We start from the raw sequence: 70,668 nt of genomic DNA, 5'->3' as shown, positions 1-70,668 counted from the left end.
TCCGTAATCACATGGGGAAACGATCAATTAATTAACACTCCTCCGTGCCTATCTATAACACAAATTAAATGTCCTTTTTGTTGTTATATTTATAGCTCACTTTATTTAATTTTTGACATGTACTGTTTTATCCATCACTATGTAAATAGTTATTTTTTAAAATATTTATATATTACATACCGGTAAAGTTATAAAATAGAGTTAGTAAAATTGAATTGATGTGTTGAAATATGTTAAAAATACTTTATAAATAGATGTAATTACGGGATCCAATAAATAATTAAGCGGTCAAGACTGAGGATTCGAAATGTTTACTTTTTTGGTTTTTTGGGGTATTAATTAAAGGAATTAAATAGCTAATGACCGGTACTTGTTTCTACCGGATGCAGGTATGTTCAACAATACAAGGAGAAGGAGAAGTTAGCCCACCGTTATTGAACAACATGATGTGCTCCCTGTAGTAGTAGTAGTAATAATAATAAGAGGGTAATCAGTGTGCTTAAATGTTGTATGTTATAAGAATGTGTATATTCTTCTTCTTCTTTTTTTTTTGGTCAGAATAAGAATGTATATATTCAACTCCTAGTTTGGGATAAAATTACAAAATCCGAAGTTTACATCTATGTAAGTACTGTTAAGTTCCTGTTTGGACTGAGTTTTCTTTTCCTTTGTTGTTCCTTGGAAAGAATGGAAAGGTGCACTTGAAATCATGCGCTTACAAAAGGTCATTTGTAAATTTACATGACGTCAGATTCTCTCTTAATAAGTAGTTAAATAAATATACTATAATACCACTTGTTTTCCATAAAATATGTTCAAAGTAATATTAAAAGCGTGTGAGGAAAAATGGAAATCTCTCTCTAAACCGCACCTGCTTTTCATCGTCCCATGGGCCATAATGCGTAATTTTTAACTATTAGGATCTGATTGGTACAAGGGAATTGAACGGGACGGGTAGGGGGAAAAAATTTTAATGAAATTTTTTAAAAAAATTAAAAAAGTGGAGTTAAAAATTTTTCTTCTATTAAAATTTTATAACCCTATTTTTTCTTTTTTTTTTTTTTTTTAAATTGACCTTGTTAAAGTTTTTCTTCCTATTTTTTCTAATTCACTGGTACCAAATGAGAGTGCTTCTAAGGTTAGTTCTAGTATTAAAAGGTAGTCCTCTGTAATGTGGGAAATTAAAGTTGGAATTTTTTTTAGGAGGGTTGTCTATATTTAGTGTCTGATAGTACTTCAAACATGATTATATCTAATAAGATAATATCTATGTCTGACAAAAAAAAAAACTTAGGTTTAATTTTTTCAATGCTTTAGTAGGCGACAATATGATGGCGGATCACATTCAAAGTAAGAGGGGAAACGGAACGGCCTTGACATCCAATGAGGTAGGTTATTTGAACGCAAGACGAGTTGCCGTGAAGGGTAAAATTCAAAGGCTTTGTTGGGAGTTTTTCAACGCTTGAGCCTGTGGACAAAAAGCGGTCACATTGAATGGTATGGGAGGTCGGTCAGTGATATGAATTGGAATGAGATTAATCTTCATTGGAATATTATGTCTAAAAAATGGCGTTTAAAATTTTAATGTAAAGTTAAATGTCCTTTTGCAGATTGCCTGATTAACAAGAAGCAAAACGCTACCAAAAATTGCACCCTGTGGCTATTAATGATATTCTATTGCACTAAAATCATTATAAAGTTGCCTTTATTTCCATGCATATTTTCACGGGACTTTTAGATATAGTAGTTAAATTTGCTCTTATTTATATTTTTTTCCCCTCTATTAAAGAACAGAAATCACTTACTGCCTTTGAAATAATATTTCTTTCAGATTCCGGACCTAGCAGCCATTGCATCCAGCCTGTAGCGAAAAATACTGGTTATCATTGCAGCTATTCAATTATTTGACACAATGTAAAACACTCACAACTACATCTAACTTGTTTGAAATTGCTTGAAGAGAAATATTTCTCATGTAAAAGATTCTTATTCAAAATTCACAACTCTATTTACACAATTACAAGTTTAAGAAAGAAAGTGGGAATAGGGGGGAGAGTGATCTGACAAAGCAAATTGGATAGTAACATCTTTTGAAGTCAAGTGATATGTTGGACAAGTTCACTCATAAGTTTCATAAATTAGCAGATATCACACAACAGTCACAGAGACGGTAGGATGATGAGTTTTCCTTGCATTTTTCATTTTCGCCCCCTTTTTTTAAGTACTTACCCTTTTGTAGGTTAAGAAAGAAACACTTGGACACTAGCAGATTTCATCATTTGGCATACAGGACAAACACTGACAAAAGCATCACAGTCCATACACAAGCACAGATGCCTACAAGGCATTAACAACATTGAAACCTCCTTTGCCTTGCATGACCTGCAAATCATGTGATCCTCCGAGCCTTGCTGCTTCTTTCCAATAGATTTCATCGGCACGCCATGGATGCTCAGCAAGTTATTGGGGTCAATGCCTGAGGCAGCATCATCAACCTCACTGTCCCCAAAACCTTCTTTCCCTTGTTCAACTCCCTGTGAGATAGCCTGCTGGAGGTTGTTCCTTAGAACATTCACAACCGACTCGTTGTACTTGGCTCTGTAATGCCAGTTTTGTGCTTCCATGGCTACCTGCTTTATTTTCTCTGCTAGTTCTCGATTTCTACGGTTCATGTTCTCTATCTCCATATCTTTTTCCCTTAGCTTCTTGCTTACGCCTTTGTCAATGGCAGTAAGAAGAGATGCCATGTGCTTTTGTTTGATGTCTCTCAATCCTTTTGACAATTGTTCCTTCTGTGTAGAAATGAATCACAGCAAGGGTTAAAGGAGTGCAATATATATATGTATACATACATGACCTTATTGACAATTCCGTAACCAAGGTACCACTTCTGTCTATAGGTCTGTGCAATGGAGCAATCAGCGCTTCAACTGTTAAGTCCTGAATGTGTGTTTAAATTATGATATAGCAATTAGAATTACATAAATTTTGTGTTAGTCACGTTACAAGTTTCTTCAAATAACTTAATGTAGACTCCCTTGCAATGCATGGGTACATTAAAATTTAAAATAAGATCAGGTAGCAGTGGTCAAAGGTCAAATTATGGGGATTGTTTGATCTAATGAAATTAGAGACTTAACTGCTCCGACAAATAGTATAAAGAGGGAAAAAATTGCTCAAACTTCATAATGAATTAAAGGGAATTAATAACGCTTGAATAAACCGCAAGGGCTAAAATAGGAATCAAGATGATTAAAAAAGGATAAAAGACAAAAGCATGTACCACAATAAGAAAGAATTGCAATGACACAACTGATTTTGCACCTAGATGACATCAACCAACACTTTAAAATGACAGTACAGAAAGCTAAAGCATAATAAATTACCTGAAGTTTAATATACTGGTCCAATTCTTGCTTCTGTCTATCAAGCTCAGTTCTAATACTGTCACCAAGGGATAATACAATTGAAGGTGCGCCCGTCATGCTTCCACTTGCAGAAGTGACAGATGAGTTACGCTCATCATCATCATAAGACAACCTCAATCCTGTTGACACAGGGTTTTGGATTTGGATTTGGGTTTAGGTTTGGAATACTTGCCGATCGATCAGGTTCATCTTGACCGAAGTTGTAATTTAAGGAAATCTGAAGCCTTTGCTGCTTGGACATGTCATCTATTTCCCTGGTTTGTCTGGTTGGCCGAACCATAGAACTAATATGCTCATTTCCGAAGTAATTAACTGGATCAACACTACAACCAGCAGGTACTGCAAAAGTATTTTCCATTCATCATTCAGTGATAAGACTAAGCACAACCAGCACAACAAGTCTCATCCTAATAAGTGATGTCCGTTATGTGATAAAAGACTAACTACAGACAGTACAAAAATTGCCAAAGGAAACAGATAACAAGTGAAGCAAACATATTCCAGACAAAAATATTCAGACAATTTCATTATCACATCAGAAGACAAGAGAAAACTCACAGTTCCCAAACAGCTGCAGTTGATTTGCTGCATTAGTTTGATATTGCATGTGAGCATCGTCCAGGAAAACAGGAAGAACAGGATTTCCATTGTTGCCCCCCAACATTTTACCCAGTTGAATGCCTACCAAGCTTAGGTAACACGTCTTTTAAGAAATGAAAGGAAGCTTCCGCCAAATATCTGCAGGCAGAAAAGAATGGGAGTAAATAAAGCCAAAATTTAAAATATGAAAAGCTAAACTACCCGAAAGATTCCTGCACTGCCAACCCCACGCAGAATAAGAACTACAAGTACAGTTCAAACAAGGAAGCAGCGTGAGACAAGAAGCTGGTTGTCTTGTACAGGACATTTCAATGAACACATCAGTTTAAGCAGTTTGGTAGTAATTTTGATGTCTTATAGCCATCCCAGGTAGAGATGCAAGTTTTCCATTGCCTCTAGCTTAGTGGAAAAAACCATACAGCTAAGAAGTATGAACTCCGAACCAAAATTCAGGAACATACAAGATTCCTCCACAGGAAAAGTTAAGTTGGTTTTAGTCACAATCAAAGGCTAATTTTGGAATCTGCTCAGTAAAGGGAGAGATATAGTAAACTAAATATTAAAAGAAGACCCCATAGAATACATCTTATCTTCAAGTTATATATTTTGAATCATTCAGATGTTAAAAAAAAAAAAAAAAAAAGATGCTTTAAATAAAACAGTAATTTACAATATTCATCCTTAACATTTGAAAACACAGCAATTTACAACATTCATCCTTAACCTTTTTTAATACAAGGCACAAAAGAGTAACAATTTTTAAGTAGGAGTTAATTAGTGAAACATATAACGTTTAACAAAAATGTAATATGATCCTTAATGTATCCAAGTTAAATGCTGGCTGTCATCACTTTCATACAATTAACTGAACAATGCAATGAATGCCAAGTTTCCCACAACTTTTTGGAGTGAAACACAAAATCTAGACTTAGATTAATGATTACATAACAAAAATGCAACTGGTTGAGCCTTGGGCTATACCCCAGATAAATGACTTAACATCCCTGGCCTTATAACCAATTATCAGCATTCCACTTCAGAAAAAGCTGAAGGGGAATTTATTTCTATGAGAAAGTCTTTGGGCAAGTTCTCAGTTATAAACATGTTTCAAGCATGAAATGCTCCACATGATCAGACGCAACATGCTTAGTTCCAGTTGAAACATACAACTATTGTTTCTGAACGCATTTTTCATTTATTTTCCTTAAAGCACATTATATCGATTGAAAAAAACTGCTATCAAAACCCGGCAAATCCAGAACTTGGCATATTAAATGTTATTTCTTACTCTGTGTGTCATTCTTTCCTGCCCTTTTGATAAGTAGTACAAACAAAATTGGCATGCCACCAATAGGTTACATTTCAATTTAACATGAGATAAGGCGAAACTAATGAATTAGAAGCAACTCACAGACAAAACTAATAGAAGTCCATAAAAATCTCAAAGCAAAAAATGTATAGAAGCTTGTGGTAACCAAAAGTCCATTATTTATCTTTCAAGAGATGATATTGATGAGTCTCTAAGTGGCTGTCTAACAATCTAAAGTTATAAATGGATGGAAACAAGATGGGAAGGAGAAGAATCGCGAGTAGAGAAATGGCGTAAAATATGAGGGCTTCGTAAATCCAAATATATTGTCATTTTCAAACATCCAAGCCTAGACCTCATCTATCTGGAAAGGGTTACAACACGAAGATCAGAAGTGAGTAGTCAAAGAGGAGGAAAAAAGCTCTGAAAAATCTTTTGATCAGATCACAATTGATAATCGCAATATCAGAACGGAACGAACGGCAATTCCAAAGGGACACCCATCAAGATTTCTTAAATAATAACATAGCCAAGCGTTGAACAAGAGCCAGATTATGAATAAACAAAGAAACCCAGCCTCTGAATATGGAAAATACCTTGTGAAGATCCAAACAACTCAACATGAGAAGCAGAAACAGCAAGTGGAATCCATCGCCACCTTGATATTCCACCCTTTGGATTATCGGGAAAGCACCCACAATGCTATCCACTTCAAACCTATCAAATCATATATTTCGATTAAAAAAACAAAGCTTCAGCATGAAAACCAACCAAAGGGGAGGGAAAAACCCAGAAAATACCTCCAGATTGAAATTAAATAGACTTCTAGAAGAGAATCGCCGGGAAAGAAACCAGACCAAACAGAGCATCAAGATTCAAGAATGATCTTTTAGAACCTTCCAGCGAAACGTAAAGAAAAGAGGGAGGGAGGGAGAGATCTAGAGAATACGAGATGAGGATGGCGATGAAGATGAAGATGCGATTGAAATGAGGATATAGAATAGATGGTGGAGGGGAAGTGGGTACTGGGAAATCGAGGGAAGCGATTATTAATTTTTTAATAATATTAATAATAATTATTGCAATCTTCCTCATTCCAACCAAAATATAATGGGAAAACGAAAATTAAAATTAAGAAATCGAATTCCTATCTTCTTTTTTCTTTACACGATGCTGGAAATACGCGAAGACCCCACTCTCCTCTGAAATCCCGCAATTCTCTTCTTCCTTTTCTTCGTACTTCGTACTTCATACGTTTCGTTGAAATATCAAGTGCCGTTGGTGCGCATATATTACGCGTTTCAATTTCATACCCATTTAAATTCCGTTATTTTTGATTATAAAACTTTTTTTACTATAATGTTGAAAGAATTAAAAATATATGTAGAAACTATTATACTCCTCCGGTCCTTATATAAGACCATTTAACTAATTTGATTATATTAAGGAGTTAGGTAAGTTAATTAATTATAAGAAAAGTGAAACATTTTCCTAAAACACCATAATTAACTTTCTTAATACCTCATCTCCCTCTGCTACTTGATTATGTTGGAGGGAGTATCTATAGGGGTAATTTAGAGAAAATTGATAAATATGAGAAATGGGTCTTATATTTAGGACCAAAACCAACTCAGAATTGAGTCCTATATCCTATAGGACTACAGTATATTCATTTACCATGCAGAATCCAATACAAGCTGTTTACCAATGCCATCCATGATCTAATTATGATTTCACAGATACATGCGTATAAATACATCAATGCATTTAGTGTGACCGATTATGGTATCAAAATAAATAAAAAATTATGTTACATTTCTTGAGTATTTATATTTTTTTCTAAATTTTCGGCAAGAAAGATTTAAAGATATATCTTCAACTAAATTTGTTTCATAAACATGCATAGGGATTCATTCTTTTAGCCCTTAGGACTTACTAGAAGAGATATTCTTTAGAGACGAGAAAGAATAAAAGGTAAAAATGCATTTAGCATCTCAATTTTTTTAGTGATATTTTTTTAAAATATAATTTTATTTATGATCTTATTTTTTTGGAATGCAATTTTACTCTTGAGGACCTTAAGAAATTATGAGTATAATTGCACTATTAAAAAAATTGGGGTGTTAAATACACTTTAAAAAAAGATTTATGATAAATTTTCAATAGGCTATATGTAGCTATATTTCTCTGGCAAAAAAAAAAAAAGACAGTTTGGCAGTATTTCTGTCAGTGATTGAAAATAAAGGTGTGTAAATTTTTTTAAGTAATTTTTTTTTTCTTTTGACTAAATTCTTTAATTTTTATTTGATTTAACCGTTAGCTTCGATATACAAATGCTAGTGATGAAAGAGATCTAATAAATAAGAGAAAAAACAGAGATTTTAAATTAGCAAAAAAAAAGAGGGAAAATCTCAAAAAAGTGATAGCTGAATTTCAAAATTCCAAATCATAGTTATTAATCGTTACTACACTCATAAAGAAAATGACTACATTTAAAGAGCAAATGACAATTTATTTTTGTATAAAATTTCTGATTTGGTATTTTGAAATTCAGTAATCACTTTTTTGGGATTTTTCAAAAAAAGTATAGAAATATAAGGGCTTTTTTTTTTTTTAAAGAATAGACACGATCCCAACACGCTAATTTAGACGCCGTTAATGAGTTTTAAGTTTTTCTTTTTATCAAACATATGGAAAGTCACTTTGTAAATACTCCCTCCGGTCTATTTTATAAGATCGCAACATTTAAATTGGTGCGCTCCTTTTATGAGATCTTACTTAGAGGTATCTAAACATTAAACAAGTTTTTACCAATTTTGCTTCTTATTTTTCTTTCTTATTCATCTCTTTATGTCTTTTCTTTTTATTGCTATCACTTTATTTCTTTCATCTTTCATCATTATATCATGTATATTGTTTTTTTCTTTATTTCATACCTTCTTATTGAACATTGGCATACTTAAAAAAAATTATTTTTACATATTTATTATTTTTAAATAATTTTAACTATTTTTTTAAACTGTATTATTTTAATTAAAAAGATCTTATGAAAAGAACCGGATTAAGTAGTACAAGAAAGGTAAAGTTCGGTTCAGGACTTATTTAAAATGGAGAGAAAATTATAATAAGATCTCAAGAAAGAAAAATAATTATAAAATAAGTTTCAAAAATTATTATTTTTTACTCTAAAACTTAATATTATTCAGATTTTTAGTAATTATTTTTTTAATGATTTCATCGTAATTTTCCCTTTAAATGGTGATTGGAACTTTTACATCTTTTTTTCTTTTATTGTGACTTACTATGTACGAGATAACTAACGTTAGGAGGAATCCGTAGGTTTGGTATGAGAAGAATGGTGATGTAGTAAATGAAGGTGAAGAAGAGCGGCGGCTATGAGAGATGGCTGTAAAGAGAGAAGTCAGAAGGGGTTGTTTTCATGAGAAGGCGACGATACGATATGTGCATTCAGAAGATATGGATGGATGAGTCAGCGTTGGGCACTATCGGGAATCAGTGCCTCCTTATGAAACGCGGCAGATGCGGTCGGTTCCGTGAACCCTTCCCCAGATCCTTCCATCCCTTTTACTTTTTAATTAATTCTCATTATCACGCTATATTATATATATGTCATTGTCATTTCTCTTGACTCCTTTTCCACCCCAAACCCAAAAAAAAAAAAACATATGTGAAAAAACCATCTTTGATTAATGTATAATCAACAATATTTATATCAAACTCTTTATATTTATTGTATTAAATTCTTCAATCACATGTGATCTAGAGCAAAACAAAGCCTTATGAATATACTAATTCATAATTAATAAAAAAGTATATATTTGTCATCAATATATAACTATGATCCCTCTTTATATTTCCATTGTGGTAAAATTATTTTTGCCGATATGAGTTAGTTTATTTATTAAAAGAGTTGGCTTGTAATTTATAAAATTGTGAGTTTGAATCTCACAATCTGTAATTTATAATATATAATGACCTTCTTAATAGGTGATCTGTAAATGTCTTTATAAATACTTTCTGAGCCTGAAAATGTACCATAATCCTAATGAATCTTTGGACCTGACCCATATAAACTTTTTTGTATCTGAAAACTTATTTTTAAATCATATGCATGCTTGGGCTTACTTTAATTTAATATAATTATGTGTAATAAATTCATGAACTCTTCAGGTCAAAAATAATTCATGAATTCTGTTTCTAAATTTATTAATTAAAAATATAAAAGGCAAGGATTATGGATTTGATTTTCTCTAATCTTGTGTTTGTTTATGTTGTTCTTTTTGAAGAAGAAAAAAACCCATTGATTATTGGGGGCAAACTTCCCTGGTGAGTGGTGAGGGAGCAGAAACGGGGGAAGTGGGCCCTACAGTTGATTGGCGCGCAATTTTGGCGGGTAAACACCGAGGGAGGGAGAAGAGGTGGACTATCCTACGCCGCAACCTCTCCACCTCCACTGCGCCCTCACATCATGTTGCACAACACCCGCCACCACAGACCGTTTCTTATTCTAATGTTTCCACCCACCATCCATGCCATAGAACGCACGTCCTTTATACCCATATATACTTATATAGAAATATTATTTTTCAAGATCTAATTAGTTACTCTGGTTTCTTCTACTATTGGGTCGCCCATGAAAGATGCTTTGTTTATAAAAAAGAAAAAGAGAAACTATAGTGTTTTTTGTTCCTAAATAAATAGCGTGCATCTAGATAATTCTCAATATATACGTACATGGAGAGAGTAATTAGAACAACTAACAAGAGTTGGTCCAGTTAGTAAGGAATCGGCTCATAACCCACAAAATCAAAAATTTGAATCCTGCTAACCAATGTCTGGTTGCCATCGTGGTCACCATCATCCTCACGATTGCCATTGTCCTTATTGCCCTCTCTATGGTCTTCTCCATTACCAAGGTCAGCATGATTTAAGGAATGATGCAAATGGATTTTTGTGCTGCTACCTCCAATGGTGGAAGCCATTCCATGATCCCCGAAGTGAACCAAACATATGATTTACAAAGATTCCATTTAAATTTTCATTCTCACACCCTCACTTCTAATGAACCAAAAAGGACATGACTTCTTTCAAACTGATCATCAAAGAGAAATTTATTTATTTACTTTTAAAGCAGCGAGGCTCCAAAACCCTGAGTCCTTCTCATTTATTTTGATTTAGGGCACCGTTTTAGTCGGATTTTTTGGAATCCAGATTCCCAATCATCTTTATTATCATGGACCATGTCTTGCATGCTTGGCTGCCAATTTTGGCAAGAATCATAATTCTACCGAAGGTTAATTTCTCTATTTTCATGGATTTATTAATACCCATCTAACATCTAATCATCAATAAGAATCTCTCCACTAGAATTGGTCATATGACCAAGACGCGCTTATTGAAGTCTCACATCTAAAATCTCTCACTTCTATTTATAAAATCAAATATAACAAAAGAAAATAGAGAGTTAAAGAGTTATTTTTGCCTTTAAGTATTTGTAAAAGAGTTATGAGTATCCAAATCCTTTTTATTACTCAATATCACTCCAAAATTATTTTTTTACAAAAAGGGAGCAATTTCACTTTTTTTAATTAAAAAAATTAATGTTAATGGTTAAGATGCCATATTTGCCACATGCTTGGCATTGAGGTCATCCATCGTGTTATGCAGCATTATAGTTAGAATCAAAACTATTCATCCTTTTAATTAAGTCTTATATTTAGAAATAAATCCTACGCGTTCGTTCACATGCATAATAGACTATTTGGTCCATGGGGGAAGCATTAAAAGAGAGAATATCTTATATCTCCCCACTAATTAGAAAGCACGTCGTGTTACTTTGGAAGCCTGTAATTCCGAATCCAAATTATTGACCAGAGCCGCCGCCCGACGAATAGCCGGAGGGCAGCATCCATTAACTGCGAAACTAACAATTTCACTTCTTCTTTTGGATTTTTTCCAGACCCACTTTGCTTGGTTCAAGTAATGGGATGCTTATTCCTTCTGAGTTGAATATTTTGTGAAAATAATTTAAAGATATGAGGACTTATATTTAGAGACAAAGCGAATAATTTTCAAAAGATAGTTAATATTATCAAATATAAACTTCCCTTTTTTTGTCACAAAAAGTTCAGATAAAAAATGACTTCACTATTTCCTAGTTCTATTTATAAAGTACAGGGAAAAAGTTTTTCTTTGTCCCATTTAGAAGTTATATTATTAAATTTTTAACATGAATATACTATTTTACTTTTTATTTATTTATTATGTACATTGTTATTTTTCTTGAAAAATGTATATATTAAATTGGGTTAAAATTAGAAAGTTATTAATTCTTAGTATAGAGTTAATGAGTTTTAAGATTATTCCCAATTTCAATAAAATATGGTCCAAGTAATTTATAAATAAGATTGGGTGAATTAAGTTTAATCAGGCCTATTCATTCAATGTGAATATTTATGGAGATTCTTACAAATACCTCCCAAGCCCCAACAACATTCTCAAATTTAGATGGACATTCTTATGGAAATATAAATCAAATTCCTATCAACTATAGAAATATTACTCCCTTACAAGTTTCAAATAACTAATTTACGAATAATCAACTATTAGTTAAAAGTAATAAGTACATTAGAAATATATATTTTTTCAAATATATTCTTGTAATAATTTAAACAAAGATAAAAGAAAATATGTTGAAAAATGTGATAAGACAGAACGTGGGAAAGGAAAGATAATAAATAACTAAGGGCACAATCGAAAAAAATACATTAAATATTAATATAAAATCAAATTAAAACTTACTCTCTCTGTTCCTTATTATAAGAAACAATTGTAAAACTCATCAAAAAAAAAAGAAACAATTGTAAAGTATATCATGTTCTTTATTATAAGAGACACTTATAGGTTGTCTCAAATTTTGTGTGTTGATTTTCTATTTTATCCCTATTTAATTACTCATATTACTCACATAATTGTATTTAATTCCCATTCATTCTCTCTCCCACACATTATCTCTCTTTCACATAAATGAGGGTATTGTTGGCAAAAATGTTACACTCTTTACATATTTATTGCACCTAACTAATTTTAACTAATTTTTTGAATAATGTGATTTAGTTAATTGTATCTTATAAAACAGAACGGAGGGAGTATAAAATAAACCACATTTTTTTTCTAAATTTAAAACTTATAAATAATATCAGAGGGAGTATAGATTTGTAATTAATATGCTTTCTTTGTTCAATTATTTACATTGCCAACATCGAGAAGGTCAAATGAGTGGTTCTAATCCTTCTCACACGCACAAACAAGAGTTAGCAGATTCAAATCAACCACTAATATTGTGGGTCTCCGGTCTCCCCATCGAATTTTTAGTTTTGGCTTTTGTGTGGTTTGTGTCGATGAGCGTGGTGCAAGTTGGACTAATAATAATATTATTATTATTTCCAATTCAACCACATCTTTCTTGAGGTTCATATTTCCAACACAAATTAAAGTCGCCAATGCCTTGCTCCTACTTGCTGGTCAAAAAAACATAAAAGCCTCGGTCCCACTTTAATTACATTGCTTACATATGGAATGACATTCAGATATTCTTAATTACTATTATTACTGAGCTCTTTTGATCCAATGTGAGAAAAAAAGTTCCACTCTGACCCACTGATGACTATTATTTCAATTTGTCCACGTTAATTTGTTGGGTGAATTGTGTATCTTACAACAAACAAATGTAATTACTATATCTAATCTGCCGTGTAAGAGTTACTTAGCTAATTTAAATAGATTAAAAAAATTAATTGAATTAGTTATTTATAATAAATATAGGTTGGTTCTTTTTAAAGCATCATTTTTAATCATGAGTACACTTGGATGTAAATTCTCTAAATATGTGTAATCAACAGGAATATTTTAAAAATAAACTGCAAATTGAGAGATGAAGTGGATTGATGTCTTATATTTAGAACTAAATTTAGTCATTAGCTAACTTTTATATTAAAAATTGAAGGTAGTATTATAAAGTGCGACAACGACCAATTAGCATACAATAACAAGTGATGCATAGAGATACTGAGGACAAAGGATAAATTTCTCATAACCAAATTTGTTTCATACTCAAAAGCTAAGAATTGAACCTCAGTTGATATGGTTAATAACCTCATTAGTCAAATAATACTTAAAGATTTATGGTTGCATATTGTTAGAAAGAAGAAGTGTAATGTGTTGAGAAGAAAATTTAGAATGATTATAAATAAATTTAATACATTTGATTGATGAATCAAGAGCCTCATCAAGGGAAATTGTACTCAAATTCAACGTGTTTGAATTGCTACTTGAAATTAGAGGGAATATTGTGTAGAGTGCAAATTAATAAATGGCCATTCAATGAATATACCAAGTTACTATTATAGCTATATTTGATTTGATGGCAACCCAAAGGTGTTTCTTGAAGGTCGAAATTCCCTCCTTGTCCTTCACCCCATAAGCTGTCTTTTTTGGTTAGGTTATGTATGCCATAGGCAGCAACCATTCCACTTTTGTCGCAAGATATAATAATTATAAAGCTAAATGTCCTCATTCAATTATTCTCTTGCACTATTAGTTATGGCCTCCGGCTAAGCAATGTGCACGATTAAGGTATTGTAATAAATTATTAATTGTTAGGAGCCTTATAATTTATTGGCGTGAACTTTTTTTCAATAGATTTTAAAAATTTTCACTCAAAAACTTTTTTTCTTTATTTTTACCCCACTGTCAAGTCATTTATTCTCTCCATTCGTCACATGCACACATCAGCTCTCTCGCTTACTCTCATTTTATAAATAAGGATACTTTTTTTTTAAAAAAAAAAAACGTTTTTACACCCATATTGCCTATAGTTAATTTTAATTAAATTTTTAATCTACTTAATTTAGTTTTATCTTATACTAATATGACATGAGGGCAAAGTATGGCTTATTTCTTTCTTTTGTATGAAAAATTTTAGATGAGTTGGATTAGGGTTATTAGGATTAAGGCATGCATCTAAGCTCAAAGAGTGTTTACGCAAGTATTTATAGATAACCCACCAATAAGATTCTTAAATTAGCAGCAGGATTTAAACTCATGATATTATATGTTATGAATCGATTCATTGTCAACTGAATCAACTCTTATTAGAAGTATGGCTTATTTCTTTATTTGTTTTTTTGGGTACAAGTATGGCTTATTTCTAATTCTAAATTCTATTCTAATGCAATGCAAAGCCTTTTTGGTTTGCTTCTAAAACTCTGACGCAATGCTGGCCCAAATAAGAGAGGGAGGTGGTAATTTATTTTAGGCTTATTGTGGCCTAATAAAGGTTTTGGCACATTGCTAATTGAGAACGGGCCTCGGATTGGACGAGTCAATCTCTTTTTCGCCACAGATTGGGTGAGTCAAATTTCAGCCCATTACAATTATAAAATAAAAAAAAGAAAGCGAAACTTCTGGAGCCAACAAAATTTACAAAATAAAAATAGGCACGCAGCAACGGTAACGCTCGGACCAGCCGGAGCCAGAACGCAGGAGGTCGAGCGCACACTATGATTATCCCCGTTCGTTGTTTTACCTGCGGAAAGGTACTTCTTTTCTTCTTGACACTTGTTAACTCCATGCCCAAACAATTTTTTTGGGGTCAAATTCTACTAGGGCAGAAAAGCTGGCGCCTTTCGAGGTTTTGAGATGCAGGGTTTAGGGTTTTTTTAAAAGTATTTAATGCCCCTTTTGATTGTGTTCTTCTAGGTGATTGGAAACAAATGGGACACGTATCTGGACCTTCTGCAGGCTGACTACAGCGAAGGGTCTGTAATTTATGCCTCTCCCATTTCCGATATCTCTGTTCCCCCCCCCCCCCCCATGGAGGAGTTAACAGAGTTCCGTATTGTAGTTTCTTTTTGCTTCTATTGGTGCAAGGTCTTAATTTGGTATTGTACATGATCGTCATTGAGTCTGAGTAGCTATTATGATGGCTGATATCTGTTCAGGGCTTAGCAGCTTTTATTCACTTTAATTGGCTCTGCTTGTGTTTGTGTGGGAGAAAAAAGAGAAGGGCTAAGAACTTGTCGTGATAGCCAAGCTGCTGTTAAACAATCTAATATCCATTATCTGAAACAAAATAGTTATACTTTCTGGTTTATAGCTTTTCATTTTACATATTGAATTCAATTGTGGTTGGCATGCTGTAGCGAACAAATGGGCATCCATTACAAGTTTCATTTTTAGTGCTGTCTGTCTTTAAGTGCACTAGTGGCAATATATCAGGTGGATGAGCATGATGCTAAAGCTCATTTATTTCGGGCGTGTATGTAGAAAGGAAGAGAGTGGGGGGGATCTTAGGAACATGTTTGGTATTATTTGCTTGTTGTGAATCATAAGTCACTGGTATGGTCCCATGCTTATTTCTCTAAACTCTGGCTACTTTATCATAAAATATGTATTCTTCGCCCTTGAAATCTTTGTTCAACTGGCCAGCATACCATTTATGGGTGCAACTGCAACATGCCTGATTTAGCTGCAAATATAGGATTTTGGAGTTTTTTTGTATTTTTTAGATGTGGACCTAGGCTCAGCGTGATGCAGCTTATTTTAAAGTATTAAAAGTGATGTATCTTGTCAAGAATCTACATGTTGGCATTTGAAGAAAACCATTCAAAATCTGATTACTGACTACCTCATTTAAAATCATGTTCCCCTGCTTCATCAGACTGTCCCTGTAAATTTGATATGAATATTAATTTAGGTAGTTATATAAGGCAGTGATAGTGAATAATACATCTAAAAAAGTTAGTTATTGATGGAGTTCCATAGAATCATGCGGTCCGTGTAGGTGTGGCTAAGATCTCGCTTGATGGGATAAGACTGCTTGTTGTATATGGGTTACTAACATCTAATGATGGAATGTAGTGATGCTCTGGATGCTTTGGGGTTGGTTAGATATTGCTGTAGAAGAATGCTTATGACCCATGTTGACCTCATTGAGAAGCTTTTGAACTACAACTGTAAGCTCTATCTCCCCTTTTTTTAAGTCTTTGTTTCAAAGGTTTTTATTCACTCAATTAGCAATGTTGGTATCTTTGCTTGCAGCTCTGGAGAAATCTGAGCCCAGTTAAGAAAGCATATGGAATCATGGATGAACCTGATGTTGTCTGTGCTTCTTTACGTCAAGTAATGTGCAATGAATGTTGTCGCTTTTGTTTTCTTCTTCAAATTGTTCAGTGTCTGGTCAGGTAGGTTTAGGAGTAGGATTGGTCAGGTCATTTGTGTAATATAAAAGCTATCTTAGAAGACAAATACTATGGTAATATGAGGTATACTATGGTACTATTTATCAGTGTGATTTGAATATGTCTCTGATATTAGTTAATGTACTATGTATAATGACTAAGAAGACAAATACAGATGAGTGTATGTTGCAAAGTAGAGTTTATCAGAACTCAAAAATGATCAAGATTATCTTAGCAGAGGGGCTTCCAAAGTTGTTGTCCCTGGGTCGGGTCCAAAGCTGATTGTGATTACTTAAGAGCTTGTTTGGAATCACTTAAATAAGTACTTATAAGTTTGTTTTACATAAGTTAAAACAAAATTCTTATCACATACGATATCTTGTATTTTGTAAATCATGATTAAAAAGTTAGAAGGGTTGGAAATGGTAACTTGCCAATAAATTATTGATTACATTTTAATTGCAAGTGCTTCGTAATTATATTTGAATCATAGAGTTTACTTTTTCAAATGACACGGGGGAGCTAACTAGGTGGGTTATGCTTCTAATCCAATCTATGAAATTTGTAAACTTCGATGGTGAAAATAAAAAAGCACAAGAAATTTGTAGAGTTACGTTTTATAAACAGCATGTTTATTTTTTTAATATATTCTATACTTTATTTTCCATCCATTCTGTTTTTTTTATAAGATATATTTACTTATTTTATACAAGTTAATAAAATGAGTTAAAATTAAGTGACTAACTGATACTCCTCCAATTATTAATATAGGACTCAATTATTGAGTTGGTTTTAGTCTAAATATAAGACCCATTTATCATATTTATCAATAATCTCTAAATTACCCTATTGATACTCTCTCAACCATAATCAAGCAGAAGAGGGAGAGGGGTATTGAGAAAGATGATTATGGTGTTTTAGGAAAAACGTGTCATATTTATTACAATTAACTAACTTACCTAATTTCCTTAATCCAATTAAATTAGTTAAATTGGTCTTATATTAAGGATCGGAGGAGTATCTACTTAATTATTTGATTTTATTCATTTGTATCTTTAATTGATGCACTCATTTACCTTCTATGCATGGGCCATGGAGAATGTTGCTAATTTATTAACAGTTCGGACAAGTCATTTAAATAATCTCTTAAGGCACTTTATTTTTTAAAAAATATATTTGTTTCTCGCAGATACTTGTAAAATGTTTTATAAATAGGGATATCCAAACATTAACCAGAATGAAGAATGTGTACAAGTGAAAGACAAAGCACCACTCTCACTTTTGTACGTCTGACCTTCATTGACTTCGAATTGTCCTTAATTTCACTCACATATTCACTAAAATTCCAAACAAAAAATTAGGGAAAATTATAGTAAATTACGAAATTGACAAATTAATTATTAAGAATGTCATGGAATTCACCGTTCACATGGCGGAAATTTACCCTCAAACTACAAATATTTATCATTCACATAATACAAATTTATAAATAATAAATATTCAACACTATATACGCTACTCAAGCCACAAACTTAGAAGTGGAATGATGAGTGCTCATAATTAGCTGCTCTAGAAATAAAAAAATTCGTGAATTTGGTCTTTAAGCATAATTCAATATAAGGCTCCAAATTCTTGAGTGATTGTTCTTTAATTATATACAATATATTTATGTATACGTGCAGATATCTTTCATCTTGTACATAGTCGAAGATAGATTGTGTATAATTGAAGAAGAGTTGTGCTCGTTAGAAAAAAATAAGTGCACCTAAATTTTTGAATAAATTTCAGATACTTTTGCACAATTAATTTTCTAATTTGTCAGGGACTTTTAAGCAATTTCCCAAAAACAAAACTCATAAAATTTAAAATTTTAAAATGTATATTCCTTTCTGTTCTTTTTATTAGACTCTATTAGTAGTTTTCATAAGACTAAGAAAACTAGTTAGAAGTAGTTAAATGTAAACAATTTTAGTAGATTTTCAAACCAACCTTTTGATTGGCATAATTGATTCCGGGGGAGGTAAAGATGATGAAAACAAAATCAGAAAACCAAAAATAAGAATGAAAAAGATAATTTGACAAATAAGAGTCTAGCCTCAACTTTAAAATACTTTTTTGGGTAATGTGACCTGTTTAGGAATTTCACAAATTTAATTACCCAAATAAAAATTTAGATTATTTAAGTATCTTTTTAAAGAATTTTTTTTAAAAATCAAGAGTGAAAAAGATAAAAGTATTTTATTTTTAAAAAAATACGTCATAAATGTTTTATTAAATTGTGTGAAGGGTTTTATATTAAAAATCAATAGTTAGGATCTTATAAACAGAAACGGAGGGAGGGAAACGGACTGAAAATGAGATCCTCACAATCACGACATGGGCGTGGAACCCATGTAAATCCGTGTCATATTGCCCAGAAATATAGTCTGACCAGAGTTTGATATTTCTAAGCGCAAAAAAATAGTAACCCACGAATCTTAAACCGCAATCTATGAATTTTAAGTATACCACAAGTGATAAACACGAAAATTTCTGCATGATCAAGATGAACAAAATAATTAAAATTGCTTAAACATTAGTGTTGCCATTATCTTTAGAACTTATTTACAGGTCCTTGAGGCTAAACCCTCACCAAACCAAAAGGCTTCTTCTTTCTCCGCATACTCATGGCATTTCGAAAACGTAGGACCCATGGCTTGTTTGGCATAAAAGAAAGCTATTAATGTCCGAATGAGCACGGAGAAAAAAAAAATACTCCCAAAAAAAAGGAGAGACAGATCACATCAATCTTCCTTATCTTTTCCGATGATGGGGTGAATCTATGGTTTGGATTTGTTGAGCTATTTTGGCCCTTCGCTAGAGATATGAATGGATATACCACCATGAGGCTCTCATTTGTTTGCTTATGATAAGAAGCTAACCAAAATATCTAACTCTCTCTCATCATGCACTTTTTTAAACTGCTCTTTAATTTTCTTAATTTTGTTTGGTTTCTTCCTTATTCCTTTCTCTGTTTTGTCCACAGCTTAAGCTGTATCTACAGATCAAGAACAACAGCATGCATCACACTCACCAACATCCCCTTCTTTGTTTTTATTGCCACCCACATTCCTATATTAGGATGGTACTAATCTCCCCCCCCCCCCAGCCCTTCTCCTTCTCTTCCATGTTTCAAAACTACACTTGCTGAAAATGTTATGAACCTAACTTTCATGCATGAAAATAATGTGCAGGTTCAACATCTTATTGAGAGATGCTTGCTTCTTCATATGAGTCAGGATCAGTGCATTAAGGCACTAGAAGAGCATGCCAGCATCAGCCCACTTGTGACACTTACAGGTACTACTCAGCATACTCGTTTTTGTGTGTGCGCGCGAGTGTTTTTCGTGGAAGTTTGCCTTCTGGTTCAAGTAAAGTTTGTTCCTTTCTGTGCAGTGTGGAAGGAGTTACAGAAGGAGAATAAAGACTTCTTCAGGGCATATTATTCACAGAATTTCTCTCCCAGGCCTGTCAATGGAAAAGACATTACTGTATTTTCTTATCTTCTAGAAGGATCTTTAATTTCAAGCCTTCCATGAGTGCATTACTGATGCGCTTTCACCTAGCTATTTATTCTTCTGTATTTACATGTCTTTGATAATATTGAGTAGACGAGTTGGAAGTGGTCTTTGACAATATTGATACTCGACTTCATATTCTATTTTCCAGGCAGAAGTTTTCAAATGGAACCAAGATTACCAACAAGGACACAGTGGAAATATTTGAATTTGGGGGGTATCACTGCGTAATCCTATGTTTACTAAAATGCATCAGGAACTCTGTTACCGGTTACTGTCAAGTTCAAGAAGGATCGGGGTCGAATGCTCATAAATTACCAGCTAGAGTGATCATTACTGGTTGTGATAAGCAAGTTCAAGAAGAAGGACCAGGGTTAAATGCTTATAAAATACTAGCTAGAGTGAGGATTGCTGATTGTGATAAGCAAGTTGTATTAGAATCTTCTGTATCTGCCTCTTTGTATATTTGTGTGCTTGTTTGTATTACCTTGCTATATATAGAGACTGAGGTTTTTTAACACAGCCTTGTACTTTTCAAATTACCAAGTCGGGTCTATATATATAGATTAAGATAGTGTAGAGGCATATTCAATATCTGACTACTTTGAAAACCAAGCATATATTCTAACCATAAACCAACCTCTGGGTCCTCCAGACTAATGGAGCTTGAAGCATGAATACAAGAAGTGAGGAAAATAAAAGCTATTAACTATAGTTATCATGAACTGTCCAAAAGCTACGGTTTTCACTCCCAAGAGCATCTTTCTGCGGAAGGAAAAGGATTTAGAGACTACTTTTAATGCCAAGACAAAGAAACAGCTAGATTTCTTTATTTCTTGATCACTCAAAGGGTGTCCTTGCCCAGATGGAATTCCTTGGAACCTTTCTTTCACGGAAACCTTGGCCTTCTTCTTCTTCTTCTTTAGCCTGATCCAAAGTTTCACACGTCAAGTCATTCACTCATTCCAAAGGCGTCATGCACTAGCGCAGAAACATGGCAGGTTTAAAGTTATCTAATCCAAAGTGTATATGTCAACCTTTTAAAAATTATGATAACATGCCCAGGAAAGTTATTGGAAAGTGACTACTAACACACATTCCAAGAATTTCATATTATGTTGTCTTATCTAGGAATGTTTTGTTTCTGCCATTGACTCGTTGTGGTAAAATAGTATCAGAGTCAACTTAAGTGTATCTTAACTAATTAACTTTGGTCCATTGAAAGATAAGCTAGGGAGCCTGACCCTAATACGACATAGCTAAGATTTGAAATTGAAACAATGTGATTAATCATACGTCATATAGCATATACTCACTTCTACCATTAAACCAGTCCTTCCAAATCGAACATCTGATAAAGCACCTTCTCTACTGATTGCTAGCTTGAACTTTCTAAAGCAATTTGTTTCGGTCACAATGAGTGCAACTTGACTGGATTCATGAGTCTACTAGTCAAATTTCAGTATGTTACAAAGTAATGATGGTTTTACCTCAGCATCTTCATGAGGGTCCAAATGGGAGTCAAGATCGACAAGGTGCTCTGTCTGGCTGCAACTTTCTTCATCTCCTTTGCAAGCCCACTGAAAATAAGAAAAGAGTTCAGATCTTAAGTTCTCAATATAATAGTAGTAGTAGTAAATATCATAGTCATAATCATAATCTAATGAGCTACTGAGGCTTTTCAACTCCTGAAACATGCATTTTTTGCAGCTGTGCTAAAAGCTTCTTTGTGAGCCATATCTGGGTTTTCAGCCTTTAGCCTTCTGATCTCTTCTCTGCATCCATGCAAAGCAATTTCATGATTTGAACTTCATGTTTTAATTAAACAAGACAACTTATATAGTGAAATGTTACTTGATGAAGCGGTTATAAGCTGAAGGTGTTCTCTGTCTCTTCTCTGGGGCTGTTAAGAGAGTAGTCATTAGTTATAAAATTGATGAATCAACAAAAGATGACTAAGTTTACTATAATCTTACGTACGTTTATGTGCCACAATGCTCATGGGAATTGCGTCCTCTTCTTCACAATCAGAACAGGTCATCATGGATCCTCCATTATGGTTATGGCTGTCCAAAGTCTTGTTTGCTTCTTCTTCTGGACTCCCCTCTTTTGGCTGCAAACATTGAAAGGAGAAGTCAACTTGGATTGCAAAAAGTGAACTTAGCAACAAACTATTGAGCCTAACTTTCTTTTTCTCTGAGACTACCGTATACCTGAAGATGAGTAAAGGAGGCTAAAAGGTGCAAGGGGACAAAAGAGGCTTTCATCATATTAACAGAGAGGAGGCTTGTGCAATGTCCACATCTGACTGTCACCACCATAGACAAACTGCTGCATGGGACGCTCACCTGCATCAGCTCAAGATTGAATTGAAAACAGAAAATGCAAAGTGGAAGAAGGAAGTTAACAATTAGAAGATACAAGAAAATGAATCAGATTCTTAAAGACCAGACTACTCATTTACCATTAAAATGGTGGCACAGAATCCACATTGAATGTAACATATTTGCTCTGGAACCCCAAAAAGATGGTTCAATGTTGACATGAGTGCAAGAGCTGGGTTTGAATGCGAGAAAGAAAGAGAGACACTGAAGAAAATGAATCCAGTTTTTGACACAAGGAAGCTTTTATAGTTGAAAATAGGGCCTGCTTGATTTCATCAAGCAAATAAATTTCATTTCTAATATAAAAAAAATGAGCGACATGATATTTACTATGTTATAATGATCATGACATAATCTTTTTATTTCTTACTAGCATGTCAACTGCATCTTTTAATTAGAGCTCTTATCCTGGATATATTTATAAGCCTTTCATGATTAGCTTGGTTTTTTTCTATCATTTATAAATTGAGTCTGCCTATAGAATTGAGTCTGCCTATAGAATATTTAAGTATTGGAATTCAAATTATAGTTGAATTGCTGAGAAGAGTCTGAGACTTTGCAAGCTTCTTGTGTAGATTGAAGTGGCCCAAAGTTCTATGGTACTTTGCAGAATGAGTTAAAAGTACTAGTTTGTTTCATGTGTTGTTTTCTCTTTTATTGACACTCCTGCCTCGTCTAAGCCCTCTCTCTCTCTTTCTGTCTCTGATGAAAGTGAAAGTGTAGAAATTGGAGGGAAGTGCAAGTCATAGAAGGGTTGCATTGGGAAGGCAAAGTGGAATCTTAGGATTTGTCTTTCCTTAAAGATAGCAAATACAATTGACCATTGAAACAGAACCACCCCCACTTTCTGTGCTCCCTTGCTGTCTGTCACTTTCCATCTCTTTTTGTTTCACATTGAGTTCCAATGCTACTTCCTACCTTAACCCCTTCAAATGCTGTTCCTCACGGACGTAAATATGAAAATAAGAGACACTTTACTGCTTCAGCATCTTGTAAGTGTATAAGAATTTTTTTTTAAATACAGATATTTTAAAAATAGAACTGTATTTATGTTGGACACGTGTCAAACACTTAACTTTTGTCATATGCATTGACAAGGGACAATTTGAAAAGTGATCACTTTCCTCATTGTGTTACTGCACAAGGAAACGTTGGGAACCCTATTACTACTGTAAGGCCATGTTCCGTTATTCAGGTGTGAATAAGACTAGTTCCTACCAAGAAGGACCAAATTTGTGAAAATAATTTGCTCTTGTTAAATACAATGGTCATGTCTTACGGACAAAGCAAGTGAAAGTTGTATCCGTGAGCTGTAGAAATTAAATTAAGACCTGCAAATATACTTCTTTGTGGCTACTTTGTTTTAGGGTCATCTTTGCAGAATAAGAAGTGCTCCAATTTATTATCCCTTTTTCTTAAGTAACTCTTGATTGCTTCAAGAGTAAAACTCTATTTTTTTGATACCCAATGATAACCCCAACATCATTTGGCACACTCAAAAAATCTTTGTATCAGTACTTAAAAGATAGCTTAATATCATTTGGCATCTCTAAATAATGATGAAATTGGAACCAACTTAGGTTGATGTGTGGCAGATAATCTCATTCCTCAAGCAAATGATTAGAAGTTTTAAAGAAGGAAGTTAACAATTAGAAGATACAAGAAAATGAATCAGATTCTTAAAGACCAGACTACTCATTTACCATTAAAATGGTGGCACAGAATCCACATTGAATGTAACATATTTGCTCTGGAACCCCAAAAAGATGGTTCAATGTTGACATGAGTGCAAGAGCTGGGTTTGAATGCGAGAAAGAAAGAGAGACACTGAAGAAAATGAATCCAGTTTTTGACACAAGGAAGCTTTTATAGTTGAAAATAGGGCCTGCTTGATTTCATCAAGCAAATAAATTTCATTTCTAATATAAAAAATGAGCGACATGATATTTACTATGTTATAATGATCATGACATAATCTTTTTATTTCTTACTAGCATGTCAACTGCATCTTTTTAATAGAGCTTATCCTGGATATATTTATAAGCCTCTTCATGATTAGCTTGGTTTTTTTCTATCATTTATAAATTGAGTCTGCCTATAGAATATTTAAGTATTGGAATTCAAATTATAGTTGAATTGCTGAGAAGAGTCTGAGACTTTGCAAGCTTCTTGTGTAGATTGAAGTGGCCCAAAGTTCTATGGTACTTTGCAGAATGAGTTAAAAGTACTAGTTTGTTTCATGTGTTGTTTTCTCTTTTATTGACACTCCTGCCTCGTCTAAGCCCTCTCTCTCTCTTTCTGTCTCTGATGAAAGTGAAAGTGTAGAAATTGGAGGGAAGTGCAAGTCATAGAAGGGTTGCATTGGGAAGGCAAAGTGGAATCTTAGGATTTGTCTTTCCTTAAAGATAGCAAATACAATTGACCATTGAAACAGAACCACCCCCACTTTCTGTGCTCCCTTGCTGTCTGTCACTTTCCATCTCTTTTTGTTTCACATTGAGTTCCAATGCTACTTCCTACCTTAACCCCTTCAAATGCTGTTCCTCACGGACGTAAATATGAAATAAGAGACACTTTACTGCTTCAGCATCTTGTAAGTGTATAAGAATTTTTTTTAAATACAGATATTTTAAAAATAGAACTGTATTTATGTTGGACACGTGTCAAACACTTAACTTTTGTCATATGCATTGACAAGGGACAATTTGAAAAGTGATCACTTTCCTCATTGTGTTACTGCACAAGGAAACGTTGGGAACCCTATTACTACTGTAAGGCCATGTTCCGTTATTCAGGTGTGAATAAGACTAGTTCCTACCAAGAAGGACCAAATTTGTGAAAATAATTTGCTCTTGTTAAATACAATGGTCATGTCTTACGGACAAAGCAAGTGAAAGTTGTATCCGTGAGCTGTAGAAATTAAATTAAGACCTGCAAATATACTTCTTTGTGGCTACTTTGTTTTTAGGGTCATCTTTGCAGAATAAGAAGTGCTCCAATTTATTATCCCTTTTTCTTAAGTAACTCTTGATTGCTTCGAGAGTAAAACTCTATTTTTTTGATACCCAATGATAACCCCAACATCATTTGGCACACTCAAAAAATCTTTGTATCAGTACTTAAAAGATAGCTTAATATCATTTGGCATCTCTAAATAATGATGAAATTGGAACCAACTTAGGTTGATGTGAGTGGCAGATAATCTCATTCCTCAAGCAAATGATTAGAAGTTTTATTTTTAACACCTGTGTGCGAATCAAACCTAATTGAAATGTTCATGACCCCAAAAAATTGATGACATTGGAACAAAATTAGACACTTGGATACAAAAAGCAATGCAAGATGGAAAAGCCAAATGAGGATTCAGTCTTATTTAAATATTGGCCTTACTTGCTACTTATGTGCGATGAGGAGCATGAAAAAATTGAAGAAGTTGCAATAAGAAGCTTCTTTCCCCAATAGCATCTATCTGAAGATGGTAAAATTTTAATGGCCAATGAAAGAGAAGAAGCATCTGATTTTGGTAGAGAACCACATGGAGAAACACAACTCAAAAGCTGTGTTTTTGCACAAAGAGAAAGTCAGTCTTGGATTGGAGTCTTTTTTTGACTCACAGAAAATTTTGCTTTCTACATGAACCTGAGAAAACTGTGAAACGGAAAGCAATGCAAGCCATATGAGGGCATAAATTGCTATCTAGAAGTAAAGTAATTTAAGATTGAAGAAAACACATCAGAACACAGAAGCCTTGTATTGGTTATGTCATTAATTATGAGATGTAGAAGTTCATGATCAAGAAAGGGACCAAGAGTTTGAAGTGAGATGGGTGAGAGTCCAATATCAGATCATTAATCGTTGTAGGGTATGACACAAAGATGTGTCGCTTTTATCAATTTAAAGTCAGACCAAAAGTTTTCACCTACTCTGTCTGCAGTTACTCCTCACTTCCACAGCACAAAACATAAGTATTAGGCGTTCAAAAACACGATTGATATTCTTTTCACGGAAATGCCTAACTTTTTTCTTTTTCTTTTCCCCCCCCCCCCCCTTTGAGCCTTCAAATCCCATGTTCTCACATTTGTCACACCCATCCATGCTATGCTTAGCACCGGTATTTAACTCAGTCTATCTATAAATCACAAATAGCTTGACCCATTTCCTGATTTACGTGTAATGGTGGGTCAGAAATTATTTTTGTGTGGGAGCGTAATATAAATTTAACTACATACTTCATATAATTAAGCGCTTCGTTTCAATATATAAGACCCTTTTTTTTTTTTTAACAAACTGTGGAGATTAATAAACTTCATTAAATATAGTTAGAAACACTATTTTTAAAAAGGAACTATAAACTTAAAAATGCCCTTCATTTAATATTAACTCCTAACCAACTCAGACTTAATTAATAAAGGGTATTTTCGGAATAAAGTCATTACAAGATCAATATTTTTTTTTATATAAAACATGAAACCACTCCAAAAAAAATTGTCTCAAATCAAAATGGAGGGTTTGTCCAAAAAAAAAAAATTCAAAATTGAGGGAGTATAATTCATTGCAAGAATTTGAGAGGGGCATTCCGTTCTCCACACATGTATATAGGCATGTTGGGTCTACAAATTTTCCCATACTTACGACGAAGAATCCATTCCTAGTTTATTACACTACAATGCCATGTTTGTACTTTGTAAGGAGAAAATGGCGTATAAAATGAAAATTGTAAATGAAACTTATTTCTCCTTTTTACACTATCACTTATATCTATATATATATATATATATATATATATTTCACACCTATCAAAAGTGAATCTTCCCTGGGATCAATTAATATCTTAGCTGTTATGTAAACAGACAAATTTTTTTCCTTTTTTTTTTTTTGTTTGAGGAGGGAAAGGGTAAGAATGAACTCTCCCAAGTAGCCATGAGAATGATATTTTGTTGTCCCAATCAACCATCGACGAATGCGTGTTAATTTTAATTTACACAACAAGCAAAATAAAACAACTTCATTGCTTCGTTGACTAACTTCAGTCTCCAGCTATTTGGACGAGGAAATCTTGAGTTTCTTTGGCACAAGGCCAACAATACCAATCCTTGCAGAGCGAAATGAAAATCTTTCATGCTGCTACAATCATTTTACGGCCAACGGAGATTCATTTTGCTAATTCTCTTTGCTTCTAATAAACTAAAGAGATGCCAAACTTTATATAAATTGAGCATGGTAACACCATCCATAACTTGCAGTTGCAGAGAGTACAAATCCTGTACAAGTCACATTATTCACGATACTTTGTACAACAGTTCTCTCCACGCACCTGTGTGAGAGCTTCTCGTTCTCTCCGCCCAGCGTGAGAGTTCCTCGCTTTTTCTAAGAGGTGATCGGAGGTGGGAGGTAGGATTGGAGGGCAATAGGAGGTTGTGGCGGTGAGAAGGAAGAGAGTAAGATCAACGCTGTGTTAGTATGGATGACGCTTGCATTACGGCTCCGCTAGTATGGAAGGAAGATGAATCGAAGCGAGTGTTGATCGGAAAGATCTTGGCAGATAAGATCTATACCAGAGCAATCATGGAATCAACTGTACAGAAAGCATGGAATCTTTCTTCAGGAATCGATGTAAGGATATTGCTAGCAACGCTTTTTGTTTAAATTCTCAGATAGTAATAATATGATCGTATTCTTCATGGCCGCCTTGGTCAATTAATGGTTTGTTTGAAAGTCTTATTATAATATATATATTCATGCCTGATCAATTGTATAATTTGAGTTTGCAAGAGCGTTCGAAATATAAATCATATCAGGAATTTGATTTTGGTTTTTGTCCAATCTGGATACAAATTCATAATGTACCTCTTGAAGCGATGTGTCGCGAAAATGCCATTACGGTGGGAGGATATATTAGAGAGGTGGTGATGGCTGAGGATCCATGTCCTAATGGCAAGTTTCTTCGGAGCTTCCTACGTGCCAGAGTGATATTGGATCTGAGGAAAGCCGTTGCGTATGGGTTTTGGATGCCAAAACCTGACAGTAGCAGCACTTGGATTGCTGTGAGGTATGAGAAATTACAGAATTTCTGTTATAAATGTGGAAAAATTGGTCACGAACACCGTAGCTGTAGAATTGAGAGGATGATGTCTGTTTATAATTCTGCGGAATCACGTTATGGTGCTTGGTTATCCACAAACCTCAGTAGAAGCTGGGATGAAGCTATGATAATTGTTAAAGATGATTGGTCTGAAGCTGAATTTGTTAGAAGGAAAAACGAAGAAATTCATAGGAGAAGATCCGAGGATACTGTAAGGAGTAATAAGGAGTCTCATGAAGTATCTGAGGAGGATCTGTTTTGCATTAAGTTGAAGGGACGTGTGGAAGATGGGAAGTTGACTGAGGAGGTCGGTGGTATGAAGTGGCAGGAGAATGTTGCTGTTGAAAAAGCTCCTGTTAGAAGTGGGCCTGGCCTAGAGGTGAGGAAGGACAGAAATATAACTCGGGGGTAAAGCATACCTCTTCTAATGTGAGATGTGAAGATGTTGGGCCAAGATGCCTTAAGAGCTTCAAAGGGAAAGTAATAGATGAGGAAGTGTGTGGTGGGCTGTCTAAAGTTAATTCGAAGCAGGAAATGATTATAAATGTTACTGAACCAGAGGAATTAAATCCTTTGGCTATAGTTCCTTACTCGGGAAAGGTCCTGATGGAAGTGGTTGATAAATTGAAGGTGCTTGGGCTAAAGAGAGAACCTCTAGAGGAGATTGGGCCGGAGACAATTAAAAGAAGAAAATATTCTGTTGAAAATGATGTTCAGACTCCTGAGATTTCTGTTCTTGCTAACAGTCTAAGGAAAACTAAAGCAAAATTGAGAAGAGGACTAAAGACTAAAGGGAAGGAAAATAGTGCTAATTTGATTGTGGAAGAATTGTGTGAAGATACTACAATGGATGAGATAAACTCAAAGGAATATGGTGGTGGTACTTTTGTTTTTAAAGCAACTAGAGGAAGGAAAGGGACAATTGTGTCTGCTGAAGGTGCAGGTGGCTGGCCTTTATCAACCACCAAGGTGCCATGAAAGTACTATCTTGGAACTGTCAAGGTCTAGGGAGAGCCTTGACAGTTAAAAATCTCAGGGACATGGTGAAAAGGATTAGTCCCTCTATTATCTTCCTCATGGAAACTAAAATGGGTAGAGAAAAGTGTAAAAGAATTAGAAGTCATTGTGGGATGACTAATGAAGTATATATTGACCCGAAGGGATTGTCTGGTGGGCTGGCTGTATGGTGGAAAGATGATGTTGATATAGCTGTCCTTTATAAGTCTGAGAATTTAATCCATGTTACTGTTGCTTCGGAGAATATACATATGCCTCAACTGATCACTTTTGTATATGTGCCGCCAAAGGAAAAGGAGAGAAAGATTGTGTGGGAGAAGCTTAAACTGATAGCAACCAACATAAGGGACACGTGGCTAGTGTTGGGTGATTTTAATGACTTACTTACCCAGTCAAAGAAGGAAGGTGGAAATCCCGGGGCTTTAAGAAAGATTCTTAACTTTCAGAATCTTCTTTCAGATTGTAGATTAATGGATTTAGAATTCAAGGGCTCAAGATTTACATGGTGCAACAAGAGGCCTGGTGCTATTGTAAGGGAAAGAATTGACCGTGCCCTGGGAAATATAGAATTTAGAGAGATATTTGATAAAGCTATTGTATTTCACACTGAACCAATTAGCTCAGATCACCATGCTCTCTTGGTTGACTGTTGCTATATTGAAGAGAAAGTTCCTCGGCAGTTTAAATTTGAAGCAAACTGGGTAAGTCACGAAAATTACCTGTGCACTGTTAGAAGGGGGTGGAATGATGTAGCAGAGATGGATGATGATGGAGTGAGGGAGTTGGTAAGAAGACTAAATGCTTGTTGAAGGGAACTCATTAGGTGGAGCCGTAAAGCCTGAAATAATCTTCCTCAGATCAAGTGATAAGTATCTGATAATCTTAGAAACAATAAGTTGGAAAACATGGAATCAATCATCAGATCTTCAGATATTCAGAAAGTAAGATAAACTTACTTAATCGATGCCTTGATCGATAATCCTTGATCGATCATATATCGATTAATTATAGGAGGAAAAGATATAGTAGATATATGCCAATTATCGAATAGGTTATGGATCATGTGATGACGAAGAAATGATCGATAAATGATGAAACATGAGTACAGTGACCCAAAAATGATTTATGCAAGAATAAACCTTTTCAAGTTACGTTTGCCTTCGTATCATTTTAATAAAGAGTTATGTGTAAAAAGAAGGCTGAGAAAAGCTTGAAAGAAAATAGATCATTGATTTTAAGAATCATCATAGTCGACTGATGTTTAAACGGAAAACGTTCCAAGATCGAACAAGTGATCGAACACATGTTTGATCGAACAGATTATCGATAATTCAAATGTTATTGAAATGAAACTTTAGTCATTGATGATCGAACACATTATCGATAAATGAATGATGGATAACCTTATCGATAAACAATGAGTAAATATATTCAGCGAAAAACACAGACTGTGGATTAACGAACAGGTGATCGATAATGAATATTCGATCCAGTGATCGATAAAATGAAAAACAGAGATTTAATCATGTAAGGTAAAGAAACTGATTATCGATCACGTTATGTGAAACAAGGTAAACATGAAGTGCGGTGATCGATCATATTATCGATAATAAGATTATCGATCCAGTGATCGAAGAATCATGGTTTAAAAGCGATGTGCTAATTATCGATCATGTGATCGATCAGGTGATCGATAAGCTACTAAAATAATTATCTGCATGCAGAGCTATGAAGCAATGTTCGATCATATTATCGATAAATGACTGATCAATAAGGTGATCGATAAATGGAGATTAAAGTAAAACATAGAATGAGTAGACCGCATTACCGTTTATCTGTCTTCTCATCGATAATATATTTATCGATCATGTTATCGATAAATGCCTATTTATCCATAACGTTAACTTTGTTTATCGATCAAGTGATCGATAAATACGTTTATCCATAATGTTATCCGAAAACCATTTATCCAACAGGTTATAAAACCTCAATAATGCATATGAAGATAAAAGAGAAGAATTAAAGAGATAGTACCAGGAACTTGATAAAATGATCGAATATGTAGTTGCTTGATCAGGCTCGAGTAACATCTGATAATGGCTTTTTATTTCCTCATTTCTTCTAGTGCTTTTACTCAATAACATGTTTGAGTAGTATGTTGCTCGAGAGCTTAATCAATCAATGTAGAACTTCTGGTCTTTGCCTCCATAAATTCGAATTCTGATTCAAGCAGAACAAAGGTCAACTTTGAGTGATCATAACTCTTCCAATTCAACTCCAAATTTTGCAAATGACCTATCCCCAGAAAGCTCTTTGAGTCTACTTTCTAATGCAACAAGAATCACCCCAAAATTCGTTGTGGTTGAAAAGTTATCTTCATCACAATGAATAAAGGTCGGAATCAAGGCGTTAATCCTTACTGCAATGTTTCGAGCAACATATCTCCCTCATATGAAAATATTTAAAGTTGATTTTGATGTCCATGAACCGTGTTCTGAGTCTAGTTTCATATGAATTAAGTTTCACCTCAAACGGATTTGTGGTTTGAGAGATATTGAAGAAATACCAAACCTATGTCAGAGCTGAACGAAGAACAGAGCATAACAGAGGATGTATTTTATCGATAACTTGATCGATAAATGGATGATCGATCAAGTGATCGATAATTGCCCATAAAAATCACCTCTGATGCTTATTTTCCATGTTTATATGAAAGGTGACTCAATATATGATGGTATAACTTCCCGTTTGTATATTTTAGCTTCCGACTGAGCCATTCAAACTTCTGATTGAGTATAGCAACATTTAACATCAAATCTATGAACTTGAATCTTGATATTTTTATTTGATCTTGCAAGTTCTTCTTTTCTCAATCTCTCCTCTTCTTCTTCCTCTTGATCATTCTCCATAACTCAAAGTGCAACATAATAACTCCTTTCTTTTCTTGAGGAAACTATACATGATAGTAAGTATGATAGTTAGTCAAAATATGAGATAAATAATTTATGTAAACTTTTTGCTCTATTATTTGACATCATCAAAACTAATCATATCTAACATAAAGCATATGACCAGGTGGAATGGGATTTTATTGAGGCTGTCATGTTGAGAATGGGTTTTTGCAGTCAATGGGTTAAGTGGATTATGATGTGTGTCTCCTCAGTGGCATTTAACTTACAAATGGCTGGTAGAAATGTTGACTCTTTCATCCCAAGTAGAGGGATCAGGCAAGGAGATCCTTTGTCTCCTTATCTGTTTATTTTTGCTACAGAGGTCTTATCGCTCATGATTCATTACCATATAGAGAGAAAGGATTTGAGGGGTGTGAAGCTTGCCAAAGGAGCCCCTGCTTTGTCCCATTGCTTCTTTGCTGATGACGCTATTCTCTTTTTGAATGCAAAAAGAGTTAATTGCTTGGTGGTTAAGAAGATTCTTAAGGTTTACTGTGGTGCTTCAAGACAAATGGTAAATCTGGACAAGTCAAGTATCTTCTTCTCAGCAAACACGCCTCTGCATGTTAGAGAAAGGGTATCTGATTGCCTTGGTATAAAGTTTTCTGATCAGGCTGGGAATTACTTGGGGCTGCCAGTGCTCTGGGGCAAGTCCAAATCTGCATCATTAGCCTTTGTCAGAGACAGAATTGGAATGAAGTTGCAAGGATGGAGACAGAAGCTGCTCACATTTTTTAGTAGGGAGGTACTGATAAAGGCAGTTGCTAATTCTATTCCAACTTATCCAATGACTTGCTTCTCTTTTCCTAAGAAGTCTTGTGTTGAGATTGACCATACAGTTTCTGCATTTTGGTGGGGCTCGAAGGATGGGGAGGAGGTAATACATTGGATAAGCTAGGACAAACTGACTAGGAAAAAGAATGATGGAGGGATGGGTTTTCGTGACCTTCTATGTTTCAATAAAGCATTGCTAGCTAAGATGGTTTGGCGAATTTTGACGAAGCCAGATGACTACTAGTGTCGTATTCTAAGAGGCATATACTTTCCAAGAGGTGATTTTTTGAAGGCTACGAAAGGAAAGAGGCCCTCTTGGGGATGGTCGAGCATTTTGGAAGGTAGAGATTTGCTTGTGAAGGGGATGTGTTGGAAGGTTGGGGATGGCAGGAGAGTCCATGTATGGAATGATAGATGGATTCTGGGATTAGAGGATTGCAAACTCTCTACAGAACCAATTTCTGATGCTGAACAAAACATGAAGGTCCAAGATTTGATTATTGATGGCAGGTGGAATCTCAATAGCATTCCTGGAAGAGTTACAGATCACAAAAGGAAGAAGATCTTGCAGATCCCTATACCGATGAGAGCCTGCGATGATCGTGCGATTTGGTTAGAAAGTAAAGATGGTTGTTACTCAGTTAAATCTGGGTATAATATTGCTAAGAATATGAAGGAGGATACTAAGTCTCGAGATCCAAGTACTTCTTATATAGTGCCTAGGAGCCTTTGGAAGTGTATATGGAGGGTTGTGGCTCCACCGAAAGTTCAGCAGTTTCTGTGGAGAATTGTCATAGGTGCTGTAGCAACCAAGGATGCTTTAGCTAGAAGATTCTGTGCTAAGGATGCTACATGTCTGATCTGTGAGTTTGAGAAGGAGACTATTGAGCATCTTCTGTTCTTGTGTCCTTGGGTGAGGCAATGTTGGTATGGAAGCATGCTGGGAATAAAATTTGATAAATGGAATGTTTGTAGATGTGAGGATTGGCTTAATGAAATGCTCTCTGCAAGAAGCGTTTTGGATTATTACAAAAAGTCAATGGTAGCTGTCATGTGCTGGTGGATCTGGAAAAAGCGTTGTAACCGGGTTTTCAGAGGGGAGATGCCTGATGCCACAAACACCTTGTGCTTAGTTAATGCCCAGGTTGATGAGTTTTGGAGAACCAGATCCAAGGTGAGTAAGGGTCAGAAGAAGCTGTATGAAGTTGCCTATGAGAGGAAAAACTGCTGGGTACCTCCTGATGAACATTCCATTAAGATAAACATTGATGGCTCCTATATTGATAAGCAAAAAGCTGCTGGTATTGGCCTAGTGTGCCGCACCAAGGAGGGGAAGCTGGTAGGAGGCTTGGCGAAGGAGGTAGAGGCCACTTCTCCTTTTATGGTGGAATGTTTGGCACTAAGGGAAGCCTTGTTGATAAGAAATAGGTTCCCTGATTGCCAGGTAGTGATAGAAACGGATTGTGAAATCTTGTTTAAGTTGATTCAGAAAGAGTCTCTGGGTGGCTGTGAATGGCAGAGTTGGGATGTTCTTCGTGAAGTTCTTGCCTTGAAAAAGTCTATGAGTAATGTGACCTTCTCTCTTGTCTCAAGAAAAGGTAATAAAACTGCTGATTTTTTGGCAGGATGTGCTGCAAACAAGATGTACCAAAATGAGTGGCTGGTCTCTGTCCCATCTTCTTTAAGCATCTTTTTAGCTCACGACTTGACTAAAGGTAGGGAATCCAAGGCATATGAACATGCTGTCAAGGCTCCAAGGGAAGGCATTGGTTAATGTGCTTTTTGTTTTGTAGCTTAGCTTTGACTTTTCGTTGTGCTTTAGTTCTTTTTCCTTTCCGGTGAATCTTTGTGCGTTAGGTTGTATTTTAGGTTTTTTTGAGGGTTTTATTTTTTGACCTATGGCTATTGGTGTTTGTAATTGTTTTTTGAATATTAATAAAATTGACTTTTTTGGCCCAAAAAAAACGATACTTTGTACAACTAACACATACAGATGATCACCCGTCCAAAAATTAGAGTTGCTCACGAGACGATAGGAAGTTCATCTCAGTGGTGAACAGGGATCTTGGACCTGGACAGAACGTCCTTTTTTCCAAAAAATATATATATATTGTAATTTTAAGTATAATTTTTTTTGTAATGTTTTAATATTTGTTTTTTCATTGAGTTTTTAAAGATAAAAATATTATGTAAAAAATTGGAATTTTTATCAATAAGCTACAAACAGTAAATTCTTCAAATGCTACGTAGAGGGAATTATTTCCCCAAATACTATACTCAAAGTTGTTCTTGGCTTGAACAGCTTTTAAAGTTCATCTAAGTAAAAACAATTTCTTCAATAAACATGTTTGATGTGCAATTGAACTTCATTTTGATGTGAACAACTTTTAAACTTCATCAGCCTTTGAACAATTTCTTTATAATCTCTCGCCACACAAATACCCCTACAAGGATTTTAATAATGATCATATCATTAGAATAATGAGTTAATCATTATATAATGATAATAGTAATAATTAATATTACATTAATTAAAAATTGATTAATGAAAATAGGTAATGATTAAGTTTTATAAAATTAATACTAAATAATAGTTAAATTGACATGAACAAAAAACAAGAATTAATTTACCTCACAAATAATGACTCCTTGCGCCACATCTTGGTCTCCTCCGCGCACGCTATGGTCGTTGTTGTATATTTACTTCTTGAGTTTGATCTAATGTCTCATTTGTCTGCATAGTTGGCGTATTTAAATCAAACCAAGGTGATTCGACTAAAAAAATTGATTGTCGAGGGGTGACAAATGTCTCATTTGATGGACCACCTTACTTAAAAGGAGAAGTGTTATATTGATCCATAAATAATGTAGGATCATCAAATAAGGACATGAACGACTGAAATTAAGGAGGATTGGGTGAGTCATAATGGGATAATGTTGATGATGATGGCATGTGATGAGGGTAAGAATGAGTTCGATTGGAAGAGGTGATAGGGCTTGATAATGAGACTGGTATGTTATCAGAATGACTAAAATTTTGAGGCTCTTGTTCCCTTAAATTTTCATTTACAATTGGTGTTTGAGTAGACAAGTAACTGCCACGCCGTTTGCTTGGTCTATCTCGAGAAATCTGTGGATGGGACAACTTAAATGTTGGTGGAGCTAGTTGAGAGTTCATATTAAATCGTTATTCTCTAACTGCGAGTAAAATGTTATGCTGGTATCGAGCAACTCTTTCTCGATAATCAATGCAATCAGAGCATGTTGAACAAGAATTAATCGTTAGCCTATATAACTGTTCTGCTATGTCAGTCTAAAATAAATAAAACATTAGGTTGAAAAAAATTTTGCATAAAAGAAAATGATGATATTGATTGAAAAAAAAACTACAAAACCTTATCACATAGTCAGTATCACCACTAACACGTTGGATCCATCATCTTGTATGTTTCCAATACCATTAAATGTACTTAGATGTTCGATCAAGTTCACCAAGTAACAGAGGAGCATCAACAACATCATGTGGCCATCTATTCCATGCTTCAATGAAGTTTGAGTATTGTTGAGTCCAATTTGTGGTTGTTCTGCCATGTAGCTATATTCTATGGTAATTTCCTAAATGAACAGGCATGATAGGAATAGGTTGTTGACGACTGAATTGCCTTAATACATGATCAGGATGATGTCATTCTATAATATGAAAACATATTAGAGGAATTGAAGGAAGCCAAATTTCAGGTGTTGCCAAACAATACTCAGAAATCAATTGGCGCATTTCAGAAGATTTAGTTGGCTGCCAAATTATGTCATCATTGGTCATTCTATCAAGCAGATTCCTATATTGGTGTAAGGACGTGGCATTTGGACGAGGATTTTGTTCTACATTTTTCCATCTAGCATTATCAACAAAAAAAAAAGTAGTGTTAAAATTTGTAAAATTTTGATAATAAGTACATATCAAATATTTGTTATGTGATTTCGGCATATCTGAAACCCAAAAAAGGTAAGAAAGGGTAGATATCAGATTGTGAATATGGAGACACAGGTTGTTGTGATGCTAGCACAGGACAACGATCCCATGCCCATAAATGTAATAATAATAAGCACCCTCCAATCCCATCCTTAGTTGGACTAGTAACATTACATAATTCTCTGTACAAGTGAGCCAAAACTGCTGAACCCCAACTAAAATTTTCAACTTCTTCCAGATTATAAAGTAGTGGAAAGTACATTAAATACACCCTAGTATCTGATCTATCTAGCATGAGATATCCACCAATCAACCTGAGAATATATACACGAGTGAATTGTTGAACTTGTACATCGTTTGCATCATCGGGTGAGTGATTAAAGTGCTCTTCCAACCAATTCATAAGTAGTCGTTGTCCATGTATTCTATCTACAGGAGGTCTAACCCCTAGAAGCCATTCACAAACATCTTGCCAATTAGAATCAATTTTCTCAATGACAGGCATTCCTACACATGGAAGGCCTAATTGTATAACAACATCCTCTAATGTTATCGTGCACTCTCCACATGTAGTATGACACGTGTGAGTCTCAGGACGCCACTTCTCAACAAGGACTGAGACCAAACTCCAGTCGTAGTCAAATTGCCCTACGCAAACAATACCATAAAATCCAGCTAATCTAAGATATTCAAATATCTGATTGGGTGGCTCAATCATTCGATTAGCATGCAAAAAAAATTGCCTTTGCTTCATTTTTCTCCTGGTCCCAACTTCATATTTCAAATGTTCAATTTTAATTTATCTATATTATTAAAGAATAATTATATTCTTTTCAGCCTCTAATTTCTACACTGTAAATAAAGACTGCTGATGAGATATATACTTTGGCTAGCACATAAAGGTAAATTTACATTAAATAATCATAAGTTTATAATGAATACACTTGTGTGATTTTATATTAGGTATTGTTTAAGTGACCCAAAAAAACATTCTTATGATTGAAAACAAAAATAAATGTTAATAACTATTTCACACTAGTTATTTAAAAACTATAATTACTTAATATGACAAAACAATTAGCCATTGTTGTTGAGTATTTTTTTAAATTTATATTTCATTATGTGGTCTCCCTAAATAATTATAATTTTTAAGATTCTCTTTAATAAATATTACTTTTCCTAGGTCCTCCTCTCTAATTTTCCCCAAAAAAAACTCCTTTCTTTTATTATTATTAATCCCACTATTAGTATTCTTTTTATGAGGAAAATCTTGGCACCATTTAGTGCTAGTTTTCATTGGCCAAATAAAAGACCAGACTAAGCTCACAACCAAACATTATCTAACTTGATATATATTTAATCTGACTACATATTTATTCAAACACTATCTGCTAAAAAAAAGATATATATTTAATTAGATTATAAAAAAGTAAACTACAATTTATTTTATATGAAAATTAATTATATGTCTACATTTTTTAATTAAAACAAACTCAACATGTAAAAATGACTAAATATAAAATTTGTATCCATCATTTAGCAAAATACATACAAAAATTTTAAAAAAATTTAATCAAGAGAAGGTACCTTCATCAGAAGAAAAATCAAGCTTCAAGTTGAGATAAAACATATATAATATTTGCAAGATCGCACACACCACCAACTTCACATGAAAGTGTGGAAGGAGCTGAAGAACTTTAAGACAAATTTGAGAAGTAACGAGAAGGCATATTTGAGTGGGAATGCCATTGCATGCATTATATAGACAATAATAGAATTTATACTATGCACTCACATATAAAAAAAAAAAAACACTTACTACATGTGAGTTGAAGACATTCAAATGACTACTCCCTGAGCCCTATACTGATGGGAATATTTGGAGAAAGAATTCAACCAGAAGCAACTTTACATGTGTGGCTGAAAAAAAAAACATTGGGGTCTAGTCAAATAAAAAACAAAGAATCACGTGGAATGCATTGGGATAAAAAAAACAAATGGATTGTGAGTTTTACTGTACTTGTTCAAATCAAGAACAAATATCATTTTGTAATATAGGTCCCACTAAACTAAACAGATTCTTGATTTGAATGAGTTCTATTATTTTGTAACAAAGGTCCCACTGCACTTGTTTTTAATCTGAACGAATTCTATTATTTTGTGATGTGGGTAATTTTCAAGCATAACATCCCAGTAAATACTTTTTTATCTTGCCATATCTGAGTAAATTTTTTTTTACTATTTATCATATTTGGATTAAAACACCCATAAAAAATTCAGTTATGTACTAAAAAAAAAGTGAAAAAATACCCTCAAAAAACACTATATAACAACTTTATGAATTATTTTATTAATACAAAAGTTGTATTAAAATAATTAGAAAACCCCCGAATATCATTCAAGAAAATTTCAGATTACCGAACATTTAAACAGTTAGTAACCGAAGATTCTGTACTTTCCTTTAATGAGAAAGAGACCCACCAGCAACTTAAACGCTAAAATAGTATTTATTCCAAATATAGTATTACTAATAAATGAATTAAATAATCTAATAATAATAATAATAATTAATTTAAAAAATAAATTTTTTAAAATAAAATCCCCCAAAACCCAAGTTGACTGGGATCGGAACGGATAAGTTAAACACCTCTAACACAAATAAGTCAACAATGGCACCGAACTTTGTAGTATTTGAAGTTAAAACATTGCTTTTTATCGACTTTAAATAATATTTGTTGATGAATGCAAAGTCCCGAGTACCATATTACACTTGAAGGAATGTTCCTGAGAATAAAAGCTTATGCAATTCCAGCCTTAGCCCACAGCACACTAAGGATCTACCGCACATACTGGGATAGTAAGACAGCATTCAGGGAGCAAGTACAAGCAAACCCACAAGTTACATCTTGAGCTCCAACAATTAATCTTACTGGCAATAATAATCTACACAGCCTTCATGCGACCTACAGAAGTTTATTGGCCTCATCAAGATCCCTAGAATACTAGATGGAAAGCATCCCATGTTGAAGAAAGCATCGCAAACATCACTTACCCTGAGCATTGGGGTGAGAGTCGATAAGGTCACATGACTCACATCTATGCTTAGCATCTTGAATGTACAAGCTTATCTAACACTGTCAAAACCTTTATTAGGAATCATATGCCAAAATGACCTCTCACGGTACCATCATCAAATGTCTTACCCCTTGACATGAATCAATTAATACCGAGAGAATATAAAAGCATAGAGCGACAGTAATACAGCATAACTATGAATCCGAATGAATAAGAGCAAGTGTTCCCAAGATGCAGAATAGGTAAAATGCAGACTCATAATATTTACCCCCCTACATTTGCACATTCAACTAGAAAGAGGCATAAATACCCTGCCTTTCTTGATAAGGTGACAACGTGTAATAGCTATAATAAATTTCTATTTTATCTTTTCCCACCAAATCCCAAAGTGCATCCTTTCCTCTCCATGGCTTTGCTTTTCACAACCAGAAAATAACTGTCGACTAAAAAGCCTTATTTATCAGCCAAAGACTACTATCAGAATCTGTAAACGTCGATTGGCGGATGAAATAGTACTACTGCGATTTCCTTGTTAGAATGATCTAAAAACACACTACTCAAGAGTTCATCTTGATAAGTTTCATACCCACCAAATTATTGCTATCAGAGTATGCGACATGCATGATCTCAGGAGTTGAGTCACAAGGAATAGTGCTTATGCTCTGACCGCGCGACAAATATCGACTTTTAAACAAGGCAACTCAGCAAGGAAAAGCAGAGTATCTATCAGAGGAAAACCACCCGCGTATATGACAAAAGACAATTCTTTGGAGCAACCACACAGCCAATAAGAATGCAACTATAAAGCAGTAATGAAATCCTAACAAGAGAGCAACTAGGGATATCAAGAGAACATGCGTAATGAACTCATTGGTAAAAGAGAAAATTAAGCATCAAATAACCGGGCTTAGGGGTATTGAAATCCACATCCAAAAAGACCAATACTCCGCTATTCTTAACTCTTGAAATAATCAAAAAGCACTAAACTTATAAAATAAAATAAAACTATTATGAAAGTAGTGACTTCATGACTGGAAAAGCACCACTTCTAATCACCACCAGCCTTACTGTAGACATAAGTCGTCCCACACTTGCCGCAATAGTGTCGATCGAAGTGATTGGCCATGAAAGTCCCAGCACCACACTCCTCATTGGGGCACTCCTTCCTCAGCCTCTGGACCTTACCGGTATCTTCAACCTTGTAGAACTGGAGGACGGCGAGCTTGACCTTCTTCTTCTTGTGCTTGATCTTCTTGGGCTTGGTGTAGGTCTTCTTCTTTCTCTTCTTGGCACCACCACGGAGCCGGAGCACCAAGTGGAGGGTAGACTCCTTCTGGATATTGTAGTCCGCTAGGGTGCGGCCGTCCTCGAGCTGCTTTCCGGCGAAGATGAGACGCTGCTGGTCCGGCGGGATGCCCTCCTTGTCCTGAATCTTGGCCTTGACATTGTCTATGGTGTCGGAAGACTCAACCTCGAGGGTTATCGTCTTCCCCGTTAGGGTTTTCACGAAGATTTGCATGGCTGCTCTCCCCAACTCACCGGCGCCGATTGATGACCATGGTGGGGAAACTTGGCTCAATGGACATTATATATGGAGATGGCGCCGAGTGGGCTTAGGGTTTGCAGATTTAGGCCATTGCGTCCTGGATTGGATCCACTGGGCTCATCAAATTAGACTCGCTCTTTGAGTCCCAATCAATATTGAGCTGAAAATTTTTCATTGCAGCCCAATGGGCTAATCAAACAGTGTTTTTTAAACAGTATTCCCCTTGTGCTGAGTTTTTCACAAGGTATAAAAAACCAGATAGGTCAGTAAACCGGTTCAAATACTGATTCAAGGATTAATGGGTCAGATTTTGGTCAAACCGATATTAATTCAAATAAGTAAAAATATTCATATTTTAGTTATAAAAAATAATATTTGATTTTTGAAGAGTACTTATGTTACAAAATATTTACATATATGAAATGTTTTTTTATTTCTTTTTTTTTGCCTTTTCCTATTCCCTTCTTCCTCACGTGACTGATGAAATCATGAAATCCTCTTCTTTCTTTCTTTTTTTTTTAATCTCATTCTTCTCTCTCCCACGGTTATTACTCGTTTTGCAACACGCATTGTCAGTTTTTTCCTCCTCTTTCTTCCTTGAACAATGGAGTGACTCACTTTTCTTTCTTAAAACATATATGTTATTTCTCTTTCTCCATTAAATGGTTTCATCCCTCTCATTTCTCTTTCTTTCTCAGATAGAAACGACGCAGTCCGCCATTTATGTCCTCTTTGAATATCATCCATCCTACTCTGTCATCTTGCTCCTTGCGTTCCAGTATTCCATGAGCATAACAGTGCTTCCAAGTGACGTACAAATCCAAACAAAGTTCTAGGTTTTCTTTTCTATGACTTCCTATGCTTCTACCTCTTCATTTAGCAGCGTCCATGGCTTCTCCAGCGAGGCAAAAGGTGAGAGCGAGTTTGAATTTCATACTGGGGTTTAAAATTTTTTTATATATATAAAAGAGGCCATCGTTTTTTCTTTTTTAGTAGAACCGGGGGATAATTAGTAAACCGGGTAACCCACCTAGATCAGCGGGTTACCCGGTTTAATACCAATTTTTGTCCGCTCAACCGGTTTAACACCGGTTCAAAGACTGGCCAGTTTTCGCTTTAACCCAGACTAGATATCAAGCCGGTTCACTAGTTGAACCGGTCGGTCCGGCCCAATTTTTCTTCCATGGTTTTTAGGTAAACAGAATTTAAGTGAGGCCTTGGCCTAAACATAAAACCACATTAATCAGTATAACCTGTGATCATACTTGTAATAATATTTCCTACGTTGTTGGGTCTAATGAAAGAAATTAGTGCCTTACAATATGTCAAATCAATATATGAATCTTCAATAGCAGAGATACTCATATTTAACACCCGATAGTACCTCAAATATGATTACCTTTTCCTTTTTATAAGCAACAACTACCATTTTCCTCTTGTTCCTAAATATAAGCAATATTTGTAAGTTGTCTTAAATTTTTATAGTACATTCCTTATTTTACCCCTATTAATTATTTATTTTAATATTCAATATATTTATGATTTTATTTTCCAAACCATCATCTCTCTCTATCACACATTATCTCTCTTTTATAATTCTTTTTATTATAATAATTTTTTAATTTTTCTTTCTTATACTCTTCTAATTTTTACCTATTTATTATCTTTAACTAATTTTTTAATCTACGTGATAAAATTCAATGTTGTTTATAAAAAGAGATGGAGGGAGTAATATTTTAGTTAAGATAGGAGATATAAATAATAAGAGACAAATCTAATTAATTAAGAAATGTGTAATAATTAAAATAATGCAACAACTTAAAACACTGGAGAAGCTCCTCTCCAGTTTGGGTCCAGTCCTGGAAAACGACCTGACAGCAGTAGGGAGTGGCGTCAAATACGTACGTGAATTGAATTGTAATATAAAACTTGTGGTTGATGTTGGGTTTGGTTGCAGATAATTATAACAAAAGGAAAATTTCAGTGAACCGCAGAAGGCAATTTATAATAGTCAAGGATCAAAACTTTCTGAAATTTCACTGCAGGACCAAGAGACCAAATTGAAATTAAAATTTAGAGTGAGATTACAAACCCCGCGGGGTTAGGTCGACTGGCTGGGGTCGTCCTAGCTTAACCACGGATCTCGGGTTCGAGACGTGGGAACGCAACACTCCAAGGGGCCAGGGGGCGCCGTCCGTATGGATCCTTGCAAGCCCCCGAATCCGGATTAGTCTGGGGACGTTGTCACGGCTGAAAGACGCCTATTTCCCTGGGATACCGGATAGAGTAATCCAAAAAAAAAATTTAGAGTGAGATTACAATAATACCCCTCTCTTTTTATTTTATTAAAAAATAGATATTTATCGGAATTACTGTTCCGGCCACCGGCACTCAGGTGGCTTGGTGGTTATAAGTCTTTTGGTGTGCCAAGGGATGATGGGTTCAAACCCTTCCTTGAACACTTTGTTTTAAACAAAACAAAAAACTCCTGCAACTGGAAGTCCGGCCGGAGTTACTGTTCCGGCCACTGGTGGTCGGACCCCGGCAGCGGCCACCTGAGCTCCGGTGGCCGGAACAGTAACTCCGATAAATATTTATTTTTTAATAAAATAAAAAGGGAGGGATATTATTGTAATCTCACTCTAAATTTTAATTTCAATTTGGTCCCTTAATCTTGTATTGAAATTTCAGAAAGTTTTAATCCTTAACTGATATAAATTGCTTTCTGCGGTCCTTCACTAAAATTTTCCCTATAATAAATCAGAAAAGGAGACAGGGGAGGGTGGGGCGTATCCTTCCGATGTCAGAATATTCAAGATACCTTTGGGACGAAGACAAGATTAGGTGCACGTGCAGACGCGCACTTCATATTTAAAATTTTAATCAAATGAAGTCATACTAATAGGCATGAAACTATGAACACGAATTCAGAGAGAATGATCTAAAGCTTAGCTGGCGGTTAGAAGTCATTTTACAGTGTCTGAAGCAAGTATAGAAGACGAGTTTTGTTTTTATATTTTTTAAGTGTTTTTAAGGGTTTTCAAACACTTCCTAAATCAATATCCAAATTCTTATTGCAAAATATGTCTATACTTAATACTCTTTCGGTCCTTAATATAGGACGTAATTATTGAATTGATTTTAGTCCTAAATATAAAAACTATTTCTCATATTTATCAATTTTTTTCTAAATTATCCTATAGATACTCCCTCAACCATAATCAAGTAAAAAAAAAAAGAGGGGACATTAATAAAGATAATTATGGTGTTTTAAGAAAAATATATCATATTTTTTATAATTAATCAACTTACCTAACTTTCTTAATATAATCAAACTAGTTAAAAATGTTATATATTAAAAATCAGAGAAGTAATTGATAATACTTCAAAACATAACTGCCTTTAATAAGAAAATATCCGTACTTATCCGGGGTAAAAAAAACGCTGACAGAGACCACTCAACTGATTTAAATGGGGCAGTAGATTGTAATGTAAATGTCTGATGTAAAGTACTGATGACAATGGGACAAAAGATTTTACCGGATATTTTAGACCAAACTCCTAACCATTCTTAAAGGACTCATCTTCCACTACGAAGAGAACCCATTTCAAATCAATGTTTGATGTGATCTATGAAAGCTTATCGCTCTCATTGAGAAAGTCGTGTGACATTGTCCTTGCCTAAGCACTGTGGTCTTACACTTGATGTATCTAGTGTCTGATGATTAAGCCTTCAATAAGAGCACATTGGTGCTTGATAATTTAAAAAAAGATTCGACCAGTTCTATAATTACATCTCAACAAAAATTCCTTCAAGAGTGAATCTTGATAGCAGAAGGCTCCATGATAGTAATAACTCCTTGATTTTTTTTTTTAATTTATGAAGGAAAATAGTCCGACCCTTGCGATCAAGCCATGAATGTAATGACGACATCTGTCGAGGCTGTTGAATTGGAAAAATTATATCTATATACTAAAACATGACTTATTAATAGACTGTCACTTGACTTCACCAGAATGTAGATAAATGGTTTTTTTTTCTTTTTTTCTAAAGTCAAAATTTTATGTCAAACTCCCTATTTATGCGTTATTCACCACTATAATGCATGTTCTTCCTTATTCTCACTACCTATCTCTTTTTGTAGTAAAATCAGTTAGTTATCTCTCATGATGCAGTATTTTTTATTTAAATGGTTTTAGTTGAATTCTTGGGATTTATTGTTTATTTATATTTTAGTTAAATTGTTTGCAGATAAATTTTTTATTTTTTATTTTTGTTAAAACCACATTTCTACCCATGATCTCTCTATTTATGCGTTTTTCTTGGGAATTAATTCAATCATAGTTATTTGAGTGCATGTTTCATATCTTTCTATTTATTTTTGCAAAATAATGATTTTTGTTAATGGTAGATAAATCTACTTTTTTTATAATTTTTTTATCAATTCAATTAATTCCGATTTATTACAGAATTTATTGCAATTATCTCCAATAATAAGCCTTATTTTTTCTATTTTTTGTAAAAACCAAAATACCCTTCATATGCAAATATTTTAAATTAAGAAAAATAAATAAAATTATATAACTTCTCTTATCCCGAAAATCATGACATATATGCGAGGCATGATGTATGTTCAAAATTTGAAATTTGATGGTATTATTTAAAATTAATTATGCTTGAAATTTAATTTCAGTTGTTCTATTAGTATATTGAAAATAATATGCTACGCTCTAAATCTAAACTATTATTTATACCTGAAATATTTATTATTTATTATTTATTAATTATTTTGAAATCTAATTCAACTGAAAAATTATTTTATTTCTGCTATTTTGAATTAAAATTTATTTTAAAATAAAATAAAATATTAATTTTTAAGGAAAACAATCGATGTCTTTTATGGATTAGCTTAATAAAAAAAATGAAATACAAACTTAAATATATTAGTGGAGATATTTTCTTTAATGCTAGTATGTGATTTTAACAATACGAACTACTCAATTTCCTAATATATTGAATAGTGAACCTATTTTATGTTTTATTTGACATTTTTCTATTATTAATGATCTCAAATAGTGAATTTCCTAGTTATCATTATGATAATCAACACATTTTATGTTTTATATTAAATACCTAATTCAATCTTAACTCCACGAGGCATGTGGATTTCGAGCGGAAACAACCAGTGTGTGTCTGATGTTTGTGTGTGGTGGGGGAGGGTTATGCGGGCTATGATAGTTACTCAATTATCACAGTTATCTAAATAGCCATGAATGTTGCCGTGCACACTCCTCCTTTTCTTTTTTCACATGGATAACTAAGATGACGAGGCTATCACTCCCATAAAATTACGTTGGAAATCTTATTTTATTATTCTTTATAGCGGTGGCCACGATGCTCCATTTTTACATTGAATATGGATATTTTGATATTGTTTTGGTAGTTTTATATTATTTTAAGTTTATATTGTCAATTCCTGAAGTTATTGACCACGGCAACTACTTTCAACTTATGGGAGTACATTTTTGTGTGGTTTTCAAAATATTTTAACGCACTAACCATTTTGTCTGCATTAATTTTTCTTGTATTAAATAGCCTACTTTTACAATATAGAATCATATATCATATTTGTCTAATATAATAGTATTGACCATGACATTATCTATGTAATTATTGAATATAATCAAATATTTGAGTTTCAATCCATTAATCCTTTTGTCTCCATTAATTCAATCTTTTTAAAGGAACATCCATTTATATACCTACATATATAGCATATTTCTAAAAATGTTGATAATAGATCTACCTGTACTGCATATTTCAAAAGCTTAATGATATTTTATTTTAAATTAAGTTGAAATCATGACTTGAAATAATAATGTAATATTCAACTAATTATTTTGTAGTAATTCAACTTTTTATCTTATATAAAAGAAACCACCAATTTATGTACTAGTTTGAGAAATATTAGAAACTCTAAATTTCATGAATAATTTCCTGAAAATAAGGTAAAATGTCCTCATGAAGAGCCAGATTCCTTTTCTTCCAAATGGTGTTGAGAAGGATAAAGAAAAGATATCAGTCAAGAGCACTGAATAGAAGGATCAACCCATGTGGTTTATAACCTTATTGGCCAAATCACACTTCATGCTCTCTCTGTCTCTGATAGGAGCAGAGAATGTGTTTTGATATTAGGCATGCTCTTTTGCAATAATTGTCAGTCTTTAAAACATAATATTAGTATCCAACTTTTTTTTTTTTTGAATTTGAGACTTTTTTTTTTTCAGTCTTTGAGAGCATTAAAGGTTTTCTCCTCTCCCGACAGGTGTGCTTTCTAAAATTTGAATTCAAACTTGTATTCTTTTTATAGATAAGCCTGCTACCGTTTCGACCAACAAACTACATTAGTATCCACTTCTCAATATAAAAGATACATAACTACTTTATGGATATAAAAATTAGTTAAATTAACTATTTGTAATAAATATGTGTTATTTTTTATAAAATATTTTTGTTAATCATGTATAATAAATTTATTTTTTTAATAGAAGCTTCTTAATATATATTCAAATGGATAAAAATAGGAGATAAAGCCTGATTAAAAATTAAGTGAAATAATAAGAAAGCAAAGGGCAAAAAAAACTACCATGAGGCTGTGAGATGGAACCCACGTACGCGCAGGGGCGCCCCCGTACGCGGAGCCCCACAGGCCATAAAGACGCTAAACTGAAATTAAAAAATGTAACTGATCGTTTTCCCATAAATACGTGGCGCGTTCTGGGTTTGTGATTAGTCATAGCTTGGGATGATATTGATAAATAATGGTAACACGGTTTACCTGAACCCATGAGCATCTTCCACCCCGCTCTTCTGTTTTCACTTTTCCAATAAACTGATGAATTTTCCCTGACTACCGAAAAAAATATAGAATCTTTCCTCAACCCGGAGGTGCACAAATCCGAAGGCGAAGCTAAATCGTCCTGGTCTTTGACCTCCCACGCTTCAACGTTCATCCAGGTACCCAGTGAAAGGAAGAAGCAAATCATCTTGTTTTGGCCTGCAAATTTACCATCGGCAAGTAAATTACTAAGAAACCTGGTTTTTTTGTTTTCTCTGATTCTCTGATGGTTACGGATTGTTCTTTTATTTCCTTTTGTGATGTGGATGAGACAATCTGGGAAAGTGCATTCCCTTTCCAGCATCTGTTTCACAATCCTGCCAAGAATTGATTTTGTTCTCGACAGTATTCCTGCTTAAATTATGATATTTTGACCTTCATTTCTCCTGTAATGATTGTTGTGACGGACTGAATTGACAATTTGAGTTCGTCTTCACTAAATTTCATATCTCTCAAATCTTGTTTTAGGACTACTAGCTGTACCTTTTCTCTGTTTTATCTTTTTGGCCAAATACCTGATAACTCTTTTCTCCTTTATCAATTTCATGTACCCAAACACCAAAATTATTTGGCATGTCCGTTTTCTTTTCTCAGCATATCTTTCTTTTTCTGTCTACCCCATTTTCCCCTCTGAATAGCGTCCACTAAATTGTACACCTTTGGTTTACCTGATCAGAACGCAAGTGTAATATCGAGGTCTTAAAGCCATACTTGATAGCCCACTATGATTCCAGATACTGCTGATCCGAGTTACTGGTTGAACTGGAGGTTTTTGCTCTGCGCAATATGCATTTTAGCCTCTTTGGTACTAGGGTTGTTTTTAATATGGAAGTACGAAGGAGTCAAGAGATCAAGACGTCAGGGGAGAGAGAATCAGCAGGAAACGGATGGTTCATTGTATAACGATGAAGCATGGAAGACGTGTCTCAAAGGACTTCATCCTGCTTGGCTGCTGGCTTACAGACTAATTGCTTTCCTTGCGCTTTTGGGGTTGCTCATTGCTGATGTGGTTTTCCATGGAGGCCACATATTTTACTTCTATACTCAGTGAGTCTCACGTTCATCCACTGCAGTATTGTATAAGACAATTCATTGATAATCTGGATAAAACAACTAAAGATGAATTTCTGTCCTTTCAAAATCCGGTTTGTATGGTTTCTTTTTGTATTACCCGAAGACATAATTGTTATGTAAATAATGGAGACCTTCAGTTAGAAATGAATAAGGAATGGATCAAGCAAGAGTAAGGAAAAAGAGAATAAAAGGTTCTATGATTCGTTTTCCAATAAAAGTTCAAAACGCTGCTTTTATAACCATCTCTCCTGAATCCTTATTATAATATGCTGACTGTAATTTTGTTTCATGTGCTGAACAGGTGGACCTTTTCTTTGGTCGTTATTTACTTTGGGGTAACATCTAACACCTTCGACTCTTTCAGATATTTAGTAGTTTTAGAAATTCAGATAACAAACTGCAAGAGATCTTTTTTTTTTTTAAAGCCTTTTCTTTCTTTTTTTTTCGGAGATAGAAGAACTTAGATTTTAAGATGTGTAGGACAGCCTACAGGTTCAGATCCTCCTGATAGAAAACAATAGTACCGGTCAAATTTCATAATTTATGTATCTCGTTCATACCCCTCCAAGGGACTCATGATCTCAATTTCTCATGCAGCTTGGATCATCTTTATCCATATATGGATGTTGTGTCAGCGATAAGTCTGGGCCTATTATGCCCAACGGCAATACAGCTTCAACACTTGGAGTTGGTGTAGATATGTCCAACCTGCTGAAAAATCCAAATGCTCTTCAGGTGCCTCATGCACGGGAAGCTGCTGGTGTATGGGTTTATGCCTTTCAAATAATTTATCAGGTAACTATTTTCATGATTTTATTGCTTTGGATATTTTGCATAGAAATGTTTATTTTGATACATTCAATATATAAGAGGGAATTAGAAGTCCGCTACGGTAGTTAGAACCGACTATCAAATGCAATAGCTAACAACTACCCTTATGAAACACACACACACACATAGGGGTCCAATTGGGAAGGAAGGAAGGGATTGATCAAACGGAATTTACTTGGTTCTGAAATTACCATATTTGTTGACACTTTGTGTATCATGTTTTATATCTGGAGGCAGCCTCTTGGAACATGCGTTAGGTTTCATACTTCTTGCAACCTGAGTCACCAAAAAACATAACTTCTATTTCTGGATGACTTTTCCAAGGTGCCTGAGAGACGCCATTCTGTGTATGCAATTAACCACAACAATACTAGCATATTCCCCCAAAAAAAAAAGAAAAAAAAAGGCAACAATGTCGGCAGATATCTGTTCATTCTCTCAAATCTGGAATGAATATAAAAAACTAATCTTTAAGGCATTTGGGGTCTCTAACCCATGTCTGTGTAAGAAATGTTTTACTAGAAAATGACTTCATTATGCAGCTCTTGCTTTTTCTTTTACTGAAACAATGAGTGTTTTTCAGAGAAAAATACGTATATTGAATTGTTTACCTCCAAAAAAACTATCATGTGTTTCGAATTTTGAATTAAGGCTAGGCAATGAATGTATCGACAACCAACAGAAATTTGCAAAATGATGTGCTGCAGTTTCTGTCAATGTCATGTGCTCCAAAGATGTCTTCTTATGCATCTTGCACGCTTCCTAACTATGTTTTAAACTCAAAAGTTTACTGATATATTTGTTATTTATTTTGGTTTTCATTGCATGACTAACTTCTTCTCCTCCTCTTTTTTTGTTTTTGAATGTCAAACAGTTAGGCATCTTAAGTCACTATCAGCAGGCCATCTATTAAATATTTATTTTCTTATTATTTTTGGTTTGCAATGTATAGATGTGTGCAGGTGCTGTAGCTCTCACTGATTGTGTGTTCTGGCTTGTCCTCTATCCACTTCTAAATGATAAAGCAATCGCACTGAACTTCGTAAGTATGATCAGTACAGTTCCTGGCATATGTTCTTCTCAGGATTTTGTTTCTTTTTAAATCGTGGGGGTTGGGGATTGTCGAGTTTGTGTCCATTCTTGCAAGTGTTGCATTTGTGGGAAAATCACGATAATTTATGTCATGTGCATAAATATCATAGTTGCTATTGTTCACCAATTTTGCAAAATCAACATCAAAGCATATCTTTTGCTATTTGAGCCATCTGTTAAACAGTAATTGCCACATGTAATATTTTAATCATGGTTGAGAAAATTTTGGAGAAGATATGGAAATGTGATTGTATATGATGCTAATATTCATTCTTAAAGAGTAAGATAGTCCTGCATGCTACCCTAAGATTTTTATTCCATCTGTAAAAGTTTGTACTATTGAATTGCAGTTGATTGTTTGCATGCACTCGGTTAATGCTGTTTTCCTTCTTGGTGACATGGCACTGAATTGCTTGGTGAGTTTAGCTTCTTGTGGTTTATATTTCTTTTTCTGTGATCAAGTTCTAATTTACCATTGTCCCCTGGTAACATATGCAGAGGTTTCCAATGTTTCGGTTTGGATATTTTGTCTTGTGGACATGTACATTTGTAATTTTCCAATGGGTCTTCCATATGTTTGTATCAACGAGGTAAAATTCTGTGTGCCTTCACTTGAACATAGCTTTCCAGCCAACATAATTGTGATCATAATTTTGGTAAACCTTTTTGCAGTTGGCCTTATCCTTTCCTTGAGCTGTCATCCCCATATGCTCCCTTATGGTATGTGTTAATTCTGTTTCTCACCATCATCATTCAAATGATTTTCTCCTCCATTGTGTGTGTGTGTGTGTGTGTGTGTGTGAGTGAGAGAGAGAGAGAGAGAGAGATCTTATGCCAAGAAACTGAAGAGAATGTACAGACAACAAAATTCCCTAAAAATGGAGAAATTCTCACGTAGACCCATTCAGCAAGATAAGCATTTGAGTGGGTGGTGGGATCGTCTAAGAAATGTGCTTGACATGGCAATATATTTGTTCATGATTGGCCCTGATCTATTTTTCTCTCATAGACTAGTCTCCTAGTCCTCGAAATCAGTTTTCCCACTTGTCAACGCATGCTCATCCTCACAGATATGAGCATTTGTTTTTTTGGAATGATGACAGATTGGCTTGTGATATTTGAATATTTTTATTCAAGATTATAATAGCAAGTGGAATCTAAAACATCATTCTTAGTAAAGGTCTTGAACTATGACAAACTTAAAAACAAAAGATTGGTACTTGCAAGCTAGAATATGGTTCTGATTATCTTCACTTGTTGCTGTTTTAGGTACCTAGCAGTGGGTGTGCTGCATATTCCATGCTACTGCGCATTTGCTTTGGTAGTGAAGCTGAAGAACTTGTGGTTGTCAAGATCATTTCCAGGCTCCTCTCAGATTGTGAGATGACCTTAACATATTAGATTACTCCATTGTCCATTCTAGCAGAAGGATTCTGAACAACAATTATGGTTATACAAGGTGTTTATGTAATTAAAACCCTTTTCTCTCTCTCTCTCTCTGTCTCTCTCTCTCTCTCTCACAGAAACACAAGAGGTGTGCTGTAAGGATCATGCCATTTTATCTCTGTGGGCAACGTTAGAGAGGATAAAGATTGACTAAATTTGAGTAGCATTATTCATAAATCTTATTGACAATGTAGTTTCCTATATATGTTAAATTTTATGTTGATAACTCTTAACAAAGGATGAATTCTATGCTGTTTGATTATTTAAAATGGACTGGAGTGAATTGGAGCTACAAATTTCTAGTGCGTCGCAGACAGTCCTGTGTCAATGAAGTCTAGCAAATTTCATTCGGGTTCTCGCTAAATTATCAAGTGAAAATAAAAGTCAAGGAGTGGATGGCAATTCCATATTAAAATTTAAACATAAAAAAAGTGATTATTTTATATTTGTAATTCACATTTAAAGGGTATGATTGAGTGTAAATTACCTTTGCGAAGAGCAATTTTTGCTTTCCCTTTATCACTAGGTTATTACTATTCTTTTTTTTTTGGTCGGAAGGTTATTACTATTCCAAATATATGAATGAGATAAAAGGGTTTATTTAGTTTAAAATATAAGATTTTAATTCATTTTACCACTCAAATTTATAACTTTTTGCCTCAATTGTCATATTAAGTGCACATAGTCAAGAGGTTCTCGGTCAGGGTAATTCAGGTGTACATGATTAAAAGAAAATAGTTTAGGAAAATAAGACGTATTTGTTACAAGTAATTGACCAAACTAATTTTTTTAATATTCATAAATTAATAATCTAACTGTTTGTGCAATTTTGCCACTTAGGATCAAAATTGCACCCAAAGATCAAAGGTAAAATTGTACCCAAAAAAAAAAGATTAAGAACAAAATTGCACCTGAGAAATAAGATCATGAGTAAAATTACCACTAAAAAATTATGGACAAAATTGCACCTGAAAAATAAGATCAAGGTGAAAATTGTACCTTAGCCCGATATATAATTCATAATTTTGTTGATGTTATTAAATGCATTAATTACAGGGGTAGAGAGAACCTTCAATACGTCACCTTGTTGATCAACTAGTGAATTAAATATAAATATAAACGATTAAACTAAAAGTAAGGCGACACATCTAAAAACAAAACAGAGAGATATGAAGCAAAATTACCTAAAGAGTATATGGGAAAGAAATAGAAATAAGTAAAAGACATATAGAATGAGGAAAAGATGTTAAAATAAAACAAGGGAAAATTATCCCAAGGCTCGATATTACAAAAAAAAGTCAAACAAGTGAGCGATCTGAACATATTATTATTTTTTATACTGGAATTTGTCATTGTCTATAAACAAGGGAGCATCATGACCATGTGGTCTTTCATACATGGAATCATTTCATGCTGTTTGTTTGTCATTTCATGCTGTTTGTTTGTTATGGAATTTTTTTTGTAATTACATTCATTCCTTAGACATGTCATGAAAGAAAAAAACAAATAAATTAGTGGGTGAAAACATAGTATACATATAAAAAGTTTGTTTTCATTTAAAATATTAGTTATTATAATTTAATAAAATTTAAATTATTTTACTTTTTAAAAAATCAAAACTTACGATTTAAAATTTCAAGGATGGAAAGTAAAATAGAAAAAACGAACCAATGTAGCTGCACCCTTTAAACAAGTAAGAAACAGGCGCTCGTGAATGGCATTCCCTTTAAATATGGTTACACGCTTCACGCGTGACTAATGCTCAAATACAAACACATTAAAATAAAAGGGAAAAAAAGAAAAAGTACACATTCAAATAAAAGTATAGCTAACTACTTGCGGTTGCTAACTTGCTTATGCTTAATAAATAAGCAAATTATTACACGTATGGGTATCTCAGTTTTGGCTCGCAAAAATTGTGGTTGTCTAGGCTTGAAATCACAAATAAAATAATCCTCCGATCTTTAATATAAGATCTATTTAACTAATTTGATTAGATTAAGAAAGTTAGATAAATTAGTTAATTATAAAAAATGTAACACGTTTTTCCTAAAACACCATAATCATCTTTCTTAATACTTCTTCTCCCTCTTCTGCTTGATTATGGTTGATGGAGTATTCATATGGGTAATTTAGAGAAAACTGATAAATATGATAAATGGGTCTTATATTTAGGACCAAAACCAATTCAACAATTGGGTCCTATATTAAGGACTGGAGGAGTACTACCTTTTGCTCCAGATATCCAAGTTAATTTTAAATAATATAAGAGTTAGTTTAATTTTCAATTTGATCCTAAATATGAGACACCAATTTATTTTGTCTCTTATATTTATCTATTTTTTAAAATAGTTTTTGTAATAGTTACACATGTTAAATATTTCATCAAATGACATTTGACTGGCTAAGTGTATTTTAAGAAAAATAACACTTATTTATTACAAATAATTAATTTAACTAATTTATTTAATATACTCAAATTAATTAATTAGCTCTTATATTACTAATTAGAGGTAATATAAGATTTTAATTTAAAAATTAAAAAAAACTATAAATACCTGTAAAATGATTTTTTTTCCTTCTCAAATTAGTTAATACTACTCTAGTCCTAATTATAAGAGTTAGTTGACTAATTTGAGAATTGAGGAAATAAGTTATGTTAATTATTTGTAATAAATAGGTGTTATCTTTTCTAAAATATCCTTGCTAATCAAATGTATTGGGTAGAATTACCATTATGAGAAGGACTGCCTTAAAAAAAATACATAAATTAGAAATAAAGTGGATTGAGATCTTATATTTATAACTAAAATAAAAGTTAAACGACATCTTATATTAAAAACCGGAGGTAGTAGTTATGCTCATGTCTTTTTTTAAGGTGCAAAACCAAAATGGCAAGCTCAGTTAAAATAACGTCTGTTTGAATTCAAAGTGAAGAGAGAACTTGCAAGGAAAATTTCAAAAAAAAAAAAACTGAACCTACATATTAATATCTAAAAATAAAATTTTACTAACTTTTTTGTTCTAAATATAAGATCTCAAATCACTCTATCTTTCATGTTTATCTATTTTTTCAAAGTATTTTTTATACTAGTTGCACATGTTAAATGTTTTAGCAAATGATAATTTTAGCTAATATACTTAATTAATAAAAGTGTTTTACGAAAAAACAACACCTACTTATTATAAGTAACTAGCCTAACTAATTTTTATAATATACTTAAATTAGTTAACTAACTCTTATGTTAAAGTTCAAAGTAATATTTTTATTGGCTGAGTCACAATTATAAGTTTCCCCACTGAAGAATTAATTATCCAAAATTTAAATTTCACTTTAAATAAACATAAAAAGGTATGAATCTATACTCACATCACCACGACCACCAAAACTTGATTACATGGCAAAATGAAACCCAGACAAGTCAACTGAAGTTACATTCAAATGAATTTCATGAAAATGTCACTCCTCATTTTGCACGAGCCCCATATTCTAATAAATTGGAATCTCAAAGATACCAGTATATTAATAAAATGAATCATTTAAAAATCAATATTACTAATAGAATCCACACTCGTTAAAAGAACGTGTCCACACTCAACATGTATAAATAAGAGTTTATATTATTTGTAATTCTTGAACTTTCACCTCATTTTACTGTCTGAAATTTAAAATAAGTGATTTTGATCATAACCTTATTTTAGTCTTTCTAAAGTTTTTGGTCCCTAAAATAAAGTTTGAATGATCAAAACTAGTGACTTTAAATTTTAAAAATCAAAACCAAAATTAAATTAAATTTTAAAAATTAAAGATGATATTAAGCTTATCAATAAAACATACTTTCTCGAAAATCAATTTTCAAACGCAAAAAACAAATCATCGAGCCTACAAAAAACTCAATAAAAAAAATGTTAGTATAGGGGTGATCCACAGCGCCACGTCATCGAGCTGACGGCGTTAACACCGCCGTCACCTGCTCCACGGTTTCCCAACAGGATGTCGCGGTTGTTGAAACGTCGGTTCATCAAGTTAGGTACTCCCTCCAGATCCCCCAACTCCCACTTTTAATTCCCGCCATATTATTTAATTTTAGAAATAAATTAATTTATAGGTTCCTATACTTTATTTTGTTTGAATTAGAACTTTATTGATTTTCATAAATTTTATGAAATTTATTTAGTTTTTATGTAACAAACAGTTTAACACTCGGTCATTTCTACAAATAAAATTTTACAAAATTTATAAATTAAAATTACCAGATTAAATAATAAGAAATAATCCTCTATCATTTTTTTTTTAATTCTCAAAACCTTAGTTTCATTATTACTCCTCCGGTCCTTAATATATGACCCATTTCTTGAGTTGGTTTTGGTCCTAAATATAAGACTAATTTCTCACATTTACCAATTTTCTCTAAATTACCCTATGGATACTCCCTCAACCATAATCAAGTAGAAGAGGGAGAGGGGTATTAAGAAAAATAATTATGGTGTTTTAAGAAAAATATGTCACTTTTCTTATAATTAACTAATTTAACTAACTTCCTTAATCTAATCAAATTAGTTAAATGAGTCTTATATTAAGGATCAGAATAGTATCTTTTTTCTTAATCAAAGTTTTATTGTTATAAATACGGCCATCGAGCAATCGCATCATTTAGGTGTTCGTTAGATCTAACTACCCGCCTGCCTCTGCTTCCTCCTCAGTTCAATTCTCTTTCAAACGGTAAATGCCTTACTCATTACGCCATTCCCAGACCTTCACTCTATTCCATTTGCACGTTTAACTTCGTTTCCCTGTATTCTCCGCTTTGAATACTACATTTCAGTTAGAATTTAGAGGTATCTGAAGCAAATTTAGTGTAGTGTTTCTTATGAGAGATGGAGTGAGATGCTATTTTTCTGAAATTATTGCGTATTTTGCCGGATTTTCGCTCTTGTTGCTTCACTTCGGTGGCTTGGATTCGATATAATGGATTACTGATTTGATTGTATTTGCTGAACAGACTAGGAAGAAATGGCGCGCAAGAAGATCAGAGAGTACGACTCCAAGAGATTGTTGAAGGAGCATTTTAAGAGACTCTCTGGCCATGAGTTACCTGTTAAGTCTGCACAAGTATGTACACTCGTCATTTTTTTCAGTAGTTCTTGCGCTTACACATACAAAATTTCTTCCATAAGTTTACTTAGATTTCAATCTTGTATCCCATCTCTGCTGGGTTGCGCTGATCATCAGATTGGGCTTGAGAATGTCAGTTTTAGTGTAAAGCTCATGACCTCTTTTTTATTTGAATCCAATATTAAACTCTAAACACGATGTATATTTGTCTTTCACACGAGAGTAAATTCAGGTGTCACTTCGTGGGATTGAACTTCCTGGAGATCCTGCATGCCTATAACTTCATTGTTAGAGTGCAAAAGTTATATATCAATCTTCTTAGCCTGCAGTTGGGTTGATTTTCCGAGATATTAAAAGCCTATTGTAAACTCTAGTACTGTTTATTATGTGTTTCTGTGATTGTGAAAGTCTCAACACGGTCATTACAATTTGCACTTGAAATGTAAGCTTATATCTTTTTTGCCAATATGTGTAAGCTTATATCTGAATATATATGCTCTGAACATTTGTTGCTGAAATTCCCTAATCAAATCAAGAAAGTTTCACTTCCATTTGAAAATTTTATTGGTATTTACTCTTCACTCTTCGGGCCATGTTACTTCACAATCAAAAGCCTAAAAATTATATAACTTCATTACCCGAGTATCTGCTCCTTGGACATAAATGTTGGGTGCACATCAAACTTGAATTTTCATTATGTTCTGCTCTGTGTTTAATGCTTAGGTTACAGAGTCTACTGATTTTAATGAGCTAGTGGAGAAGGAACCATGGCTTTCAACTTCCAAATTGGTTGTGAAACCTGACATGTTATTTGGAAAGCGTGGTAAAAGTGGTTTGGTTGCCTTGAATCTGGATTTGGCACAAGTTGCTTCTTTTGTGAAAGAACGACTTGGCAAAGAGGTGCTCCTGTGCCCCCCTTGTAAATTTAACCTTTCTTGCATGCTCTTTCCTTTATGGTCTTTCGGTATGCTCCAGAAGTTTTTGACCATAAAGTTCTGTTACGCATAGGTTGAGATGAGTGGATGCAAAGGACCAATAACAACATTCATTGTTGAACCTTTCATCCCACACAATGAAGAGTTCTACCTTAACATTGTCTCAGACAGACTTGGGAACAGTGTAAGCTTTTCCGAATGCGGGGGAATTGAAATCGAAGAGAACTGGGATAAGGTATTGCAGTGCTGATTTTTCACTCTACAGTTTACTTCATGTAGCATTGTAGCCTTCCCTCATAGTAGTATAAGCTAATATTTGGTTTATTTCACATTTCAGGTTAAGACAGTATTTGTTCCAACAGGAGTGTCTCTTGCATCTGAAAGCATTGCTCCACTTGTCGCAACCCTTCCCTTGGAGGTGAATTCCATTTCCTTGATGACTTGTCATTGCATGAACAGGACATCTTCTTTCACTTTTTTCCCCTTTTACTTGTGTTTTCGATTATCAGTTGAATTTAAATCAATGGGTCATGTCTGCATTACTTACTATTCTCTCTGTTCATGCTGACAATAGACCAGGGGAGAAATTGAGGAATTCCTCAAGGTGGTTTTTGCTCTATTTCAAGGTATTTACAAGATGATGTGTCTCTTCCCACTAATTGAAATTGAGCAGATAACTTTATTATTATTGCGTCTGAATTTGAATTTTTTTTTTTCCTTTTTTGTTTGCGTATCAGACCTGGATTTCACTTTCCTAGAAATGAACCCTTTCACTTTGGCCAATGGAAAGCCCTATCCTTTGGATATGAGAGGCGAGCTAGATGACACTGCTGCTTTCAAGAACTTCAAAAAGTAAGTGATGGGTTTCAAATAATTTTCAAAGGATACTTTTTAAATCCAAATTCATCAGGCAAATCTGAACAGCCTGAAACTGTCACTTTTTTATTAAGAAACATTATGAGCCATAAACCTTCTCTTGATGGTCTTATTTTGGCAGATGGGGAAACATCGAATTTCCAATGCCGTTTGGAAGGGTTATGAGTCCCACAGAGAGTTTCATTCATGGATTAGATGAAAAGGTGAGCAAATATTGTACCTTGGCCATGTGTGTGTGCTTAACCTTTTTTATTTTTTATTTTTTGGTTACAGATAACCTTTCGGTTTTACCACTGAATAAGAGCTAACCGGTGTAGTTATTTTCCTCTTGCATAACAACAATTCAATACTAATTTCAGAGAACATTTCATCTTGGGTAATCAGAAATAAATACAGATCCTAGTCCTTCTAAGAAGTATTTGAACTCCTCATATATTAGTTTCTCATCAATATTACTATTGCTTCTAGTGATATCGTACCACAAATTTTTTGTTTGTGAAATGGTTTACGACATTTAGTTCGCTGATCTGGCCTGCAGACCAGTGCATCTTTGAAGTTCACAGTGTTGAACCCAGCAGGCCGAATTTGGACAATGGTAGCTGGGGGAGGTGCTAGTGTCATCTATGCTGACACGGTGTGTTCTGAAGTCTAAGAATGAAATTTAGCTAATCTGTCTTCTCATGGCACTAACAACCAAACATAACTATCTAAACAGGTTGGAGATCTTGGGTATGCATCTGAGCTTGGAAACTACGCAGAATACAGCGGAGCACCTAAAGAAGAGGAGGTCTTGCAGTATGCCAGAGTTGTAATTGATGTAAGAAAACCTTTCCTCATGTTATTTGTGTTCTACCTATGAATTTAGAGATACAGCATCGCTAATTTTTTATCATCATCAAGTCCTTATTCGGAAAACCCAAAGATGACACCTACGAAATGCTTTCTTTCGACCATATAAATTATGGTAACAGCCTAACAGGTTTTCCATATCTCTGTTATAATACAAACATTTCCTTTGCAGTGCGCAACTGCAAACCCTGATGGCCAAAAGAGAGCACTTGTGATTGGAGGAGGGATAGCAAACTTCACTGATGTTTCTGCTACATTTAGCGGCATAATTCGAGCACTTAAGGAGAAGGCAAGTATATCAATATATTATAATCATACAGCTTCCAGCTCAATTCATCCGATCGTAACAGAGATAGTTAATTATTAAGCTACTTGCAATCCAGGAGGAACAGCTAAAAGCAGCAAGAATGCACATATACGTGAGGAGAGGAGGTCCCAACTATCAGAAAGGTCTAGCAAAAATGCGGATGCTTGGAGAAACCATCGGCATCCCTATTGAGGTTATATAGCCTATTGCCATTGTCCCTTATTTTCTCAGTCAAACAAGTACTATTACTACTTTCAATCCTTAATATAAGAGTTAATTTGACTTTCAATTTGGTCCTAAATATAAGATCCCAATCCATCATTTCTTTTTTATTTATCCATTTTTTCCAATATAATCCTTATAATAGTTGTACATATTAAAAATTTCATCAATTAATAATTCTAACTAATACACATGATTAGCAAGAGTATTTTAAGAAAGACAACACCTTTTTATTATAAATAACTAACTTAACAAACTTTTTTAATTTACTCAAATTAGTCAATTAGCTCTTATATTAAAAACCAGAAAAATATTGAAGAGGCACGGACCAGACAAGAATACTCAACAGCTGAATCCTTTACATTCCTAAAATGATTGTAGAGTGTAAATTCAGGGAGAGATTTAAAAGGAAAAATAAATGACATAGAAAGGATTCAAAGGAGAACGCAAAAACTAAACAAGCCTACGTTTCAATGAATACTAAGCATTATATGAGAACACAAATCCCATGGAAACTGCAAGCACAACTAAATGCTTTCTTCTGTGTAAGGTCATATTTTGCACAAAACGACCTGGTTTGATCACTTTGTGGGTTTATTTACAGGTTTATGGACCAGAAGAGACCATGACTGGCATATGCAAACAGGCAATCCAATATATCACTGCAGCTGCTTAAGGATCCTTTTATTGTTAAATCAGTACCTGGTTTTACACTTTCTACAGTGATTATTGTTGATTCTTAATTCCCTTTTCTGTTCCAAGCATTCTGAAATTCACAGCCATCCGGTTTAAAAAGAGAATTAGAAAGTGTTCCGTATTTTCATGTTCATGATGGTACTGCTACAATAACTAGAAGATCAGTGTTATTCATTTGTGTCTACAACAACTAGAAGATCAGTGTTATTCTGGTTGCGTTTTCTTAGACTCGATGCCTTCTTACTGAATAGATTTAAGTAATTGGTTTTTTGTTGATAAGCAGATTTAAGTAAAATAATGATTTAGTCCCTGAAGGATTAATCTTCTCTTTTGTTTTGGCCAATAAAGTTCTCAGGCGGCATCACTTTTTTTTCTTTTTAATCTTTTTGGGTGAGAAAAGTTTGGATGCTAAATCGAACTGTTTTTCTTCGACAAACCAAATCAAGATGCTGGTCTTTTTATGGATAGAGTTGAAAAGAATATCATCTTTAAAGGATTAAATTAAGAGGCGAACAATCTTCCAAAAATCAAATATATATTTGAATTGCCAATAAGTCGAAATTAGAGTGGAGCCTAATATAGAATAGGAAGCCGACATGGTAAAGGTAGGTCGGTTAGTGGACTGAACTTCTGCATTTTGGTGGGGCTTTATATCTTCCACTTTTTAAAAATGTTGAGCACCAAGATCTCATCTGATTTTTATTCCTGTTTTTTCTTTTCTATGGTCCCCATCGGATCACAAATCACACTAGTTCAGAATCAGAAGTCACGCTTCAAGAGAAACAAATTAAATAATAGTCTATATTTTATAGGGCGCAGGCCCGCAAAAATAACCTTGTTTAAAATTAGAGAATTAGATATACACTTGCCTATTCTAAAAGATTAATTATGTCGTCTTGGATTCTATGGTAAGTCATCAACCTTGCGTTTTGAAATTGATGGCAAACATTCAGTGGGTTAATTGTGTGTGTTTGTGTGTGTGTGTGTGTGTGTGAGAGAGAGAGAGAGAGAGAGCTTGTTTTGGGTACAGAGACTCAAAATCTTGCTAACAAAACCTTTGATTTTACAGCGAAATGTAAAACATGTTAGCCGATGGTAATTTTTACTTTGTTTGATACGTGTTTGGGGAGAATTACTATGAGATATAAAAAAAAAAAGAGATAATTACTAAAAGATCTCAATGATAATTGGACAGCTGAAACATGTTATTACAAACCACTCAATTGTTATGAGATTTTTTTGTGAATATGTTCATTTCATGAGAACTTATTACAATTTTCCCTATATATGTTTTGTTGGTAATAATGATAGGAATGATGATTGATTTGCATTTTTTTATAAGCACATGAGTAATCATATTTGAAATTTTGTCAAGCACTAAATATGAGTGAGTGAGAATTTAAATCTTAATTCATCACACTATGAGGAAATATCTCTTTCTGTTATGCCCAATCTCATCCGTTGATTTGCATTGTTGATATTGATCGAGCAATTGTAAATGAATTTGGCTATGTTGGGCCTCTCATTGAATTGTATGTGTAAAAGTGGCTGTAAATAGTGTGGGCTAGTCCATGGTTACAATTATTGTATACTATATTCAGACTTTAATATAAGAGTTAATTAAAAATTTAATTTGCTTTTAAATATAATACATTAATCTATTTTGTCTCTCTCCCAAATTTATAATTTTTTTTCTAAAGTATTCTCATCAATTACACATGTTAAGGGGTTTCTATTCGAGGCTATTCATGATTGAAAGGGTATTTTAGAAAAATCAACCCATATCTGTTACAAATAATTTTTTTTATAGATAACAATAATAACATTAAAAAGATACAATATAACAAACCCGATTAAAGAACAGGGGCATCAGAGTTTGAAAACAAGAAGATGTTATCTGAAGTATATAATTCAAAACCAAGCCCCCCCGGGGGGGGGGGGAACCAATCAGAGCATTGATATCTTCTGCAATGGCATTTGAGTACAAGTGATTGAAATTTGTGCTGCCAAGGAAACTTCTTGAAGCCTATTACCAAATCCCTTGGTAAGTTCCACGAGAAAGTATAATCCAAGAGCAGATCCTTCGAAGACCCGAGGAAAAAGTTTGAAGATGAGGTACCCCAATTCTTTACCCATATGAGGTGAATCAAATCCCCACAGCACCTAATATGGATGAGAAAAATGTATGAAAATTTCATGATTTTATTGTGAAGTAGTTCTTATAGTAAGAATCAGAGGTAGTATTTATTTTTACTGGTTATTGATTGGGATAACTTTGAATATGCTGATGTAATTATGAACTAAGCATATATTAAAGAGATGCTATAACTAAGAAGAATACGAGTCTAATCTATAAGATGGCCAATATTACCCACTTTTTTTAGTTGTGTTCTTTTTTCTTTTTTTTTACCTTTTTCTTATGCCTTTTTAACGTGATGATAACATCTTGAATGTGGATGGACAGAAAAACTAAAATATGATATGTTTTTTAAGAAAAACTGAAATTAGGTAGCGTGTATTATATAGCATGTGAGTTGAAGTGGGGCTACGAGAATTATATTTGTTAGTTATAAGTTTCAGAAATCAATGAAATATGAGAGAAAATTTAACTGATCAATTCACATCATGTAAAACATGACTTATGACTGGCCCGTGTTCTCAACGCTAATAAACTTCAAGTATAGAATGGCGTAAATTTTGGAAATATTCCAAGATTGGAAGGAAATGAGTGTTTAAAAAGGTATGAAAATTTCATGATTTTATTGTGATGATTTATAATTATAATCAAACATGGCTTTGATAAACTATCTCTTGTCTTTAATATAAGAACTAGTTGACTAATTTGAGTAAATTAAGAAAATTAGTTAAATTAAGTATTTGTAATAAGTTGGTATTATTTTTTCTAAAATACCCTTACTAATCATGTATTATTTGATGAAATATTTAACATGTGTAACTAGTATAAGGACTACCTTGAGAAAAACGAATAAATAAGAGAAACGAAGTGGATTGTGGTCTTATAATCATGATTAAATTAAAAGTTAAACTAACTCTTACATTAAAGATATGAGGTCGTAGATTGATATCATGGCTACTTGTGATATTGCTTGGACAGGTATTGTGGAATCTTGTTATGATTTAAATTTCCTGTTAAGCAAACTGGATGGATTTAATTTGGTTTAGGTTAGCTATTTCATGATTAATTTGGACTATGGGTGTTGATATTATGTTGTTGATTTAAGGGTTAGGAGCTAGGCTCTTTGAATGGTCAAATGGGGTTGGTTTTATTAGAATCATCGGTCGTGACACATTTGAACGGAATGCAATTAGAATTCTTATTTGACGTCTTAACATTTCTTATACATAGCCTCAATGTGTGCTCTCCCTCTTGAGTATTTATTATACTACTCCTCCGATCCTTAATATATGACTCAATTCTTGAGTTAGTTTTGGTTCTAAATATAGACCCATTTCCCATATTTATCAATTTTCTCTAATTAACTCTATAGATACTCTCTCAACCATAATTAAGTAGAAGAAGGAAAGAGAGTATTAAGAAAGATGATTATGGTATTTTAGGAAAAACGTGTCACATTTCTTATACTTAACTAACTTACCTAATTTCCTTAATCTAATTAGATTAGCTAAATGGGTCCTATATTAAGGACTGGAGGAGTACTTCAGTACTTAATATAAGATCTCCTTTGGTTTTTATTTTAATCATAAATATAAGATCTCAATCTCCTTTATCTCTCATATTTATCTATTCTTTTTTAAGATAGTCTTTTTAATAATAATAGTCCTAGTCAAGGTTGTTAAACTCGCGAGTTCAAACAAACTCGTGATAATGATGTAAACTCGGATCGTAAACTCGAATCTTAAACTCGTAAGAGTTTATTTTTGTTAATAAACTGATATTAAAAGTATATAATCAAATAATTAATATATAAAAAATGAGAACAATGTCATTTAAATATATTTTAAATTTAAATAATTGAAATTATACCTATCAATGTTCATAATTTATCATATTCAACAAAGAAATTTCTATAAAAATCATATATAAAGTCACTAAACATAATTAAATTAAAAAATTTAGCACGAGTTTAAGAATGAGTTGACACAATTTTGTAAGCTAAAGACGTAAAAACGGTAAACTTGGTAAATAAACTCGTAAGTTTAACCGAGTTTACAGTTATCACGAGTTTAAGAATGAGTCGACACGATTTTGTTAGCTGAAAACGTAAAAACGTTAAATTCGGAGAGTCAACTCGCGAGTTTGACAACAGTAGTTTTAGTCAATAAATTTGATTAGCAAGCATGTTTTAGGAAATACAATACATATTTATTATAAATAACGAACTTAACTTATTTTTTTAATATATTCGAATTAGTTAAGTAGTTCTTATAGTTAGGATCAGAATTAGAACGTTAGTATTATGGTCATTTGCAATACTTCGTGGCATTTGGTTTCATCATATTTTAATTTGTTTTAGCTCATTGAAATTGTTCTTGTTGGCTTATTCCCTGGCCCACGGTATTTGTTATTATTTTTTTAATATTTACTAAATCTGTTGGCAAAAATGTGACAAATGTGATATTTTTTATTATTAAAATATACCTGACTAAATCAATTACACAGGTTTCTTTTCTATTTTAAAGACGTACAATTTAGTATAATCAGTTAAAACTGTTAGAAATATTCTAAAAGCATTACTTTTGCCTGAAAATTATATTAAAACAAATATTTTACTATTGTACCTCTCATCCTGATAAATTTCTGAATTATTATTTTTATAGCTACACAAATTTGATTGAGCAAACAAAAAAAGAAAAAATTATTAAAAAATTATTGTTGAATTTTAAAATTTTAAATTAGTAGTGGTTACTATAGTCAAAAAAATAAATGATCACACATTTTTTTATAATTTTTTATTTAGAATTTTAAAATTCAGCAGTTATTTTTTTTAAAAAATTTTCTTTGGACACATCAAAATTGCATCACAGAAATGAAATTACATATATATATGTATGATATATTAATATATGTATTTGAAATATGTTTTTAAACAATTTAAAAGGAATCAAAATAAATAATTTTAATGAATATGATGAAATATTAAAATTATAAATTTTATGAAATTTTAAAAAATATACATCAGAATTATTTTTTATTTTATAAAAAATATTTTTTAGAAAAATATAAATGTTTAAATAATTATTATGTTAAAAAAAGGGGTATTTTGGTCAAAATGAAATTTAAAAATCAAACTCAATGGTCAAACTAACTTGAGTAGATGGAAATAGAATTTTAAATATAAAAAGTTATTTGTGTAACATAAATTTTAATTTAAAAAAATTATATACATTTTTAAAACAGAAGAAATGTTTTCATAATTTAGATAAAATAAAAGAATAATTGATATATTTTACTCTTATTTTTAAGGGAGAATCCTGATTAAATCTGATTGAAATATTAAAATCAAAATTAAGGCCTACATTTTTAACAAATACCTAATTAGGCCAATAGGCCTTGTTAGGAATTTTTAAATATTGTTTAAAGACTAAAATGCCCTTTTATAATTTAAAATAATAATATTTTGAAAAAATTTAAACTATGAAACCTTGACGTTATATATAGTATTTATTTATACAAAATGTTTTACATAAAAAATTGGAAATACTAAGAGCAAAAAATTGACAATGCATAATATAATATTTTATATTAATTCTAATATATTGATAAGAAATTTATGAGAGCAGGGACTTTTTTTTTGTAATGGGAATAGGACTTTTTAATTACTTGATTCCAACAATATTAAATTAATAACTTTTCAAAGGAATTTTTTTTATAATTGAAAAATCAGAATCTTAATGTATTAGTATATTTCAGTATCAAATTTGTCATTTTCTTAAATTCTTTATTATATCTGCTATATAAACGCTCTCATTATGTTATATCTTATAATCCTATTGCTAAAATTCTCACTAATAATTAATATGAGTTTGTATTAGAAATTTAAATAACTTTTCCAACATTTCATGAGACGGACAGAGTAATATAAAATTCTTAATATAAAATTATGCAAAAAAAATTATATATTTCACTCTTTTAACAATATATAGAGTAAGAACGCATGAAACTAATGGTTCATCTAGCAGCATCTCAAGGAAAAAATTTAAGTTATAAATTGATTGGACTAATTACCAATTTGTTACTTTAAATGGGTATCTTAGTCTTTTAATAACATTCAAAAATTCCTAATAAAACCTCTTGGCCTAATTAGGAATTTATTAAAAGTGTAGGTCTTAATTTAGATTTTGATATTTCAATCAGATTTAATTGGAATTCTCCCTATTTTTAATGCACTTGTTTAATATGAACCAAGTTAATTATTTTTAAACAAAATTAATAGTTTAAGTGTTTAACCACTTTCTAAATTTATAAAAGTATGATAAAAAGAAAAAATTGTATAAATAACTTCCAATAATATAATAATTGCATATTTTAAAATGATTTGTTGATAAAAATTATACAAGCATATATTTATAGAAAGTATATATGTGTGTGTGCGTGTATGTATGTATATATGTATAGTTGCAATGTGACAAGCTTCTAGAAGGAAATCACGTGTTAATTTGAAACATGTTTCGTCACATGCCAACATTCGCGGAAGCAGCTTTTTGTTGCTTTTTTATTTATTTTATTATTTATTTTGTGAGAAAGAAAACGCAATCGGATGTTATATGACATTAAAGATTCGCTACAAAAACAAAGTTAGCTTATAATTTAATCTTTTGTTATTTAATACAAATAAAAAATTTAAAATAACTCGTCATTTCAATTATGCTTACTTGTTTGATGGATTACAAATCTTTTAACGAGTTAAGAGGTCATGGGTTTATAATTTGGTCATTTATTATTAAAGCATAATTTCAATTTCTTTTTTGTTTTGGGCCTGAGGCCTCTTTTCTTACCAAATAAAAAAAAAGCATAATTTCAATTTGCTCTTTTAACATTGTAGTGTAACTTCAAAATTTATGAGTCTGAATTATTTAAATTAAGCCTTTTCAGTGGGATTTTAATGAAATTCCCTATAATTGCAATGTGACAAGTTTCTAGTAGGAACTAACTCGTGTGCTAATTTTAGTTAACATATACTCCTCTAATCTTATTTATAAGGCACTTCTAACATATTTCATACAAACTAAAGAAAACCTTAAATTGCATTAACTCTTTGTTAAAATATAGCAACCTTCCAACTTTACTCTTATTTAATATATTCACTTTTTAAAAAAAAATATCTACACTATAATAAATGAAGGATAATATAGTATATTTATGGTAAAAATTTAAAGAAATGACTTATAAATGGGACCCAAAAAAATCTTTTCTCTCTGCCCTATAAATAAGACCAGAGGAATATTTCGCATATGCCAACATTCGCGCATGCACCTTTTTGTTTGTTGTTACTTATTTATTTATTTTGTGAGAATTAAAGAAAACGCAATTGCATGCCATCTTATACAAAATCAAAGATTCCCTACAAAAATGAAGTTAGTCTATAATTTAATCTCCCAAGTCCCAACCCATATATTACACCAATACTTTAATTAGAAAACGTAAGTATACTTACAAACATATGTGTATAAGATTAGATTAATCTAGGGGAATTCATAAAATTTTACAAATTAAGTTCTGTGAGTATTTATTAATTATCTTCTATGTGTGTCTGTGTTTTAGGATTAACGAGGATCCACTCCTTTCCCCTTCCTCCCCATTTGATCCAAATTTCAACTATTACTATATATTTCTAGTCTTATTTGTAAAGTATTTTTAATATTTTTTATAAAGATCGAGAAAAATTTTAAACTATATTAACTTTTTACTAAAATATAATAATTTTTTAATTTTATCCCTATTTAATATATATTTTTTAAAAGAAATAACTATATACACTATAATAAATAAAAAAATAGTATATTTATACTAAAAATTTAATAAAATGACTTGTAAATAAGACAAAAAAATTTCTCTCTTTACTTTATAAATAAGACGAGAAGGATATTATTTTTAGGTCAAAATACACATAATCCCCTCAAAGCGCGAAGCTAAATATACTGTGGAAGGGGAGATGAGAGAAATGGAAAGGAATTAAGATAAGCTCCCACGTAAAAAGCCGAAGGCCGATCGAGTTGAGGAGATGAAACGCAAGGGGTAAAAAGGGAGCCAAAGAATTGGCACGTGACAAAATCGCCATCTAATGAAAATATTTGAATAAAAATAATTAAGCTCCAAATTCCATGTCATTTACCTGCGCGTTCTTCTTCACCAATCTGAGGTGGCATTTTCGGTTAAGTTTGACGGCCA

At 33.2% G+C, this 70,668-nt stretch overlaps 8 protein-coding genes and 1 pseudogene across 12 annotated transcripts; 5 read left to right on the top strand and 4 right to left on the bottom strand.

The window, feature by feature from the left end:
* The window catches only part of LOC114727685 (cytochrome b-c1 complex subunit 8-like), a 1,085-nt pseudogene extending 599 nt beyond the window's left edge, over positions 1 to 486 (top strand).
* A 1,464-nt stretch (positions 487 to 1,950) lies between these two features.
* LOC114727472 (probable BOI-related E3 ubiquitin-protein ligase 3) lies at positions 1,951 to 6,390 on the bottom strand. Its single transcript, XM_028914179.1, is given in 6 exon segments — positions 1,951 to 2,792; positions 3,387 to 3,584; positions 3,586 to 3,767; positions 3,987 to 4,166; positions 5,934 to 6,054; positions 6,138 to 6,390. Coding segments are annotated over 4 exon segments (1,038 nt in total). The 5' UTR covers positions 4,093 to 4,166; positions 5,934 to 6,054; positions 6,138 to 6,390; the 3' UTR covers positions 1,951 to 2,240.
* An 8,497-nt stretch (positions 6,391 to 14,887) lies between these two features.
* On the top strand, positions 14,888 to 16,846 carry LOC114728183 (DNA-directed RNA polymerase subunit 10-like protein). The gene is made up of 4 exons (XM_028915054.1): positions 14,888 to 14,954; positions 15,118 to 15,176; positions 16,279 to 16,373; positions 16,459 to 16,846. Exons 1-4 carry the CDS (start codon positions 14,919 to 14,921, stop codon positions 16,482 to 16,484), a joined length of 216 nt encoding a protein of 71 aa, XP_028770887.1. The 5' UTR covers positions 14,888 to 14,918; the 3' UTR covers positions 16,485 to 16,846.
* Positions 16,847 to 19,549: 2,703 nt separating this feature from the next.
* Positions 19,550 to 20,747, top strand: LOC114728607 (uncharacterized). 2 transcript variants are annotated; one of them, XM_028915522.1, is made up of 4 exons: positions 19,550 to 19,722; positions 19,832 to 19,937; positions 20,034 to 20,114; positions 20,307 to 20,747. In XM_028915522.1, exons 1-4 carry the CDS (start codon positions 19,657 to 19,659, stop codon positions 20,384 to 20,386), a joined length of 333 nt encoding a protein of 110 aa, XP_028771355.1. In that variant the 5' UTR covers positions 19,550 to 19,656; the 3' UTR covers positions 20,387 to 20,747. The 2 variants fall into 2 exon arrangements, with proteins under 2 accessions (XP_028771355.1, XP_028771364.1); XM_028915531.1 differs by having other exon boundaries at positions 19,553 to 19,722; positions 20,034 to 20,128.
* A 248-nt stretch (positions 20,748 to 20,995) lies between these two features.
* LOC114727725 (axial regulator YABBY 4-like) lies at positions 20,996 to 22,700 on the bottom strand. The gene is made up of 7 exons (XM_028914444.1): positions 22,620 to 22,700; positions 22,369 to 22,503; positions 22,136 to 22,268; positions 22,010 to 22,058; positions 21,855 to 21,930; positions 21,646 to 21,735; positions 20,996 to 21,082 (listed from the first exon to the last, which is right to left on the bottom strand). The coding sequence occupies exons 1-7, from the start codon at positions 22,698 to 22,700 to the stop codon at positions 20,996 to 20,998; spliced, it is 651 nt and encodes a 216-aa protein (XP_028770277.1).
* Positions 22,701 to 37,331: 14,631 nt separating this feature from the next.
* LOC114728494 (serine/threonine-protein phosphatase 7 long form homolog) lies at positions 37,332 to 38,051 on the bottom strand. Its single transcript, XM_028915415.1, has one exon. The coding sequence runs from the start codon at positions 38,049 to 38,051 to the stop codon at positions 37,332 to 37,334; it is 720 nt and encodes a 239-aa protein (XP_028771248.1).
* A 3,081-nt stretch (positions 38,052 to 41,132) lies between these two features.
* LOC114727675 (ubiquitin-40S ribosomal protein S27a) lies at positions 41,133 to 41,969 on the bottom strand. Its single transcript, XM_028914369.1, has one exon. It carries the CDS (start codon positions 41,925 to 41,927, stop codon positions 41,457 to 41,459), a length of 471 nt encoding a protein of 156 aa, XP_028770202.1. The 5' UTR covers positions 41,928 to 41,969; the 3' UTR covers positions 41,133 to 41,456.
* A 6,848-nt stretch (positions 41,970 to 48,817) lies between these two features.
* Positions 48,818 to 53,565, top strand: LOC114728035 (uncharacterized). Of its 3 annotated transcripts, none has more exons than XM_028914866.1 (9): positions 48,818 to 48,972; positions 49,530 to 49,900; positions 50,229 to 50,262; positions 50,525 to 50,722; positions 51,711 to 51,800; positions 52,201 to 52,266; positions 52,349 to 52,440; positions 52,523 to 52,570; positions 53,120 to 53,565. In XM_028914866.1, exons 2-9 carry the CDS (start codon positions 49,578 to 49,580, stop codon positions 53,235 to 53,237), a joined length of 969 nt encoding a protein of 322 aa, XP_028770699.1. In that variant the 5' UTR covers positions 48,818 to 48,972; positions 49,530 to 49,577; the 3' UTR covers positions 53,238 to 53,565. The 3 variants fall into 3 exon arrangements, with proteins under 3 accessions (XP_028770699.1, XP_028770692.1, XP_028770685.1); XM_028914859.1 differs by having other exon boundaries at positions 48,818 to 49,029; XM_028914852.1 differs by having other exon boundaries at positions 48,818 to 49,033.
* Positions 53,566 to 57,953: 4,388 nt separating this feature from the next.
* On the top strand, positions 57,954 to 62,611 carry LOC114728019 (ATP-citrate synthase alpha chain protein 1-like). 2 transcript variants are annotated; one of them, XM_028914832.1, is made up of 13 exons: positions 57,954 to 58,019; positions 58,300 to 58,409; positions 59,136 to 59,312; positions 59,421 to 59,582; positions 59,685 to 59,765; positions 59,922 to 59,973; positions 60,085 to 60,199; positions 60,345 to 60,426; positions 60,762 to 60,857; positions 60,939 to 61,040; positions 61,245 to 61,361; positions 61,456 to 61,572; positions 62,206 to 62,611. In XM_028914832.1, the coding sequence occupies exons 2-13, from the start codon at positions 58,311 to 58,313 to the stop codon at positions 62,275 to 62,277; spliced, it is 1,272 nt and encodes a 423-aa protein (XP_028770665.1). In that variant the 5' UTR covers positions 57,954 to 58,019; positions 58,300 to 58,310; the 3' UTR covers positions 62,278 to 62,611. The 2 variants fall into 2 exon arrangements, with proteins under 2 accessions (XP_028770665.1, XP_028770674.1); XM_028914841.1 differs by lacking the exon at positions 57,954 to 58,019 and adding an exon at positions 58,106 to 58,135.
* The last annotated feature ends 8,057 nt before the right edge of the window (positions 62,612 to 70,668 follow it).

This window comes from Neltuma alba, unplaced genomic scaffold (genome assembly GCF_004799145.2).
Source record: "Neltuma alba isolate B1F8T4 unplaced genomic scaffold, ASM479914v2 tig00002446_pilon, whole genome shotgun sequence".
Lineage (NCBI taxonomy): Eukaryota > Viridiplantae > Streptophyta > Magnoliopsida > Fabales > Fabaceae > Neltuma > Neltuma alba.
This window is presented reverse-complemented; position numbering and strand designations above follow the sequence as displayed.

Coding starts and splice junctions, on each gene's coding strand:
- LOC114728019 (XM_028914832.1), top strand. CDS start 58,311: ATGGCGCGCAAGAAGATCAGAGAGTACGACTCCAAGAGATTGTTGAAG. Junction 59,766..59,921: donor TCGCAACCCTTCCCTTGGAG/GTGAATTCCATT, acceptor TGCTGACAATAG/ACCAGGGGAGAAATTGAGGA. Junction 61,573..62,205: donor CCATCGGCATCCCTATTGAG/GTTATATAGCCT, acceptor GTTTATTTACAG/GTTTATGGACCAGAAGAGAC.
- LOC114728607 (XM_028915522.1), top strand. CDS start 19,657: ATGCATCACACTCACCAACATCCCCTTCTTTGTTTTTATTGCCACCCA. Junction 19,723..19,831: donor CACATTCCTATATTAGGATG/GTACTAATCTCC, acceptor AATAATGTGCAG/GTTCAACATCTTATTGAGAG. Junction 20,115..20,306: donor CTCTCCCAGGCCTGTCAATG/GAAAAGACATTA, acceptor TCTATTTTCCAG/GCAGAAGTTTTCAAATGGAA.
- LOC114728035 (XM_028914866.1), top strand. CDS start 49,578: ATGATTCCAGATACTGCTGATCCGAGTTACTGGTTGAACTGGAGGTTT. Junction 50,263..50,524: donor TGGTCGTTATTTACTTTGGG/GTAACATCTAAC, acceptor TTTCTCATGCAG/CTTGGATCATCTTTATCCAT. Junction 52,571..53,119: donor TCCCCATATGCTCCCTTATG/GTATGTGTTAAT, acceptor TTGCTGTTTTAG/GTACCTAGCAGTGGGTGTGC.
- LOC114728183 (XM_028915054.1), top strand. CDS start 14,919: ATGATTATCCCCGTTCGTTGTTTTACCTGCGGAAAG. Junction 14,955..15,117: donor GTTGTTTTACCTGCGGAAAG/GTACTTCTTTTC, acceptor GTGTTCTTCTAG/GTGATTGGAAACAAATGGGA. Junction 16,374..16,458: donor GAAGCTTTTGAACTACAACT/GTAAGCTCTATC, acceptor CTTTGCTTGCAG/CTCTGGAGAAATCTGAGCCC.
- LOC114727725 (XM_028914444.1), bottom strand. CDS start 22,700: ATGTCAACATTGAACCATCTTTTTGGGGTTCCAGAGCAAATATGTTAC. Junction 22,059..22,135: donor GAGCATTGTGGCACATAAAC/GTACGTAAGATT, acceptor CTCTCTTAACAG/CCCCAGAGAAGAGACAGAGA. Junction 21,931..22,009: donor GCTTATAACCGCTTCATCAA/GTAACATTTCAC, acceptor GCATGGATGCAG/AGAAGAGATCAGAAGGCTAA.
- LOC114728494 (XM_028915415.1), bottom strand. CDS start 38,051: ATGATTGAGCCACCCAATCAGATATTTGAATATCTTAGATTAGCTGGA.
- LOC114727675 (XM_028914369.1), bottom strand. CDS start 41,927: ATGCAAATCTTCGTGAAAACCCTAACGGGGAAGACGATAACCCTCGAG.